At 46.3% G+C, this 71,570-nt stretch overlaps 1 protein-coding gene across 2 annotated transcripts; it reads right to left on the bottom strand.

Annotated features, from left to right (window-relative positions):
* Window positions 1-37,613: 37,613 nt before the first annotated feature.
* Window positions 37,614-69,820, bottom strand: RASGEF1C (RasGEF domain family member 1C). 2 transcript variants are annotated; one of them, XM_024765005.1, is made up of 13 exons: window positions 69,482-69,820; window positions 69,188-69,310; window positions 67,855-67,992; window positions 60,834-61,034; window positions 59,679-59,753; window positions 54,555-54,644; window positions 52,777-52,879; window positions 52,183-52,262; window positions 52,001-52,096; window positions 46,809-46,904; window positions 44,669-44,792; window positions 38,135-38,207; window positions 37,614-37,638 (listed from the first exon to the last, which is right to left on the bottom strand). In XM_024765005.1, exons 1-13 carry the CDS (start codon window positions 69,818-69,820, stop codon window positions 37,614-37,616), a joined length of 1,563 nt encoding a protein of 520 aa, XP_024620773.1. The 2 variants fall into 2 exon arrangements, with proteins under 2 accessions (XP_024620773.1, XP_024620784.1); XM_024765016.1 differs by lacking the exon at window positions 69,188-69,310 and having other exon boundaries at window positions 69,482-69,529.
* Between the last annotated feature and the right edge of the window lie 1,750 nt (window positions 69,821-71,570).

Here is a 71,570-nt window from a genome sequence, read left to right as displayed (position 1 = left end):
TTTTAATTTCATTTATTGTGTTGTTCATCGTTGCTTTTTTCATATTTAGTTCTTCTAGGTTCTTGTTAAATGTTTCTTGCATTTTCTCTATTCTATTTCCACGATTTTGGATCATCTTTACTATCATCATTCTGAATTCTTCTTCAGGTAGACTGCCTATTTCCTCTTCATCTGTTGGGTCTGGTGGGTTTTTACCTTGATCCTTCATCTGCTGTGTGTTTTTCTGTCTTCTCAGTTTGCTTATCTTACTGTGTTTGGGGTCTCCTTTTGGCAGGCTTCAGGTTCATAGTTCCCGTTGTTTTTTGTGTCTGTCCCCAGTTGGTTCAGTGGGTTGTGTAGGCTTCCTGGTGGAGGGGACTATTGCCTGTGTTTTTGGTGGATGAGGCTGGATTTTGTTTTCTGGTGGGCAGGTCCACGTCTGGTGGTGTGTTTTGGGCTGTCTGTGGCCTTATTATTATTTTAGGCAGCCTCTTTGCTAATGGACGTGGCTGTGTTCTTGTCTTACTAGTTGTTTGGCATAGGGTGTCCAGCACTGTAGCTTGTTGGTCGTTGAGTGAAGCTGGGTGTTGGCGTTGAGATGGAGGTCTCTGGGAGATTTTCGCCATTTGATATTACGTGGAGCTGGGAGGTCTCTTGTGGACCAGTGACCTGAAGTTGGCTCTCCCACCTCAGAGACACAGCACTGACTCCTGGCTGGAGCACCAAGAGTCTTTCATCTACATGGCTCAGAATAAAAGGGAGAAAAAGTAGAAAGAAAGAAATAAAGAGGGTAAAATGAAAAAAAAAATGAAGTTATTAAAATAATTATTAAGAAAAAAATTTTTTTAAAGTTAAAAAAAAAACAGACTGGCAGAACCCTAGGACAAATGGTGAAAGCAAAGCTATACAGACAAAATCTCACATAGAAGTATACACATACACACTCACAAAAAGAGGAAATGGGGAAAAAATAATATATCTTGTTCTCAAAGTCCACCTCCTCGATTTGGGATGATTCGTTGTCTATTCAGGTATTCCACAGATTCAGGGTACATCAAGTTGATTGTGGAGATTTAATCCGTTGTTCCTGAGGTTGCTGGGAGAAATTTCCCTTTCTCTTCTTTGTTCTCACAGCTCCCAGGGTTCAGCTTTGGATTTGGCCCCGCCTCTATTTCTAGGTCGCCTGAGGGCGTCTGTTCTTCTCTCAGACAGGACAGCGTTAAAGGAGCAGCTGATTCGGTGGCTCTGGCTCACTCAGGCCAGGGGGAGGGAGGGGTATGGAGTGCGGAGCGAGTCTGCAGCGGCAGAGGCTGGCTTGACGTTGCACCAGCCTGAGGCTCGCCATGTATTTTCCCAGGGAAGTTGTCCCTGGATCACAGCACCCTGGCAGTAGCAGCCTGCACAGGCTCCTGGGAGGGGAGGTGTGGAGAGTGACCTGTGCTCTCACACAGGCTTCTTGGTGACTGCAGCAGCAGCCTTAGCATCTCATGCCCGTCTCTGGGGTCCACGCTGTTAGCCACGGCTCGCGCCCATCGCTGGAGCTCCTTTAAGCGGCACTCTTAATCCCCTCTCCTCGCGCACCCGCAAACAAAGAGGGAAGAAAAAGTCTCTTGCCTCTTCAGCTGTTCCAGACTTTTTCCTGGACTCCCTCCCAGCTAGCCGTGGTGCACTAACCCCTTCAGGCTGTGATCGCACCGCCAACCCCAGTCCTCTCCCTGTGATCCGACCGAAACCCGACCCTCAGCTCCCAGGCCCTGCCCGCCCTGGTGGGTGAGCAGACAAGCGTCTCGGGCTGGTGAGTGCTGATTGGCACCGATCCTCTGTGCGGGAATCTCACCGCTTTACCCTCCGCACCCCTGTTGCTGCGCTCTGCTCCGTGGCTCCAAAGCTTCCCCTCTCCACCACCTGCAGTCTCCGCCCGCGAAGGGGCTTCCTAGTGTGTGGAATCCTTTCCTCCTTCACAGCTCCCTTCCACTGATGCAGGTCCTGTCCCTATTCTTTTGTCTCTGTTTATTCTTTTTTCTTTTGCCCTACCCAGGTACATGGGGAATTTCTTGCCTTTTTGGAGGTCTGAGGTCTTCTGCCAGCATTCAGTGCGTGTTCTATAGGAGCAGTTCCACGTGTAGATGTATTTCTGATGTATCTGTGGGGAGGAAGGTGATCTCCACATCTTGCTCTTCCGCCATCTTCCCGTCCAGCTCTGTAATTTGTTTTTTTATAAACTTAACATCATGTCTTTTTTAATACAGAGTTTCTGCCAGTTTTTACACAGCTACCTAGCATTCTATCACTTAGGTGGCCCGCAGTTATTTTAATCAGCACCACCTATTAACTGTGGGCACCCTCTAGATGAACACTTGGAGTGTTACCAATCTATCCTGTCATAAACAATGAGTAAAGTAAGGAATTTTGCATGTGTGCTACTGTATTAGTTTGCTAGGGCTGTCATAACAAATACCACAGATATGGTGGCTTAAACAACAGGAATTTATCTTCTCACAATTCTGGAGGCTAGAAATCCAAGATCAAGTTGCCAGCAGGGTTGACTTAATTCTGAGGCCTCTCTCTTTGGCTTGTACATGGCCTTCATATATTTTCATGTGGTCTTCCCTCCATGTGTGTCTGTGTCCTAATCTAATCTTCTTATATGGACACCAGTCATATTGAATTGCAGTCTACCAATATGACCTCATTTTACCTTAATTGTTTCTATAAATGTCCTATCTCCAAATATAGTCACATTCTGAGTTACTTGGGGTTAGGACTTCAACATGTGAATTTGGGGACAGGGACATACAATTCAGTCCATAACAACTGCTATATTGGTTGCAGCAGGATAGCTGGGTCAAAGGATAAATGTAATGTAATTTTGATAGCCATTACCAAATTGCCCTTCATGGGATGCTATAATGGACCGAATGTTTGTGTCCCCTTGAATGTCATGGTATTTTGAGATGGGGCTTTGGAGTAGTAGTTAGGGTTAGATAAGGTCTTGAGGGTGGGGCCCTGGTCTGATGTGATTAGCACCCTTTTATTTATTTATTTATTTTTTTAAAATAAATGTATTTATTTATTTTTGGCTGCATTGGGTCTTCACTGCTGCGTGCGGGCTTTCTCTAGTTGTGTCGAGCAGGGGCTACTCTTCATTGTGGTGCATGGGCTTCTCATTGCGGTGGCTTCTCTTGTTGCGGAACACGGGCTCTAGGAGCATGGGCTTCAGTAGTTGTGGCACGCAGGCTCAGTAGTTGTGGCTTGTGGGCTCTAGAGTGCAAGATCAGTTGTTGTGGCACACAGGCTTAGTTGCTCTGCAGCATGTGGGATCTTCCTGGACCAGGGCTCAAACCCGTGTCCCCTGCTTTGACAGGGGGATTCCTAACCACTGTGCCACAAGGAAAGTCCCACAGCACCTTTTTAAGAAGGGACACCAGAGAGCTTGCTTTCTCTCTCTCTTTCCACACGTGCACAAAGAAGAGGTCATGTGAGCACATAGCGAGATGACAGGTATGTGCTGACAAGCCAAGAACAGAGCTCCCACCAGGAACTAAATCAAGTGGCACCTTGATCTTGGACTTCCCATCTTCCAGAACTGTGAGAAAATGAATTCTATTACTTAACCCACCCAGTCTATGGTATTTTGTTATGGAAGCCTGAGCAGACCCATTTTCCCACAAATTTGACAAGTTGTCAAGAGTGTGTTCTCAATATTATGTGTGAAAAAAAAAAGCTGGTGTGATTTTAATTTGCAGTTCTTCTGTTATTGGTGAGAACATGCACTGTTTCATATATTTAAGGACCTCTCATTTCTTTGTGTGTGTGTGTGTGTGTGTGTGTGTGTGTGTGTGTATGAATTGTTTGTTCATTCTTTACCTATCTTTCTATTAGGTTGTTTGGTTTTATTCTTTTCTATTTCTAGGAACTCTTTATTTGGCCAAGTAATAAGGGGATGGTATACCTTAGCAGCAAAATGTAAGAAGGCAGTCATCTAAGGGTTGGGTAAGAGTGACTCCTCTTACTTTCTTGCAAGTTTATATATGTATTTGTCAACTGTTGGGAGAGGTATGTTAAAGTCTCCCTCTACAACTTTGGATTTCTCTTTTCAGTTCTTTTAAGTTTTGTTTTATGTATTTGAAACTATGTTGTTGGGTCCATACAGATTTAGAATTGTGTTGTCTTACTGCTGAATTGAGTTATTTATCATTATATACTATGGTTTGAATGTTTGTATTCCCTCAAAATTCATATGTTGAAATCCTAATACCCAAAGATGATGGTATTAAGAGGTGGGGCCTTTGAGAGGTATGTAGGTCAGGAGGGTGGAGCCCTCTGCCCCTTCCATTATGTGGAGACATAGTGAGAAGGTACCAATTATGAACCAGGAAGAGGGGTATCACCAGAAGGAGACCACACTGGTACCTTGATCTAGGACTTCCCAGCCTCCAGAACTGTAAGCAATAAATTTCTGCTGTTTACAAGCTACCTAGTCAATGATATTTTGTTATAGCTACCTGAATGGACCAAGACATTATATGATGTCTCTTTTTACCTTTACTAATTCTTCTTGCCTCTAATTCTCCTATATCTGACATTCGTATAGCTAGACCAAATTTCTTTTGGTTAATATTTGCCTAGTATATCTTTTCCCATCATTTAAATTCCAACCTTTTGGTGTCCTTATATTTAAGGTTTATTTCTTTTAAGTACTGTGTGGTTGATTTTTAAAAATCTAGTCTGACAATTGTGATCTTTTACTTGCAATATTTAGCTTGTTCCTATTTAATGTATAATTGTGTTGATATCTACTATCTTATTAATCTTTTCTCTTTGACCAATTTTACTTTTTCTCTTCTCTGTTGAATACTTTGGACTAATCAAATCTTCTGGATTATTTCATTTTATAGTTAACTACACTTCTTTCGTTAGTCTTTTCATAGTTAACCTAAAGAGTGCAACAAACATTCTTGTTATGCTAACACATATATATGGACTCTCAAAAAAAAAAAAAACCCAAAATGGTTCTGAAGAACCTAAGGGGCAGGACAGGAATAAAGATGCAGACATAGAGAATGGGTTTGAGGACACAGGGAGGGGAAAGGGTAAGCTGGGACGAAGTGAGAGAGTGGCGTGGACATATATACACTACCAAATGTAAAATAGATAGCTAGTGGGAAGCAGCCACATAGCACAGGAAGATCAGCTCAGTGCTTTGTGACTACCTAGAGGGGTGGGATAGAGAGGGTGGGAGGGAGACGCAAGAGGGAGGAGATATGGGGATATATGGATATGTATAGCTGATTCACTTTGTTATAATGCAGAAACTAACACACCATTGTAAAGCAATTATACTCCAATAAAGATGTTAAAAAAAAGAATGTAAGAAATTATTACTTTTTACCATTTCTTAATGCAAATTATTCCCTTTACCTTTTCCCTATTAATGTTAGGTGCTCAAAACAGTTCAATTCCATAGACTCTTCCTGAGTTTTGCATTACTTTGGTATGTGTTTATTTCTACATGTATTTTAACTCCCACATGATATTACTTTTATTGTTTTGTATTCATTTATTTTAACCCATATATTTACCCTTTCTGTGCTTTTCATTCCTTTTTTCAATTCTGTAATTCTCTCTGGGATTACTTTTCTTCTGTCTTAAGAACTTTATTGAGATTTTAGGTTTTATAATAAGTTTGCTAAGAATGAATTTCTCTTGGTTTTTTAATGCTTGAAAAGCCCTTATATCCCTCCATTTTTGATGGACATTTTCTTTGGCTATAAAATTTTAGTAATTATTTTGTTTCAGTATTTTAAAGATGTTTCATTGTATTCTGGTTTGCGTCATTTCTGATGAGAAGTCTGCCATCGATCTTATTTTTGCTTCTTTGAACGTAATGTACAGGCATACCATGGAGATATTGTAGGTTTGGTTCCAGACCACCACAGTAAGGTGAATATTGCAATAAAGTGAATATTGCAATAAGGTGAGTCACACAAATTTTTTTTGTTTCCTAGTGCATATGAAAGTTATGTTAGGGCTTCCCTGATGGCACAGTGGTTAAGAATCCGCCTGCCAATGCAGGGGACACGGGTTCGAGCCCTGGCCTGGGAAGATCCCACATGCTGCGGAGCAACAAAGCCCGTGTGCCACAACTACTGAGCCTGTGCTCTAGAGCCTGTGAGCCACAACTACTGAAACTCACATGCCTAGAACCCGTGCTCCTCAACAAGAGAAGCCACCACAGTGAGAAGCCTGCGCACCACAACGAAGAGTAGCCCCCGCTCGCTGCACCTAGAGAAAGCCTGCGCACAGCAACGAAGACCCAACACAGCCAAAGATAAATAAATAAAGTAAATAAATTTAAAAAAAGGTTATGTTACTGTTGTCTGTTGTGTGACATAGCATTATGTCTAAAAAAACAATTGCCTTGTGACTGGTGTCTGAAGTCCAAGGAGCGGGTCATGAGAACCTCCAATCTATAGCTGGTGGTCAGAAGCACCTTGGCTTGTGACTGGCATCTGAAAAGTTGGTTGCGGGCAGTCTTGAAGGATTGAACTCTTAACCTGTGGAATCTGATGCTATCTCCTGGTATATAGTGTCAGAACTGAGTTGAATTGAATTCTTGGATACTCCTCTGGTGTACAATAATTACTTGGTTGTATGTGTGGGAAACTGCCCCCCTGCGCTGCATTGGAAGTGGCTTCAGAATATCTGTTTAGGTGCTTTTAAGATTTCCTCTTTTTTTCCTTTGGTTTTCAGCATTCTTACTATAATGTGCTTAAGTGTGGTTTTCTTTGTACTTATCTTTCTGGGGTTTGCAGTGCAACTTGAATCTGTGCTTTGATGTCTTTAATTAATTTTGGAAAATTCTCAGCCATTCTCTCCTCAAATATTGCTTCTTCTCCATTTCTCTCTCCTCACTATATGGGGCCCCAATTTCCATGTTTTCTCTCTCACTCATGTGATCCACATGTCTCTAACACTGTTTTCTGTATTTTCTTTTATTTTTAAAAAATCTCTGTGCTTCAATTTGGATATGTTCTATTTGTAATAACTTGTCTCCATGATATTTGTCATCAACTACTTCCCACCCTGAATGCTAAGGTAATTTCCCCATCAAGAGGTAAAATCTATTCCGTTATTTTCCTTGTATCTAGGCTGGGCTTAGAATCCACTTAAACAACAGAATGCAGTGGAAGTAATATTCTTGGACTTTTCAGGCTAAATCATAAGAAATCATTCACTTTGCATTTATCCTATTAGAATGCCAATTCTGGAGCAATCTGGTGACCATGTAGGAAACCTGATTACCCTGAGGCTGCTGTGCTGTGAGGCATCCTAAGCTAATCATACATACAGAACAACCACAGGTGCTCCAGTTGATAGTCTCCACTGAGCTCAACCTTATGGTTATCCTCCAGTGTGCTAGTCATACCAGTGAGTGTGAGATTACAGAAAATATATATTGGTCTCTGCCCCCAGTTCTTGGTACAGAGCTCCCGGTACCCTTATAATTTCCTAAGTGATTAAAACATTAGGAAACATCTCTTATTCTAATATTTGTTTTTGATCCCATCCCTGACACAGGACTCCTAAAACCCTTGTGAGTTTCTCTCTCTTTTTTAAAAAATAAATTTATTTATTTATTTTTGGCTGCGTTGGATCTTCGTTGCTGCACGTGGGCTTTCTCTAGTTGCAGCGAGCAGGGACTACTCTTTGTGACAGTGCACGGGCTTCAGTAGTTGTGGCTTGCAGGCTCTAGGGTGCAGGATCAGTAGTTGTAGCACACAGGCTTAGTTGCTCCGTGGCATGTGGGATCTTCTTAGATCAGGGCTCGAACCCATGTCCCTGCATTGGCAGGCAGATTCTTAACCCCCGCGCTACCAGGGAAGTCCCAACCCTTGTGAATTGCTAAGTGATAAAAGCACTATGATCATCTTTTGTTCTATTGAGGTAACTGTGAGTGAGCTCCTGGATGGCTCCTGGATGGGGCTTGTCACTAGCAAGACCAAGTTATGATGAGAAGTTTGAAACGTTCAGCCCCAATTCCCCACCCCATTCTCCAGAGAAGGGAGAAGGGCTAGAAACAGCTTTAATAATTGATCATGCCTATGTGAGGAAGCCTTCATAAAATCCCAGTAGTAGGAGGTTTGGAGAGCTTCTAGGTTGGTGAATACATACACACTGGGAAGGTGATGCACCCCAACTCCATGGGGACAGAAACTCCTGCATTTGGGACCCTCTCAGACCTTGCCCTATGTATCTCTTCATCTGGCTGTTTATCTGTACAAAAGTCATACCCTTTAATAAACTGGTAAATGTAAGTAAGTGTTTCCCTGAGTTCTGTGAGCTCTAGCAAATTAATGGAACCCAAGGAGGGGGTTGTTGGAACCTCTGATCTGTAACTGGTTAGTCAGAAGCAAAGGTGACAACCTGGTTTTATGACTGGCATCTGAAGTTGGGGGGACTGTCTTATGGGACTGGGCCCTTACCCTGTGGGACCTGACAGTAGCTATCTCCAGGTAGATAGTGTTAGAATTGAGTTAAATTTTAGAACACACAGCTGATGTCACAGAGAATTGCTTGTTGTGACCAGATGTGTCAGAAGTAAAATGCTCTGTGTGAGTTAATAAAGGAGACTCATAGGGAAGAAAGTCATAGTAAGGAAGAAAGGGGTTTTTCTCTACATAGGATGGGAAAATCTGGGTTTTTCCTTTATGGTGAGATTCTCTTGGACCAACGTATCTGTTAGTTAAATATCACCAAACAACCTCAGTTGATGTTACATGGAGCAGAAGAATCTGCAGCTAAACCCTCCTTGAATACATGACCAACAAAACTGTGAGATAAAATAAAATGATTGTGGAAGCCACTAAGTTTTGGGGTAATGTTTTATGCAGCAATAGCTAACTGGGACATATTTCAGTACTTGGCAGTGGGGTGCTGTCTTAATGGAAACCTGAAACATGGGGCATTGGCATAGGGACTGGTTGGTGGGTGGGCACTTAAGGAGCCTTGAGGAGACTGTTGATGAACACCTGAAGGACAGTGAAGAAAATGCTATTTGGAGGCGGGAGAAAAGGAGACTGGGACCCTTGTTATGTAGTTTGGCAACACTGTCACCTGTAGTATTGTGGAAAATAGAAACTGTACTTACTGAACCTGTGAACCTGGTTGGGGAGAATTCTGGGGAGATTTTAGAAAAGGCCAACTGCCCTTTTCTGACTGCCTGTAAGAAAATATGAGAAGAAATGAAGTAAAAAATTTGTAGTTCAACTTTGAAGCAGATCTTAGATAAAATAGTTAAAAGCCAGGACTACATAGGTTTGAAAAATAAAAATTTTCATCCCTAGTCTTTACCAGCAAAAGATTCTCAAAGTTAGGGCAAAGATCTGAAACACTAAGAAAGATTTAACAGTGTGCTCAGTAGGGTTCCTACGAATCCCTGCAAAACAAGTGGGTCTCTAAGAATTTTAAGAATGTATCTCCCAGACTCTTTCAACTAGATAAGCAGGCTTCCAAGAATCCTGAGGGCCTTGTCCCATAGCACCCTGATTCTCAGCCCAAGCTGTGAAAAAGGCTTATTCCGGAAAGAAATGAAGATGTGGCTTTTATCCAGTGGAGTGGCTTACAATTGGATACACAGTAAGTGTACAACATTTTAAAAGGAATTACAAGACAATAAAGATTCATTGAAGCCTTTTGGACCCCCAACTTTCTGTGAGTAGGAAGCAAATGAAAACACAGGGTATTTTTTTTTTTTTTTTTAAAGAATGACTCAGAAGGCAAACCCAATGATTCTCATGGAGACTCATTCCCAGGGAGAAGAACCCAAGTCAGGGAATTGGCAACAAATTCCCAAGTGGAATTCAGAATTGTTATGAAGCAGGAACTGCTGTGTACCTTCCTTTTAAGTGAGTCTGTCTGGTCCAGTTTCGTTCACAATTTCTCTCCTTGGCCTGAGAAGAAAGACTCTCATTTAAAGTTCACTGAAAGTGGATACAATGGGGCAGATTTCATATCCCAAAAGGAAGTGGGGTGCTGTTACCAAAAGAAGGATCAGGGATGCTAAGAGGTACAAAAATTTCCATAATGATATAGAAATCTGTCCATGACATAAAGTTAAATGGAAAATAGCTAGTTTCAAAACAGCTTCTATGTTATGGTGCCATTTAATGTATGTGTGTGTCCCAAACGAAATGTCTGAAAATTGAAAAGAGCTAAATCTTCCATTGTTGGTAAAAATATGGGGAAGAATTTATTCTCATACATGGCTGGTTGAGAGAAATCTGGCAACATCAATTAAAATTTGAAAGATACAGTATTCAGCCCAGCAATCTCACTCCTGGAAATTTATCTCACAGGAATAAAATCAGTGGTATGTAATTACTGTGTATAAGTATGGCTATTACAGCATTGATTTTTTGGGTGCAAAAAAATCCAAAAGCAAAATGAATACTCATCAATAAGAGAATGGCTGGAGAGGTGGAGTCAAGACGGCAGCCTGGGAAGATGCAGAGTTCGCATTTCCCACAACTAGGGTGCTTGTCAGATGCTGGTGTGTGACCTCAATCCCCAAGGAGATGGAAGGAACCCCCAAGTGAACTGCTGGGGGTTGGGCTGAAGTTCCTGCAGTGGGAGCTCTGAGTCCAAACCACTGGACTAACAGAGAACCTCAGACCCCAGTGAATATTCACAGGAGTGAGGTCTCCTGGAGGTCCTCATCTTGGCACCAAGACCCAGCTTTACCCAACAGCCTACAGGCTCCAGTGTTGGAAGCCTCAGGCCAAACAACCATTAAGACAGAAACACAATCCCAACCATCAAAAAAAAGAAAAAGAAAATGAGACGGCCAAAAAATATGTCACAGATGAAGAAGCAAGGTAAAAATCTACAAAACCAAATAAATGAAGAGGAAATAGGCAATCTACCTGAAAAAAATTTCAGAGTAATGATAATAAAGATGATCCAGAATCTTGGAAATAGAATGGAGGCATGGATTGAGAAAATACAAGAAATTTTTAACAAAGATCTAGAAGAACTAAAGAACAAACAAACAGAGATGAACAACACAATAACTGAAATGAAAAATACATTAGAAGGTATCAAGCAGGATAATTGAGGCAGAAGGATGAATAAGTGAGCTGGAAGACAGAATGGTGGAAATAACTGCTGAGGAGCAGAATAAAGAAAAAAGAATGAAAAGAACTGAAGACAATCTCAGAGACCTCTGGGACAACACTAAATGCACCAGGATTTGAATTATAGGGGTCCCAGAAGAAGAAGAGAAAAAGAAAGGGTCTGAGAAAATATTTGAAGGATTATAGTAGATAACTTCCCTAACAGGGGAAAGGAAATAGTCACTAAGTCCAGGAAGTACAGAGAGTCCCATACAGGATAAACCCTAGGAGAAACACACCAAGTCACATATTAATCAAATTAACAAAAATTAAATTCAAAGAAAAAAGGTCAAAATCAGCAAGGGAAAAACAAAAAATAACATATAAAGGAATCCCCATAAGGTTATCAGCTGATTTTTCAGCAGAAACTCTGCAGGCCAGAAGGGAGTGGCAGGATATACTTAAAGTGATGAAAGAGAAAAACCTACAACCAAGATTATTCTACCCAGAAAGGATCTCATTCAGATTCAATGGAGAAATCAAAAGCTTTTCAGACAAGCAAAAGCTAAGAGAATTCAGTACAACCAAACCAACTCTACAAAAAATGCTAAAGGTACTTCTCTAGGCAGGAAAAACAAGAAAAGAAAAAGACCCACAAAACAAACCTGCAACAATTAAGAAAATGGTAATAGGAACATACATACTGATAATCACTTTGAATGTGAATAGATTAAATGCTCCAACAAAAAGACACAGACTGGTTGAATAGATACAAAAACAAGACCTGTATATATGCTGTCTACAAGAGACCCACTTCAGACCTAATGACACATACAGACTGAAAGTGAGGGGATGGAAAAAGATATTCCATGTAAATGGAAATCAAAAGAAAATTGGAGTAGCAATACTCGTATCAGATAAAATAAACTTTAAAATAAAGAATGTTACAAGAGACAAGGAAGGACACTACATAATGATCAAAGGATCAATCCAAGAAGATAAAACAATTATAAATATCTATGCACCCAACATAGCAGCACCTCAATACATAAGACAAATGTTAACAGCCATAAAAGAGGAAATCAACAGTAACACAGTATTAGTAGGGGACTTTAACACCCCACTTACACCAATGGACAGATCAGTCAAACAGAAAATAAATAAGGAAACACAAGCTTTAAATTACACAATAGACCAGATAGATTTAATTGATATTTATAGAACATTCCACCCGAAAGTGGCACAATACACTTTCTTTTCAAGTGCACACAGAACAGTCTCCAGAATAGATCACATCTTGGGTCAAAAATCAAGCCTTGGAAAATTTAAGAAGATTGAAATTGTATCAGGTATCTTTTCTGACCACAATTCTATGAGATTGGAAATCAATTACAGGAAAAAAACTGTAAAAAAACACAAATACATGGAGGCTAAACAGTGCACTAGTAAATAACAAAGAGATCACTGAAAAAATAAAAAAATACACAGAAACAAACGCCAACAAAAACATGACAACCCAAAACCTTTGGGATGCAGCAAAAGCACTTCTAAGAGGGAAGTTTATAGCAATTCAATCTCACCTCAAGAAACAAGAAAAATCTCAAATAAACAATCTAACCCTACACCTAAAGCAACTAGAGAAAGAAGAACAATGAAAACCCAAAGTCAGTAGAAGGAAAGAAGTCATAAAGAACATGGCAGAAATAAATGAAACAGTAATGAAGAAAACAACAGCAAAGATCAATGAAACTAAAAGCTAGTTCTTTGAGAAAATAAACAAAATTTATAAACCCTTAGCCAGACTCATCAAGAAAAAAGGGAGAGGACACAAACCAATAAAATTAGAAATGAAAAAGGAGAAATCACAACTGACACCGCAGAAATACAAAGGATCATAAGAGACTACTACAAAAAACTATATGCCAATAAAATGCACAACCATGAAGAAATGGACAAATTCTCGGAAAAGTACAATTTAAGACTGAACCAGGAAGAATTAGAAAATATAAACAGACCTCTCACAAGTAATGAAATTGAAACTGTAATTTAAAATCTTCCAACAAACAAAAGTCCAGGACCAGATGGCTTCACAGGTGAATTCTATCAAATATTTAGAGAAGAGCTAAAACTGATCTTTCTCAAGCTCTTCCAAAATATTGCAGAGGGAGGAACACTCCCAAATTCATTCTACAAAGCCACCATCACCCTGATACCAAAACCAGAAAAAGATATCACACAAAAAGAAAATTATAGACCAATATCACTGATGAACACGGATGCAAAAATCCTCAACAAAATGCCAGCAAACAGAATCCAACAACATATTAAAAGGATCATACACCATGATCAAGTGGGATTTATCCCTGGGATGCAAGGAATCTTCAATATATGCAAATCACTCAATGTGATACACCATATTAACAAATTAAGAAATAAAAACCATATGAAAAAGCTTTTGACAAAATTCAACACCCATTTATGATAAAAGCTCTCCAGAAAATGGGCATAGAGGGAACCTACCTCAACGTAATAAAGGCCATATATGACAAACCCACAGCAAACATCATACTCAATGGTGAGAAACTGAAAACATTTCCACTAAGATCAGGAACAAGACAAGGATGTCCACTCTTGCCAATCTTATTCAACATAGTTTTGGAAGTCCTAGCCAAGGCAATCAGAGAAGAAAAAGAAATAAAAGGAATGCAAATTGGAAAAGAAGAAGTAAAACTGTCACTTTGCAGATGACATGATACTGTACATAGAAAATCCTAAAGATGCCACCAAAAAACTACTAGAACTAATCAATGAATTTGGTAAGGTTGCAGGATACAAAGTTAATGCACAGAAATCTCTGGCATTTCTATACACTAACAATGAAAAATCAGAAAGAGAAATTAAGGAAACGATCCCATTTACCATTGCAACAAAAAGAATAAATTACCTATGAATAAATCTACCTAAGGAGGCAAAAGACCTGTATGCAGAAAACTATAAGACACTGATGAAAGAAATCAAAGATGACATAAACAGTTGGAGAAATATATCATGTTCTTGGATTGGAAGAATCAATACTGTGAAAATGACTATACTACCCAAAGCAATCTACAGATTCAGTGCAATCCCTATCAAACTACCAATGCCATTCTTCACAGAATTAAATTTAAAAATTTTACAATTCTTATGGAAACACAAAAGACCTCGAATAGCCAAAGCAATCTAGAGAGGGAAAAACTGAGCTGGAGGAATCAGGCTCCCTGACTTCAAACTATACTACAAAGCTACAGTAACCAAGACAGTATGGTACTGGCACAAAAACAGAAATATAGATCAATTGAACAGCATAGAAAGCCCAGAGATAAACCGACGCATATATAGTCACCTAATTTATGACAAAGGAGGCAAGAACATACAATGGAGAAAAGACAACCTCTTCAATAAGTGGTGCTGGGAGAACTGGACAGCTACATGTTACAGAATGAAATTAGAACACTCCCTAAGACCATACACAAAAATAAACTCCAAATGGATTAAAGACATAAATGTAAGACCAGACACTATAAAACTCTTAGAAGAAAACATAGGAAAAACACTCTTTGACATAAACTACAGCAAGATCCACCTCCTAGAGTAACGAAAATAAAAAGAAAAATAAACAAATGGGACCAAATTAAGCTTCAAAGCTGTTGTACAGCAAAGGAAACCATAAACAAGACAAAAAGACAACTCTCAGAATGGGATAAAATATTTTCAAATGAAACAACGGACAAAGGATTAATCTCCAAAATATACAAAGAGCTCGTGGAGCTCAATATCATAAAAACAAACAACCCAATTAAAAAATGAGCAGAAGACCTAAATAGACATTTCACCAAAGAAGACATACAGATGGCCAAGAGGCACATGAAAAGATGCTCAACAACACAAATCATTAGAGAAATGCAAATCAAAACTACATTGAGGTATCACCTCACACCGGTCCGAATGGCCATTATCAAAAAATCTAGAAACAATAAATGCTGGAAAGGGTGTGGTGAAAAGGGTACCCTCCTGCACTGTTGGTGGGAATGTAAACTGATACAACCACTATGGAGAACAGTATGGAAGTTCCTTTAAAAACTAAAAATAGAACTACCATATGACCCAGCAATCCCACTACTGGGCATATACCCTGAGAAAACCATAATTCAAAAAGAGACATACCACAATGTTCATTGCTGCACTATTTACAATAACCAGGACATGGAAGCAACCTAAATGTCCATTGACAGATGAATGGTTAAAGAAGATGTGGCACATATATACAATGGAATATTACTCAGCCATAAAAAGAAATGAAATTGAGTTATTTGTAGTGAGATGGATGGACCTAGAGTCTGTCATACAGAGTGAAGTAAGTCAGAAAGAGAAAAACAAATACCGTATGCTAATGCATATATATGGAATCTAAAAAATAAAAATGGTACTGATGAACATAGTGGCAGGGAAGGAATAAAGACGTAGACATAGAGAATGGACTTGAGGTCACAGAGAGGGGAGGGGGAAGCTGGGGCAAAGTGAGAGTAACATTGACATATGTACACTACCAAATGTAAAATAGATAGCTAGTGGGAAGCAGCAGCATAGCACAGGGAGACCAGCTCAGTGCTTTGCAATGACCTAGAGGGGTGGGATAGGGAGGATGGGAGGAAGGCTGAAGAGAGAGGGGATATGGAGATATATGTATGTATATGGCTGATTCACTTTGTTGTACAACAGAAACTAACACAGCATTGTGAAGCAATTATACTCCAATAAAGAGGCATTAAAAAAAAAGAGAATGGCTGAATCAATAATGGTGCATCTATATAGAGGAATATTATAAAGCCATTAAAAATAATGAATTAAAGCTTTTCTGTGGACTGGGAGGGATTTCCAGGAGTATTGGTGGGTGAGAAAAGCAAGATGCAGGAAAGCATCTGTAATAGAACCCAATTTTAAAAATGACCCAAACCCCTTGTGATGAAAATTATATAAAATATGGAAGGGTGCATATTAGGCTACCTCTGGAGCATGGAGATTGGGTGGAGGGGGAAGGAGAAGGGGAAAGGCCAAGCAAAAAAGAAAGTTGAAAATCACACTGGAAATGTAATCCTAATTACGTGAATGCATACACATAAACCTATTTATGTGGAGGCAGATATGTAAAGACAAATTTTAACCATTTCTGGAAATATATTTATTAAAAGGTTAACAGTGGTTATCACTGGAAAATAGACTTCTGTTTATATTTACTTTTCCTTTATGTTTTTAAGTATTATTAAATTTAAAATAATAATAATAATATAGTAAGTTATTATTAATTTGATTAGGGAAAATTATTTGAATTTGGAGCATCTCAGGCCATGTGGGCTGCTGTAACAAAAATACCATAGACTAGGTAGCTTATAAATAACAAATTTATTTCTCACATTTCTTGGTCCTGGAAGTCCAAGATCAAGGTGCCAGCAGATTGAATGTCTTGTGAGAGCCTGCTTCCTAGATATCTTTCTGCTGTAACCTCATACGGTGAAAGGGGCAAGAGAGCTTTCTTGAGCTACTTTTATAAGGGCAGTAATCCTATTCATGTGGGCTTCAACATGTGCACTTGGAGAGGCACAAACATTCAATTTGTAGCATGGAGGAAAGAAAAGAAAAAAGGAAAGGAAGAAGGAAGGGAGGGAGGGAGGGAGGAAGGAAGGGAGGGAAGGAGGGATTCCCTCTGAGCCCAGGCTTCTCCTGGCAGAGAGCACATCAGTGAGGGAGCACACAGCCCTGAGCCCAGTAGGTCTCACAGTGCAGGACCAACTTCTCCTTTACCTGCAGTGGTTACACAGATGCCCCAGGCTCTGGTTCCTGGAATCAGAGGAAGCTGAGGGAGCAGATTTGCCTTCCTGTCCCCAGGAGCCAGGGTATGGGCATGCAGCCTCGTGGTGGCCCTCCTGGAGCCTGAGGTCAGCAGAGGTCCTTCATGGGACAGCAGTGCCGAGGAGTGCCCTGGGGCACGATGCCACTGTATGTCGCAGAGTTCAGAGGCATGGCTTTGAGGGCCCAGAGTGGATGGTTCCCCATCAATTCCTGTCTCAGCTCTCCTTGGCTCCTTGGTTCCTGCCCAAGCCTGGCTCTCCCACCTTCCTCTTGACCTTGTCAGCTGCCTGGTAGGCTTCCAATAAATCCCTTCTCTGCTGAGTCAAAAAGAGTTTGCTTCTGTTGTTTGCAGGCACCGCTGTTCATAATCAGCCCTGTGGAGAGATGGGGAGCTAGGCCTGTCCGTTCTGTGCATGGGGTCCCTGGGCCCACAGCCCCTCCCACCCTGCTTTCTCCCTTCTGAACTGTTACCCAGGCAAGGCTCACACAAATGTCACCTCCTTGGCAAAGCCTCCCCAACACCTGCCCTGGCCAAGAGGTTTACGACATTTTATTGCCAAAGGCCTCGAGTCAGCATCCCCAGGTAGGGCAGGCTGGGGTGTATTGGAGATGTGACCCCCAGCTGGGTCCTCAGGAGCTGACACTGAGGGAGTGAGCTCTGCTTTCCTGGTGATGGCAGGGGTACAGAGGTTGGGGGAGCCTGGGACTGTTAGTTTCAGGTCCCACACCAGCAAAGCTGTGGTAATTTTTTTCTCTGGGGCCCTAGAGTCAAATACACTCACCCAATGACCACAAGCAAGGTCTGCAGACCACTGAAGCTGTTCCACACATTCTTCTTGCTCATGGAATTGGACCCCACTACTTGGGAGAGAGTCACTGTATTCCCTTCCTGGTGCTGTGGTACAAATCACCACAAACTTGGTGGCTTAAAATCACACACTTCTATCCTCTCACAGTTCTAGAGGTCAGAAGTCCTAAATCAGCCTCACTGGGCTAAAGTGAAGGTGGCGAGAGGGCTGGTTCCTTCTGGAGGCTTCAGGGGAGAATCCATTTCCCAGACTTTTTCACTTTCTAGTGGTCACCTGTGTTCCTGGGCTTATGGCCCCTTCCTCCGTCCTCAAAGCTCATCACTCCAATCTCTGCTTCCACCATCACATCACCTTCTTCTGCAGTCGAGTCTCTTTCTGTAAGTACACTTATAAGTATACTTGTGATTTCATTTAGGGCCCACTTGGATAATTCAGGATAATCTCCCATCTCAAGATCCTTAACTTAATCACATCTGCAGTCCCTTTTGCCGTGCAAGGTAACAGTCACATGTTCCCGGGATTAGGATTGGACATCTTTGGGATCCATTATTCAGCCTCATGCAGTCACCCTGGCATGATTATGCTTACAGTGCCTGTGTCTCCTTCTGGCCTTTTTCTCTTCAGAGGGGCCATTGTAAATACTTCCTCTTGAGTGTCTGCATGAGCAATGCTATGCTCTCACCACTTCTGCAAGCCCCAGTGAGCTTCCCAGTGGCCAGGGCAAAAGTTTCAATTCATTTTGTCATGCATGCCTGTCTTTCCAGCTAGGGTTAGAGGCCACTGCTAAATGTCCTTGCCTGTCTCAGCACCTACACCATGCTCGGCATGGGATGGGCTTCCACAGCATCTGTTGGCCAGTCACAGAGGAAGAGGCTGTTCCCCTAGGCCCACACTGAGGCTACAGCCCACAACAAGTCCTCTGTTCTCTTGGAGGTCTGGATAGGAACCTCTGCCCTTCTCCCTGGTCCCTAACCAGAGTGCCCTCAATGCCTCCTTCACTGCTCAGCTGCTCCTCTGAGATTCGTAGGTGAGTTCCATTCTGGTGACAGAGGGGACATATGCCTTGCCTGGGAGACAACCTGACTTATTCCCCCAGCTTGACCAATCCTGACTCCATCACTCAGAACCCACCTATGAGGAAGGGCCACCAGGCATACCTGACAGGTTCTGGAACCTTCCCTTTTGGGTGTAAAAAAGGAAAAAAAGAATAGTGTAATTTTCAAGTGAATGGGAAATTAAGCCCAGACCAGATGACAGAGGGCTGTGGATAGATTTCATTTGAATGGATGCCAGCCTCACAGCCTCCTCAGGGTCCTGAACACAACTGACTACAGCCCAGGCAAGCCACAGGAAGAGATGAGAAGGTCATTGGGATTGTACAGAATTGCTGTGGCCCAGAGCTGGCAGAGGTGCAGCAGCTTCTCAAGAGAAGCCTGAGACCCAGATTGGTACATACAATCTCCAGTTCTAAATGTTTGCTTCCAAGTAACTAAACTGCAGCCACCACGCAGGCCTGGCCCAAGGGGTCTGGACCAGAATGTGGGTCTCCGACTGTACCTCTGCCTGGTTAGTGTCTTTGATACCATGCTCTGTGGTGCCCAGGCCACTGTTTTCTCAACATGGGGATTGTGGACCACCTGTGTCAGCATCACCTGGGGACACAGGTTACCAGTGGGACTCCTGGACCTGAGCCCTATGGGTGTGCTTAGGACCCTGCACCTGCCACAAGTGCCACAGCAATAGTTCCTTTAAAACTTCTGGATTTGAGAACCCTGGCTAAAGTTCATCATGGAGCCCTGAGGAATTCAGACATCCAGAGCTGTTTAGCTCCAGTCAGTGTCATATTTGGGACTTATGTGACACATGAGTTCCTTTAAAAAACAATCCCACCTGCTAAATAAAGTTTGCTATCAAGCTTTGCTGATGTGGGCAGTGGGAGCATGGAATCTAAGGCAGGCAGAGCAAGCTTGAGTGTTTGAAAACGAGTCCAGCCATGCCACTTGTCTGCTCATACCCTCCAGCGGCTCCCCATACATTCATAGTCCAGTCCTTGGCCAGCTCATGGCCTCAGGTCCTGGATGACTCCACCTCTCTGCTGTCATTCTCCACCATTGCGCTTGCCCCTTTGCTCAAATGTCACTTTCTCAGTAAGACTTCCTCTGATCTCCCTATATAATGTAGTCTTTCCCACCCCGAACTCTCTCCCTTCCAAACAATTTTTCTTCCTAGTCCACAGCTGCTTCCACATTCTGACATCACATTATAGGATGTTTTGTTCCCAGCTGTATCCTCAGAGAGCAGTGCCTAACACACAGTGGGTGCTAAATAACTACTTGTGGAACGAATGAATGAAGGACCACACTACAAGTTGTTTCCGCCTAAGGGCCTTGGCGTGGGCTGGTGCCTTTGTCGGGAAACTTCTTCCTCCTCAACACACAGTTGGCTCCTTCTTGTTACTCAGGTCCCATTAAGTGTCCTCACCTCAGAGAGGACTTCCCTGACTCTCTAATATCCTACCTCTCAGTCTTTATTTGTCATCCTGCTTTATTTAATTTTTCTTTAACTTGAGATATAATTAACATAATATAAAATTTCATGTAACATAAAACTCACCATTTAAAAGTATACAGTCAGTGCTTTTGAGTATATTCGCAAGATTGTGCAACCGCCATCACTGTCCAATTCCAATTCCATAACACCCATTACTCCAAAAGGAAACCCCATGCTCATCAGCATTCCCTCCTCATCCCCCTCCCCCAACCCTGCAACCACTAATCTACTTTCTCTATGGATTTGCCTATTTTGGGCATTTCGCATAAATGGAATCATACAATCTGTGGCCTTTTGTGTTTGACTTTTTTCACTTAGGACATTATTTTCAGGGTTCACCCATGTTGTAGCATATATCAATACCTTAATCTTTTTTATGACTGAATAATATTCCATTGCATAAAGTGACCACATTTTGTTCATCCATTCATCAGTTGATGGACCTTTGGGTTGTTTTCACTCTTTGGCTGTTATGAATAATACTGCTATGAACATTCACATACATGTTCTTGTGTGAATGTCTATTTTCATCTCTCTTGAAAATGAAAGTTCTTATCACTTTAGAGTTCTTATCACTTAGAGCTCTTATCACTTTCTGAAATTATTACTGGGCCTGCTATTTATTGACCGTATCTACCAGGGCCAGGGTTAGGGTACAGTGAGTGAAGAAGCACTTATCTCAGGTACAAAATATAAGAAGCATGACCCAAACCTCAGTCATCAGCATAAATACTATTTTTATGCAATATTTTAAAAAATCAAAGATAGGATCCGTCAAAGTGCTGGAGCCTGAGGCAAAAGGGAAAATCAAATCCTGTCTCTATTTAAAATGTTGATCTTTTGTTCCCCATGGATTTTTTGCCTTAGTTTTGATTTTTTAAAATATTGCATTAAAATATTATTAATCTTGATGGTTGAATTTTGAGGCACTACTTTACATTTTGCATGGAGGAAAATGCCTCCTTTGCCTTAGTCCCCTCAGGGTGTGAGTACCATGGGTGCTCCATCTCCAACACACACAGAAGGCTCTCAGGAAGCTCATGTCTGGCTGAAGGAAAGGATTGTCTGTGAGCAGGGGGTATACAGTCAACTTTGAATTTAGGGCAAGCTCTCAAGCTGTGAGGCCACGGCTCCCCTGATGCCCTTCAGAACCCAAGGTGAGAGGGACTGAGGCCAGTCCCCAGGGAGGGCTGCTTGATGGAGAGGAGGGAATAGATCCCAGGGCATTGTGAAGAAGAAATGGACACAGATCTGTGAGCAACTGATGCGGGGAGGTTGGCAGAGGAATTTTACCGTCCAGTTAGGCATCTGATATCTGGCATTGAAGGTGCAGGAGGCCCAGCATGGCTTTGGGGACAGGTTGGCTGGGACTGCCTGCTCTACAGATGCATGCCTGAGCCGGGTTGGGGGTGCCAGAAGAAGGGCGCCTCCCTGGTAACCCCATGCAGCACTGGCACCAGCTTTGGTCTTTGTGAGACTCCAAGCAGACAACTCAACAAGGCTGCAACCCAGGTGCAGAATTTAACCAAAGGGGAGACAAAAAACTCAGTAAACAAGATAAATATTTTAATGCAGTAGTAAAAAAAATTAAATTGGGAAACTATTGTCTATATACTGGCCACCTGTTTTTGTTTTTTTAAATAAAGTTTTATTGGAAACTTGGCAAAAATTAGAGAATAAAAGCCCCTGGTGCTGGCCATAGCATCACAGAAGGGCACTCTCATGCCCTTTCTGGGGTGCCCTGGGTGTCCTGGGATGGCAGTGGCTTTTAGCAGGGCTCTCTTTGACTGTTTCTTTCCCTCATGACTGAAAGGGCTGGGTATTGACACAACCCTTTTGGAAAGTAATTGGTCGATACTTACTAAAATTTAAAACCCACTTCTCCTTTGGAGCTATCATTGCATTAAAAAAAATCCATTTAGGGACTTCCCTAGTGGTGCGGTAGATAAGACTCCATGATCCCAGTGTGGGGGGCCTGGGTTCAATCCCTGATCAGGCAACTAGATCTCACATGCACGCTGCAACTAAGAGTTCACATGCCACAAATAAGGAGCCAGCGAGCCACAACTAAGGAGCCCTTCAGCCGCAACTGAGGAGCCCACCTGCCGCAACTAAGGAGCCCACGAGCCACAACTATGACCTGGCACAACCAAGTAAATAAATAAATATTTTTAAAAATCCATTTAAGTTTTTATATCAGATCCCTGTATTAAGTACTCCCATTTAGCATGATTTTAATTTCTCTTGTCTGGAATGTGATTGATTTATCTTCTACATCCCTGAGCAATCATTTTAGGGAGAGAGGAGAATTATACCAAGGAGTGGGATCACTGGTTTATAGGAAATATGCACACAATTATTCAAAATACTGCTAAAGCATTTGCCAGCATGGCCAGCACACATAAACTCCCTCATCAGCAAATGAGAGGCCTCATCCCCTCACATTCTCATCAATATTTGATATTATCTACCTTCCTAACTTTTTTTTTTTTTTGCTACGTTGTGTCTTCACTGTTGCGCGCTGGCTTTCTCTAGTTGCGGTGAGTGGGGGCTACTCTTCGTTGAGGTGCATGGGCTTCTCATTGTGGTGGCTTCTCTTGTTGTGGAGCACAGCCTCTAGGCACGCGGGCTTCAGTAGTTGTGGCATGCGGACTCAGTAGCTGTGGCTCGCGGGTTTAGTTGCTCTGCAGCATGTGGGAACTTCCTGGACCAGGGCTCAAACTCGTGTCCCATGCATTGACTGCTGGATTCTTAACCAATGTGCCACCGGAGAAGTCCCTACCTTCCTAAATTTTGAAGTTTGGGCATAAAAGTGCCCAAACTTCATCTTGGTTTTAACTTGTTTTTTTCCTGATTCTTAGAGAGTTTTGTTTTTCTTTCTTTTTTGTATTTATTTTTCTTAATTGAAGTATAGTTGATTTACAATATTATATTAGTTTCAAGTGTAAAACATAGTGATTCAATATTTTTATAGATTATACTCCATTTAAAGTTATTATAAAAGAGTGGCTATATTCTCTGTGCTGTACATTACATCCTTGTATCTTATTTATTATATACATAGTAGTTTGTATCTCTTAGTCCCCTTCTCCTATCTTGATCCTCCCCTCACTCCTCTTCCCATTGGTAACCACTAGCTTGTTCTCTGTATCTGTGAGTCTGTTTCTGTTTTGTTATATTCATTCATTTTATTTTTTGATTCCACATAATAAGTGAAAGCATACAGTACTTGTCTTCTCTGTCTGACTTATTTCACTAAGCATAATATCCTCCAGGTCCATCTATGTTGTTGCAAGTGGCAAATTTTCATTCCTTTTTATGGCTGAGTAGTATTCCTTGTATGTGTATACCACATCTTCCCTGTATGTATATACCACATCTTCTTTATCTATTCATCTGTTGATGAACACTTAGGTTGCTTCCCTACCTTGGCTACTGTGAATAATTCTGCAATATTGGGGTGCATTTATCTTTTTGAATTTGTGTTTTCATTTTCTTTGGATGTATACCCAGGAGTGGAATTGCTGGATCATATGGTAGCTCTATTTTTAGTTTTTTGAGGAATCTCCATACTGTCTTCCACAGTGGCTATACAAATTTACATTTACACCAGTTGTGTACTTGGGTTCCCTTTTCTCCACATCCTTGCCAACATTTATTATTTGTTGTCTTTTCGATGATAGTCATTCTGACAGGTATGAAGTAATATCTCATTGTGGTTTTGGTTTGCATTTCTCTGATGATTAGCGATGTTGAGCATCTTTTCATGTGCCTGTTGGTCATGTGTATGTCTACTTTGGAGAAATGTCTATTCAGATCTTCTGCCCATTTTGCAATCAGGTTGTTTGTTTTTTGATATGATGTTGAGTTGTATGAACTCTTTATATATTTTGGATATTAACCCCTTATCAGACATACCATTTACAAATATTTTCTCCCATTCAGTAGGTTGTCTTTTTGTTTTGTTGATGGTTACCTATGCTGTACAAAAACTTTTAAGTTTAATTAGGTCCCCTTGTTGATTTTCCCAGAACCACTTATTGAAGAGGTTCTTTTCCTTATTTTATATTTTTGCCTCCTTTGTCATAGATTAAATTTCTCTATTCTGTTCCATTGATCTATGTGTCTGTTTTTGTGCCAGTAACATACTATTTTGATTACTGTAGCTTTGGAATATAGTCTGAAGTTAAGGCACCTCATACCTCCAGCTTTATTCTTTTTTTCTCAAGATTGCTGTGGCTATTCTTGTTTTGTTTTTTCTTTTGTGGTTCCATACAAATTTTAGGCTTATTTGTTCTAGTTCTGTGAAAAAGGTCATGGATATTTTCATAGGGATTGCATTAAATCTGTAGATTGCTTTGGGTAGTATGGACATTTTAACAATATTACTTCTTCCAATCCATGAACATGGGGTATCTTTCTGTTTATTTGAAACATCTTCAATTTCCTTCATCAATATATTATAGTTCTCAGAGTATAGATCTTTCACTTCCTTGGTTAAGTTTATTCCTAGGTATTTTATTCTTTTTGGTGTGGTTATAAATGGGATTGTTTTCTTTTTTTTTTTTTTTTTTTTTGGCGGTACGCGGGCCTCTCACTGTTGTGGCCTCTCCCGTTGCGGAGCAACAGGCTCCGGACGCGCAGGCTCAGTGGCCATGGCTCACGGGCCCAGCCGCTCCGCGGCATGGGGGGGCCTCCCACACCGGGGCACGAACCCGTGTCCCCTGCATCGGCAGGCGGACTCTCAACCACTGCGCCACCAGGGAAGCCCGGGATTGTTTTCTTGCTTTCTCTTTCTGATAGTTTGTTTTTAGTGTGTAGAAAAGCAATCGATTTCTGTATATAAATCTTGTATCTTGCAACATTACTAAATTCATTTATTAGTTCTAATAGTTTTTTGGTGGAGACTTTAGAGTTTCCTGTATATAGTATCATGTCATCTGCAAATAGTGACAGTTTTACTACTTTCCTTCCAATTTGGATGCCTTTTATTTCTTTTACTTATTTGATTGCTGTGGCTAGGATTTCTAATATTATGTTAAATAGAAGTGGTGAAAGTGGGCATCATTTTTCTGTTCCTGAATTTAGAGGAAAAGCTTTCACTTTTCATTACTGAGTATGATGTTAGCTGCGGTTTTGTCGTAAATAGCCTTTAATATGTTGAGATATGTTCCCTTTATACAAACTTTTTGAGAGTTTTTCTCATAAATGGATATTGAATTTTGTCAAATGCTTTTTTCCTGCAACTATTGAGATGATCATGTGATTTTATCCTTTGTTTGTTAATGTGGTGTATCACATTGATTGACATGCAGATATTGAACCACCCTTGCATCACTGGAATAACTCCCATTGATCATGGTGTATGATCCTTTTTCTATATTGTTGAATTCAGTTTGTTGGTATTTTGTTGAGGATCTTTGTATCTATATTCATCAGAGATATTGGCCTGTAATTTTATTTTATTTTTTGTAGTGTCTGTCTGGTTTTGGTATCAGGGCAATGGTAGCCCTGTAGAATGAATTTGAGAGTGTTTCCTCCTCTTAAATTTTTTGGAATAGTTTGAGAAGGATTGGTATTAACTCCTCTTCAGATGTTTGGGAGAATTCCCCTGTGAAGACATCTGGTCCTGGACTTTGGTTTGCTGGGAGTTTTTTGATTACTGATTTGATTTCTATACTAGTAATTGGTCTGTTCAGGTTATCTATTTCTTCCTGACTCAGTTTTGGAAAATTTGTATGTTTCTAGAAATTTTTCCATTTCTTCTAAGTTGCCAATTTGTTGGCATATAACTGTTCATAGTATACTTTTATGATTGTATCTATGTATTATTGATTGTGATTTCTCCTCTTTTATTTCCTATTTTGTTTACTTGGTCTTCTCTCTTTTTTTCTTAATGAGCCAGGCTAAAGGCTTATCAATTTTATATTTTCCAAAAAATCAGCTTTTGGTTTCATTGATCTTTTCTACTGTTTTTTTCTTGTTTCTATTTTATTTATTTCTGCTCTGATCTTTGTTATTTCCTTCCAGCTCTGGTCATCAGCATCCTACTCCCACACTGCCACCTCACAATCAGTCAGTCCCCAAGTTCTGTCAATCCACTTCCTTAGCACTGTCTGTTCCCATCACTTCTGCTCCATCCAATCATTCATCCACCCAGCCATGTTTCTCTCCTTCACTTCTTACCCTCTTTCTCAGTTCCTTGCTGACCTCCTTGTCCTCAGCTATACCTTCTTTTTCACCTAGCACACTGATCATAGGACCATATTTCTGGAAAAGAATGTGACCTTGTTAGGGACTGTGACCCTTGGATCTCAAGGACTTAAAGGGCAAAAGCCAAACACCTCTTTGTGCATTAGCCACCAACTTTGCTTTCCGTCCCCTACTCTTGTATCTGCCATTTAGTCACAAGACTCTTCCCAGAGCTCAGCCTACTCTTTGAAAGATAGTCATGCTGGGTATAAGATTCTTGGTTGACACATTTTTTTCTTTCAGTACTTTGAATGCATCATCTCACTACCTACCTTTGATTCTGATGATGTTCTCTTGTACATGATAGGCTGGGGTTTTTTTGCTGCTTCAAAGATTTTCAAACTTTTTTCTCCTTCTCTTTCAGAATTTTTACTATGATATGTCTGTATGTGGATGTCTTTGAGTTTATCCTAGTTGGAGTTTGCTGAGCTTCTTAAATGTATAGATTAATAATTTTCATCAAATTTGACAAATTTTTAGCTATTATTTTTCGAACAATTTTTTCTGTTCCTTTCTCTCTTTCCTCTCCTTCTATTCTTCCCATTATGCATATGTTGGTGAGATTAATAGAATCTCACATTTCTTTGAAGCCCTGTTTACTTTTTTTATTCTTTTTTTCTCTTTGATCTTCAAGTTGTATAATCTGGATCAATATATCTTCTAGTTTGCTATTTCTTTCTTCTGCCAGTTCAAATATACTCTTGAGCCCTTTTAGTTATTTTTTCACTTCAGTTATTATGCTTTCGACCCCAGATTTCCATTTTCTTCCTCTTTATAATTTTATATCTCTTTATTTGTATTCTCTGTTTGATGAGACATTGTCATCATATCAACCTTTATTTCTTTAAGCACGGTTTCCTTTAGTTCTTTGAACATATTTACAATGGCTGCTTTGAAGTTTTTGTCCGTTACATCTGACATCTTGGTCCTCTCATAGGTAGTTTGTGTTGTCTGCTTTATTTTTTCCTTATGCATGGGCAGATGTTCCTGTTTCTTTTCACATCTTGTAAATTTTTGTTGGAAACCGGAAATTTTAGAAAATATATGTTAACAAATCTGGATACTGGTCTTCATCCCCGCCCCCCACCCCCAGCCTAGTTGTTGTTGTTTACTTGTTTATTTGTTTGGTGACTTAGGTGGACTGTTCTAGTGAAGTAAATCTATTTTGCTGGCAGTGTGAAGCCTTTGATGTTGCTCCTCAGAGGGTGCAGTCTTGGGCATGTGCACAGTCACCCTGAGATGACGGTGGCTTTGGCAGGGTTCTTTTTGACTGTCTCTTTCCCTCATCTCTCTGTTATCTGTCTTTCTTTGTTGGTATCACACCCATCTGTTAAGCTCCACTAATTCTTGGATGATTTTTCTATTGCTTTTGACAATGTCCTGGGACATATACTGTTCCACAGTCTGGTCCAATTAAATGCAAGCTCCCTTCTCAGGGGTAGTTTTAAAGGTCAATTTTTGAGTTTTGTTCTGACCCCAGTTGGGTTCTTCATCACTGCCTTTTTCCATGGTTCTTTCTGGTAACCTAGGTGTTTTATGGTTTAGCTTATAGTTCTTATGAAGCTACTAGTCTCCTACTAATTGCTTAATTGCAATTAAGCTAATTGCTTACAGAAATTTCTATTGTGCCCTTAGGCTTGAAATTTGCTACATTATGTTTCAATAAAGTAATTTCCTCTGGGTAAAGCTTGGGAGTTCTCTGTTCTTATGGCTTCCCTATCCCTGGGCAAAGTCTCTGAGCCACTGCTCCATCATGGGTAATGGGGACAGTGACCCACTTTCTCAGAGTGATATCTTTGCTTTATGGGCAGAGCACTGTGTGGGGGCTGTAGCATCTGGTCTCCTTGGCTTGCCTCTCCCAGCGTGGAAACTTCACCTTACAAGTGAGCTGGGGTGAGGGTAATCAGGGCTCCAACATTCTCTGACTAAAGCACCTGGGATAGAGTTTCCACTCTATGAATAGGAGCTGGTGGAGGAAGGGAGCCTCTGACTTCTCAGGTGTACTAACTCAGGGTTTAACCTTTGCAACATGTAACTGGGGTGTGGGGATGAGAAATACTGGCACTGTGTTCCTCTTGGGGAGATATGGTAGCCCTTGACTGGACTCTGGGGGGAGAAGGAGCCCTGTGTTCTTGGCTGCACCTGCCTAGAGTGGAGCATCTATCATGCTGAGCTGACAGTGAAGAGTGAGGAAGTGGGTTCAAACACCATAAACTTTCACTGTTCTTACTGAGTTTCAGTAGATTTTCTTAAATAAGTTTTTCTTCATTTACTCTATGCTCTTAAGACAATTTACAGAAACTTAAAAAAAATCATTTTCACCACCTATGCTTGTTTTACTGGGGAGTGGGTCCCTGGAGCTCCTTACACGACCATTCTAGAAGTGGAACTCCTCCCACCTGCTCTTTGAGATTTCTGCTTCTGATGCTTGAAAGAGACTCTTCATCATCACTGCTCTGAGAAACTTTTCTGGCCCTGCCCTCCCCGTCCTCTTTCCCCAGGTGTTTCCTCCTCTGGTAGCCCCAAGTGTTTGGAATCATATTACTTTGGAAGGAGATAACCTTTGAGAGATAAACCTATCTTTTGCTGTCCCTGCACTTCCCCATTTCCCTGCTCATTATTCTGGGTACACAAGCCCTCTCAGGTTTGGGAGCCTCATTCTACCTCCCACAGTGATTTACTGTAATTTTTTTTGGTATAAACCTTGAATGGAATTTTATAATTTGGCTTTAGAAATTATTATTATTTTTGCGGTACGCCGGCCTCTCACTGCTGTGGCCTCTCCCATTGTGGAGCACAGGCTCTGGAAGCGCAGGCTCAGTGGCCATGGCTCACGGGCCCAGCCGCTCCGCGGCATGTGGGATCTTCACGGACTGGGGCACGAACCTGTGTCCCCTGCATCGGCAGGCGGACTCTCAGCCACTGCGCCACCAGGGAAGCCCCTAGAAATTATTTTTGAAATTAATTAAAAAAAATCAAAGTACTGCTTGAAAATAATCTATAGTGTTAAAGGGCTTATAACAAAGGTCAGCTATCCCTTTTCTCCCCTTGCCTTCCTTTTTCCATTCCCCAAGAGCACTCTGGGGTAATGGTTAGGATGGTCACACCTGCCAGCGATCCCTCAGAGCAGGCTTTTCCAGGAGTTCCTGCCCTACTTGCTCCAGTCTGCCCTGTTGCCCCATGTCTTCCCTTGTTCTCTCCTTGCATTGTAGCCTATGATTGCTGGTGCTCATCACCTTTCTTATTTCCTTATTTGGCACACATATCTTGCAGCAGGAACATATCCTGATGTTATTAAGTGTTGGCAAGGATTTGGGGGCCCCCTGAATCTTGTTGGTGGGGATATAGACTGGCAAATATTCTGGAAAGCAATATTCTGTGAAATTAAGAATGTATAGATCCTGTCCAGTAATCCCACGTGCATAGAAATCTCCCACAGCTAGAAGCTGGAAGTCTTCACTCTTCAGATTCTCAAATACACACTCTCTCTGTGTGTGAAATTTTAATCAATTTAATTTTTGGATAGGTAATACATTGCATAGTTTAGAAGCAGAAAGTCTTTTTCTATCCACCCAGTCCACATCTCCCAAAGTTAACTATTACTAGATTTTTGTGTATTTTAAAACGTTTAAAAAATTTTAGAGACTTTGAATGTAATATAAGCAAATATAAACATATATTTCTTTCCATCCATTTTTACACAAATGCTAACATACTATACATGCTTTTTTATACCTGTATCATATAGTGGGTACCTTTTTATATCAGTAGGTAAAGAGCATCCTTATTACAGCTGCACAGTATTCTGTGGTAGGGCTGTGCAGTGATTGATTTAACAAGTTTCCTATTTATTGACACTTGGGCTGTTTCCAATCTTTTTCTGTCAAACAGTGCTGTGATGAATAGCTGTCTGCAGGCTTATTCATTTGGAGGTGTACAAGCATGATGGTAAGATAAATTGCAAGAGATGGAATAACTATGTCACAGCATACACATATTTGCAATTCTGGTGAAAATTGCCAAATTCACTTCCATAGGACTGTATCAATTACACTCCAAAGAGCAATGTGGGAGTGTCTGTTTCCCCATCTTTGCCCGCACAATTTTGCAATTATTAGTCTGTCAATCTAAGAGGTGAAAACAGCATACCAATGTGGTCCTCTTTTGAGTGAGGTTGAACATTTCTGTCATCCCTGAGCATCTCTTCATACATTTGAGTCATTTGCATTTCTTCTTCTACGAAACTGTTTTTTTATCTCCTGCCCATTTTTCTATTGGATAGTCAATCTTTCCATTTTCTTTTGAATCGTCTTTGGTCATACGTTTCCCCCACCCCAAATTTCCCCGGAACTCCTCCCTTTGAGGTTGCTGTTTACCTCTCTGCTGCCCAGTGTGAAGGTCAGCTCTTGGTTCTTGTCTTATTTGAATTTTCAGTAGCACGGGACACAGCTGATCATCCCTTCCTTCTTGAATCTCTCTTTATCAGCTTTTGTCTCTTCTTTGGTTTTCCTCTTAACTTCTAGAAACTCCTTCTCAATGTCCTTTGGTGGATCTGCTTTATTTCCCCAACCTCTAAACATTCGAATGCCCCAGGGCTCAGTTATCTTCTCTCTGTGCCCTGCTCTCTAGGTGTTTTATCTGTGCCCCTGGCTGTAAAACAGCCTGCACAGGGAAGCCCCCCAGATTTATATACCCAGGCCAGATCTGCCCTCAGAACCCCAGAGTCATGTCATTCCAATTCGTACCCGACACCTTCACTGGGTTGCCTAATGAACATCTCAAACTGAGCATGCTCCAAATCAAATTCCTGATTTTCCCCTTTAATCCTACTCCTCTCCCGGTTTCCCACAGCTCAGTAAATGGCAGTGCCATTCCTTTATTTGCTAAGGCCCCCAAACCTTGGAGTCAGTCTTGACCTTTCCCTTTCTCTCACATTCGACTCCATCAGCAAATACTCTGAAGGTTTTACCTTCAAAATATATCCCAAACCGGGTCATGTTTTGCTACCTCCACTGTTACACTCTGGCCCAGGTTACCTTATTCTCTCGCCTGCGTCCTGTTAGCGCCTCCTAGCAGGTCTCCTTGCTAAGTGCCTGCGTGTGTGAGATCCAGTGATTAACTATAAAGACAGACCTAGACAGAGAGGTTGTATATATTAGTGTTAAGAGATCTTAATTTAAACCACACTGTGCTCTACCCTGATGTATTTTATTTATGTTTTAATGCAAAAAGGCAAATAATTATTGAAGTAAATGAGATGTAACTGTCCACAAAAGCAGTAAGAGTAAGTAAATTGGCTGAAGAGCTTTCTGCATTGCTATGCTGCACTAATATTATTGCTGACTTAGCTCCTCACTGTCAGCCTGTCCAGTGTGCATGCAGAGGCCAGGAGAATGCACCAGTCTCCCACTTGGGCTCCAAGAAGGAGTTTAGGCATGCCTCTTCAGCAGGTGGGGGCTCTCTAGGTTCTGGGCTAGGCTGGGGAGCAAAATCCACCTGCTGTCACAGGAACAGGAATAATGTAACCATTAGTTACTTCCTTATTATGCAAATACTGTGCTAATCAAATTTTTTTCCTTAGGATAAATTACAAAAGTAGAATTATTGGGTTAAAAGGTATCAAAGAAATCTTTCTAAAACGGACCATGTTTTCTAAAACTCTTATATTAGTCTGGGTTCTCCAGAGAAGCCAATAGGAGAGATAGATAGATGGTAGGTAGATAGATAGATAGATAGATAGATAGATAGATATAGATGATGGGTAGATGATAGATAGATGATAAGGAATTGGCTCATGTAATTATGGAGGCTGAGAGTCCCAAGATCTGCCATGTGCAATCTGGAGAGTCAGGACAACCAATGGTGTAAATTCCAGTCCAAATGCAGAAGAACTGTGTCCCAGGTCAAAAATAGGCAGAGAGCGAGTGAATTCTCCGTTTTCACCTTTTGTTCTTTTCAGGCCTCCAACTGATTTGGGTGAGGCCCCCTCACATTGGGGAGGACAATCTGACTTACTGAGTCCACTGATTCAAATGTTAATTTCATCCAGAAACACCCTCACAGACACACCAGAATAATGTTTGACAAAATATCTGGGTACCCTGTGGCCCAGTCAGGTTGACACATAAAATTAACAATTACATCACCTCCTAAAACACTTTAGTGTCCCTCCTGCCCCAATCCAGAGCTCCAGGGTAAACTCCAAGCTCCTTGGTCTTCCCCAGGTGAGGGGGTTGTATTTCACCATATGGCCTCTGCAAGTCTTTCCTGCCATTGCTCTCTGCCCCCGACACACTGGATTCCTGTCTCCGCCGTCTCTCTGCTGATCTTTTCCCCAGCTTGCCCACTTGGTAGAGGTCTGTTGGTGGGGGTTCTAGCTTATGCCTCAGGTCTGTTCATTCCCAGTTAATTTTCCTACTCTTCTGGTCTTGCCTGGAGGCCCAGCATTGGATATCTAAGGCAGGGTCAGGCTCTCTGCTCAGCCTGAGGGCAAGGGCCTGGTTGTGCTGAGAAGCATCTTGTGTGTGTATTTTAAGATCTCTCTGGATCTGTTCCCTGGCCGAGGGATCTAGGGCTCCCATCTGAGTCCTGAGAGTGAAAAATGGAGCCATTTTCACTGAAGACGCTGTGTACTGGGACGTGACCCTTACAGCATGGATGCCGGTGGCAAAGGGTAGCATGATGGGGAGCGTGGGGTGAGGCCTGCTGTCTTCTGTTGCTGGGGAAGAGGCACAGCTGTGCCCAGCAGAGCCCACAGAGGGGTGTGTGCAATAGGGGAGCGGGGAGGTTGTCTTGAGCATAAATGAGACAGTAGATGCACCAGGGGGCATGAGGGGGCTCAGCAACCCTCCAAAGAGGAAGGGGCAAGAGTGGAGGAAAGATGTGTGTCATTGTGTCTGTGCTGGTAGGAAGACCCAGAGGCCATTTGGAGGCCCCCTTGGCTCCTCAGCACCCTGAGCAGCAGAGCCTTGCTGGACAATGGACCCTGGTAGGCCCAGGCTCTGTTCCTGCAAGCTGGGTGTCTTTGGGCAATGGCTTTGCCTTTCTGAGCCTCCGTTTTGTCACTTGGCAAGGGGGATGGTGATAGCACCTATCTCGTGGGATGTGTCAGGCTGTATATAAAGTGCCAGATCTGGGGCTTAGCACCCATGATGGAAGCATTTCAGTTTTGGGGTGAACTGGAGCTTCCAGCTGAGGCACACCCTGACTGTGGCTCTTGACTGAGTTATCTGGCTCCCTGCTCCCTTGACTCATCGATGGGGTGGTCAAGAGTTAGAGACTGTGGAGGGCACTGCTTGGGCGTGCTGTGGGTGGGGTGCCCCTTCCTTGGGAACCTCATATGAGCCCTGCAGCATGGGGGATGAAGTGCCCTGAGGTCTGATACCTGCCTGTGGTATCTGAAGGACGAGGGGCCACACTGGTGGCTGTCTGTCTCTGAGTTGTTAGGGTCTGTGGTGTTCTGGGACAACTTTGGATACACGTTTGAGAATCATCCTGGGGTTGTCTGGGATCCTGCCCTGGAGGGCTGTCAGGTGGATAGACAGGCCTCCACAGAAGCCTGGCTGAGTTCCCGGGATAAGTCACTGGTCACTGGCCACAATGGAGACACCCGCCCCAAGAAACTAGGGTGGGTAGGGAAGCAATGTAGGGGGCAGGGGCTTCAGCGGACCCACAGATCACCCATATGAGATGAATTGATTCTGAACCCCAGCCAGCACCAGGGGTCTCTGAGGCAAACCCAAGACAGGGACATCTTCCTGTCCTAACCCCCCTGTTCCTTCCCTGGAGGGCTCAGAGAAAAAGTGCTAGACAAAAAAAGAGAGACCACAGCCATGGCCCTTCCCTGGCCTCCTGTGCACAGTGGAGCTGTTGGTCGTCCCGGAGCCCTGAGGCCCAAGTGCCTGCTGTGTGGCTCAGCTGGGCGGCCTCAAACCTGCTGTGTGGCAGGGATCTGTGTCACCTGGCACCAAACTGGGCCTCACGGGCCTCACTCTTGGGCACCACCTGTGTGGCTGACACCTGCCCCCCAGGAATAGACTCCAACTGCTGCATCCCCTGTGGGCCATCTGACCTGGCCATAGGGACTGAGGCCAGGACGGCAGGAGGACAAAAGGGCCTCTACAGGGAAGGGCCTGGAGTCCTGGATGTGACTAAGGAACCATCCAAATAGCTGTGAGCAGGGCACCATCCCTCTCTGGGCTCCGAGGCTGCACCTGGAGAAAGGGCACCAAGATCCCCACCTGCGGAGTTACTGAGAGAAGCCCCTCCTCCTGGCCTGGGCACCCGGGGCTTGTTACCAAGTGGGTGCTCAGCGAGGCGGGGAGCAGGGCCCCTGGGATGAACCTAAGACACAAACACACTCAGCTTGAGTCCCCTTGGCCCTGTGATCTCTGTGGGGCTGGCCATGGGCTGCCTCCTTCCCTCCTTCCCTGGACCCTCTCCCAGCTGGGGATGAGCCCAGGCCTCACACCACCATCCTCACCTGACACCTATTCTGCACTGGGCCTCTGAGGGGCTTGCAGACTAGAGGGAGCAGATGTGGGTGAGGGGCCTGCATGTCAGGAACCTCTGCCCAGAAGGGGGAACTTACAGCTGAGGTTGCAGCTCCGACTAGATCAACAAGCTCAGGAACAGCATGCCAGGCAGTGGGAAGAGCAATTGCAAGGCCACAGAACTAGGAAATAGGAAATAGCCTCAAGCCTGGGGGTGGGCCTCTATCAGCAGTGACATGCTTGACTTGCCTCCCACCTAACCTCCAGAGTTTCAGCTGCGGGCCCTGTACTGCTTCTCCAACATCCTTTCTTCATGCTCCCCATAGCCTGGAGGAGGCTGCCGCAATCTCCCAGTATGAGATGGAGAGGACTGCGATGGGTATGGCTGAGCTGAGGAATTTGGAGTCTGGCCTTGGAGAGAGAGCTGGGATCCTGGGCCTGGGTGAGGGATTGCATGAGGCAGGGGGGACAGTGGCCAGCTGCCCCCAGCCCCTTGACCTCACGTGCTGCTTCCTGAAACTCAGCATTCTGGGGTTTCCTCATAGGTCCCTGAACTGAGTGTCTCAGGGGCAGGGAGCTGGAGCCAGGTGACCGGCAAGGTCGGGGCCCATGGGTAGACTGGGAGCCCCCTCCAGAGTGTCCTGTCTCCCTGTGGCTGGGGAAGGATATAACCTCCTCCTTCCCGGGCAGGCCTCCCAGAGCTCCATGGGCATCAGCCCTGGACCGGCCATCACATGTCTCCAAGGCCACTAACCCCCTCTGTGCCACTTGCCCCTGCTCCTGACAGGCAGTGCTCAGTGTGACCAGGATGCAGGGACAGTCCCTGCTGATGTTTGTAGGGGTTTTGTCTAATGTTGCCCCAGACACCAAGGGAGTGTGTTGGGTAGGGACGAGGGGATCAGGAGGTGCTTCTAGTCAGCTCCTGGAACCCCCCAGGACTCCTTGGGTTTGGCACCAGGGCCCCACCCACATCCCTGTGGGAGCTAGATATGGTGTGAGGCAGGGTGGGAGCCTGGGTTTGGCTGAAGCCCAGTTCCTGCTCTGCTACCCACTCCACTACTCACCCTCTCTAGGGTCTCAGATGGAAAGGGGTGGGCTGGTCTGGTGCAGAGCAGATCCCATTCAACCCTAACGTGCAGCATTCTCATGCCTCTGTCAGGCTGCAGGGCCCTTCTGGGGCCTTGCTGAGGTCCTGGGTTCATCAGGCAGAATTCCTCGAGTTGGGGGAGGCACCTGTGGTGCTGGTTGCTCTGGCTTTGCCTGTCCCTCAGGTGGGACCCAAGGCCACACTGCCAGGACAGAGGTGTCAGGTCCTAGCTGAAGGGGGCCTAGACTCTGAGAGTCCTGACATGGTCAGGAGCTGGCCAGGATGCATCAGTGCACCTTCAACACATCACTCTGCCCTCAGGCCCTGACCAGCAATGGGGGTGTACATCACGCTCCCTGACTTCTTGGCTGGGTGATGTGGTCACTTGCCAGGTCGGGGCTCAGCAGCTCCACAGCCCCTCCACTTCCTGGCCCAGAAACTTGGCTCAGTGTGTGAAGGGCTGGGTGAGAGCCCCAGGGGAGGAGATTCATGGTGGGCTGAGGGTCCTCCCTGGATTCATCACTCCTTGCGCAAACAAGAGAGGTGTCTGGCCTCACACAAGGCTGTCAGTATCCATTCACCGGAGCTTACCTAGCATCTACGGCACACCAGCTCCTTTTAGCAGGACATGGGGTTTATGGAGTAGAAATAGCCACCAAGTCCCCCTCCTGAGTTGTGGTCACAGCATTCCTGGGCCTGAGCTGGGAAACTGCTCTGCATCCTGGCAGAAGCCCACGGGTGAGAGACATGAAGTGGATGTGGATACGCAGGGTACACCAATGTGTTTATACCAACTCTAAAATGTACAATGTACTGTACACACTGTTAAGTCTGTGACTCAAATTTGTCCTGCTGACCAGCATTATAGTGGTCACCAGAAAGCTATCCCGATACCAGCAGGATACAGAAAGGGGGTGTATGGGGCTGCAGAAACCAGCCCATCTCAAGGGGCAGGGTCAGGTCCATCAGTAGAATGGCAGAGGCCACTGGTGGGCTCTGGTCCTTCTCACGTCATGGTGATGTTTGCTGGAGATACAGAGGCTCCCAGGCCATCTGGAGATGGACCGGGTGTCTGTCTCCATGGCACGAGTCACCCACTGAGAGCAACACTGCAGTCACCCAAACCCTTGGGTCATCGCTGAGGACAGACTGACCAACAATGTGAGCATCACTGTCCTGAAGGTAGGGCCCCTGAGGCACGTGCCACCCCTGTGTTTGGAGGCTCTGGGCCCTTCCAGGGCTGAGGTTCCACAAAAGGTGGAGAAAGATCTCCTGTGCTGTGTGGTCACTGTGATGGGCACCAGGCCACAGGGTCACAGTTTGCAAAGCAGCGAGGCACCAATGCCTCCTCCTCCCACTGGGCTGGCTCGGGCAGGGCGGCAGAAGGCTTCTGCTGGCTTCCTCTCCTCCTCCCCCCTCTCCTCCTCCTCCAGCTCAGTGCTTTTCACGTCTTCCCCAGAATAGAAGACCTGCAGATTTAAACATGCCGAGCGAGGGTGGTGAGAGCCTGCTGGCCCGGCCCGTGGTTATACTCCCGTCCAGCCCCCCACCCCACAGGGGCACGTGCAATCCTCTTGGCTCAGTCCTTAGAGCCCGCCGCTGCACATCATTTCCAACCTCCGCTCGGCTGTGTTAACAGGCCGAACAAGCAGGAGGTGGTGTGTGTCTCACTTTCTGGCATAAGAGCATGGACTGGGGTTCCAGGCCCTGGGGCACACATCTCAACTGCCCACGGGGCAGCCTCCAGTCGTGGGGGATCGTGGTTCCAGCCTCTTCTCCCTACCCCAGGCTTAAGTTCCTCCTCCACCTCTAAGACCCTGGTCTGACCTGCCCCCTCCCCACGGAGGGGCTCCCAGGAGGCTGACAACCGAGTGTAGATGAAGCCCCTCCACTCTGTCTCGGCCCCAAGCGCCCCACCTGCTCCCTCCACCTGCCTCCCACACTTGTCTTGGCACAGAGACTCACCTTAGAGATTTCCACCTCTCTTTTTCTGTTTGGTTCTCTGGACTCTCACTTTCATAAGAAGCCAAATAAAGACCTAGTCAGAAAATGAAGTGATATTATGCATTTATGAGCCATGACAATAACCTCTTCTACACCCAGAGTCTCACCTGCTTTTTGTTTTTAAATTAAATTGTTGTTGGGAGGTAACTGTAGATTCACAAGCAGTTGTAAGAAATAATACAGGGAGATCCGTGTATCTTTTACCCAGTTTCCCCCAATGGTAACCACTTGCTAGACTATAGGACAGGATCATCACCAGGATTTTGGCGCCGACACAGTCAAGATATAGAACATTCCATCACCACAAGGATCCCTCATGCTACCCTTTTATAGCCACACACACTTCCCTCCCATCCCCACACCTCTCTTAACCCCTGGCCACTACTAATCTGTTCCCTGTGTCTATATTTTGTCATTTCAAGAATGTGATATAAATGGAATCACACAGTATGTAACCTTTTGGGATTGACTCTTTTCACACTGTAATTCTCTAGAGATTCATCCATGCTGTAGTGTGTATCAGTGTGGTTCATTCCATTTTGTTGCTGAATAGTATTCCATACCATACTTTGTTTAACCATTCACCCACTGAAGGACATCTGTATGGTTTCCAGTGTTTGGCTGTGACAAATTAAGCTTCTGTAAACATTGGTGTATGAGTTTTTGTGCAAACTTGTAAATTCATTTCTCTGGAATAAATATATGCCCAAGAGTGTAATTGCTGAGTCACATAGTAGTTGCATACTTAGTTTTATAAGAAACTCTTTGTCTGGTTCTACATCCTGAAGATTTTCTCTTGCTTTTTTTTTTTCTAAAAGTTTTATAGTTTTACATTTTACATTCAAGCCTGTGATCCATTTTGATTTAATTTTTGCATAAAGTGTGAGACTTAGGTTGAAGTTCATTTTTTGCCCTATGGATGTCCAAATGCACCTGCACCATTTGTTGCAAAGACTATCTTTCCTCCACTGAATTGCTTTTGCATCTTTGTCAAGAATCACTGTGGGTCTCTTTATGGGTCCTCTATTCTGTTACATTGATCTATGTGTCTGTCCTGCAAGCACTGTAGGTATTCAAGCTATATTGGCCTTAATATTGGGTAGAGTGATTCCTCCTGTTTCATTCTTCTTTTTCAAAATTGTTTCAGCTATTTTAGTTCCTTTGCATTTTCATATAAACTTTAGAATAATCTTGTCTGTATCTATAAAAAATCTTCCTGGAATTGCATTAAATCTGTCCTGAAATTTGGAAAGGAGAACTGATATCTTTGCTATGTTGGAGTCTTCCAATTTATGAATTCATGTCTCTCCATTTATTTAGATCTTCTTTGATTTCTTTCATCAGCATTGTGTAGTTTTTAGCATACAAATTCTATACATGTTGTGTTAGATTTATACCTAAGCATTTCTTTTTTGATTGATTGTAAATGATATTGTATATTTAATTTCAGTGAACTCATTCATTGTGAGTACATGGAAATAAAATGATTTTTGCTTGTTTATTTTGTATTCTGTGATGCTTGCTGAACTCATTTTGTTCTAGGAGTTTTTATGGATCGCTTGGGATTTTTTACATCTTCTGCAAATAGGGGCAGTGTTAATTCCTTTCTGATATGTATGTCTTTTATTCCTTTTCTTGCCTTATTGCACTGACTAGGTCTTCCACCAATGTTGAATAAGAGTTGTGAGAGTAGACATCCTTGAGTTGTTACCAATCTTAGTGGGAAAGCATTCCATCTTTCACCATTAAATACGATGTTAGCTGAAGGGTTTTTGTAGATGCAATTTATCAAGTTGGTAAATTCCCTTCTATTCTTATTTTTCTGAGAGTTTTTACCATGCACGGGTGTTGAAATTTGTCAAATGCTTTTTCTCCACTGATTGACACAATCTAGTTTTTTTTTTTGTTCTTTGGCCTGTTAATATGGTGGATTATATTGGCTGATTTTCAAATATTGAATAGCCTTGCATTTCTGGAGTAAGGCCACTCGGTCATGATATATGATTATCTTTATATTTTGCTGAATTATACTTGCTAATATTATACTTGCTAATATTTTCTTAAGGATTTTTTGCATCTATATTCATGAGGGATTATCTGGGTAGAGTGTATTATCTGTACTGTCTTTGTCCAGTTTTGATATCATGATAATGATATCATAAAATAAACTGGGAAGTTCCCTCCTCTTCTTTTTTCTGAAGGAGATTGTGCAGAGTTGGTGTTACTTCATTAAATATTTGGTAGAATTCTCTAGTGTAACTATCTGGGCTCAGACATTTCATTTTGGCATGTTTTTAAATGAAAAATTCAATTTCCCTATTAGCTATAGGGCTATTCAAATTATCTATTTTATGTTGAGTTGTGGCAGTTTGTGTTTTTTGAAGAATTGGTCCATTTCATCTAAATTGTTAAATTTACATGCATAGAGTTGTTCATAGTATTTTCTTACAAGTCTTTTGATGTTGGCAGAGTCTGTAGTGATACCCTGTTTCATTTCTGATACTGGCAGTATCTGTCTTCTCTCTCTTTTTCTTTGTCAAGAAGTTCTTTGCTAGAGGATGGAAATTTTATTGTGCTTTTCAAAGAACCAGCTCTTCAATTAACTTTTAAAAATTGTTCTGTTTTCTGTTTCATTGATTTCTGCTCTCTTGTGCTCTTATTTCCTTCCTTCTGCTGACTTTTGGTTTATTTTGCTCCTCTTTTTCTAGGTTCTGGGGGTGGGAACTTAGATGATTGATTTGAGGTGTTTCCTTTTTTTTCTAATGTATGCATTACATGCTGTAAAATTCCGTCTCATCCCTGCTTTAGCTGCACCCTGCAAATTTTGATAGCACTTTCATTTAGTTCAATTTAAAAAAAAATTTCCTTGAGACTTCTTAACTCATGGATTATTTAGAATTGTGTTGTTTAGATTATAAGTGTTTGGACATTTTCCAGTTATCTTATGTTATTGATTTCTAGCTTGATTCCACTGTGATCACATGCTGTGAACACATGCTGTATGATTTCAATTACTTTAATTTGTTGCACTTAGGATATGGTCTATCTTGGTATATGTTCGTGGGCAAATGAAAAAAATGTGTATTCTGCTGTAGTTGTATGGAATGTTCTATAAATGTCTATTAGATCCTATTGTTTGATGGTATTGGTGAGTTCTGCTATGTCTTTGCTGATTTTCTGTCTAGTTGTTATATTAATTGTTAAGAGAGGGTGTTGAAATCTCCAAACTATAATTGTGGATCTATTTATTTCTCCTTTCAGTTCTATTGGGTTTTGCTTCATAAATATTGCAACTCTGTTGTTTGGTAGATACACATTTAGGATTGCTATATCTTCTTGGGAGACTGACAATTTTGTCATTACATAATGTCCCTCTCTGCCTCTGGAAATTTTCTTTCCTCTGAAGTATACTTTATCTGATATTATTATTGCCATTTCTGCTTTCTTTTGATTAATGTGTCCCCATCCTTTTACTTTTTAACCTGTCTACATCGTTATATTTGAAATGAGTTTCATGTAGGCAGCATATAGTTGGGTCACATTTTTAATTTATTCTGCCAGCCTCCGTCTTTTACTTGTTGTATTTGGACCACTTACATTCAATATAAGTATTGATATGTTAGAGCTTAAGTCTGCCTATTTATTTATTATTTTCTATTTGTTCTGTGTTTTGTTTTTCTTCTCTTTCTGTGGGTTACCTGAACAGTTTTTAGAATTCCATTTTGACTTATCTACAGTAAATTCCTAAAGGATATTTTCACTGGATATAGAATTATGGGTTGGCAGTTGTTTTCTTTCAGCACTTGAAAAATGTGCCACTGCCTCTGGCTATGGTTTCTGATGGGGAACCTGATGTCATTTGAATTGTTTTTCTCCTATAGGTAAAGTATCATTTCTCTCTCAGTGCTTTCAAGATTTGTTTCTTTTTCTTTAGTTGCCAGAAGTTTGACTATGATGAGTCTTGGTATGGTTTTCTTTGGGTTTATCCTGTTTGGGATTCACTCAGCTCCTTGAATCTGTAAGTTTATGTCTTTTCCACATTTGGGAAATTTCCAGGCATTACTTCTTTAAGTACTCTTCAACCATACCCAATTTGTCCTCTCCTTCCCAGACTCTGACGACATGAGTGTTAGATCTTTTGTTATAGTCCCACTGGTCCCTGGGGCTCTGGTATAGTCTATATTTTTCTCTGTTGTTCAGATTGTAAAATTTCTATTGTTTTATCTTCCAGCTTACTGATTCTTTCCTCTGTCTTCTCCATTATGCTGTTGAACATATCCGTTCAGTTATTATTTTAGTTATTGCACTTTTCAGTTCTAAAATTTCCATTTGGTTCTTCCTTATATCTCCTGTTTCTCTGCTGAGATTTTCTGTATTTTCACTTGTTTCAGGGAGCCTGAGACTGACTGGATTGCCAGCATGCCCTGTCAGGGGAGGTCTGATGGAGCTGAGGGCAGGGCCAGGCTTTTGTCAGAGGCTTTTACCATCCCATTTGGGGCCCAATACATCTTAGGTCCCTTCTCTTGAATTTCTCAGCTCTTTTGGGGAGGTAGAGGGAAGGATAGGAAGAAGAGAAGGTCAAAAGGGAAGGTGCTTCTCTCTAAGGGTATTCCAGAAGGGCCAGGATTTTATTTGCAAATTCATAGCTGTCTGTCTGACTGGCACACAGCAGACTCTCTAGAAGTATTGTTGACTGAAAGAGTGAATGAAATGCCCCCACCCCACCTCTGCCCTTCCTGCCTCTAGACTCTCCCCACCTCTCTCCTAATGTGCCTTTGACAAATTTTATTGCCCAAGTTCCACTGGGTAATGACAACAGTCATTATAATAACTAGTGTAGTACGTTGAATAATGGGTCCCAGAGATATTTAGGTCCTAATCCCCTGAATATGCCCTTTTGGGACTTCACAGATGTGATTTAGTTAAGGATCTGGAGATGAGGAGATTATCTGGGTGGGCCCTAAATGCAATCACAGGTGTCCTTATAAGAGAGAAAGGGGGAGACGACTCCAGAAGGCAACATGATGATGGAAGCAGAGGCTGGAGTAATGTACTTTGAAGATGGAAGAAGGGGCTACAAGCCAAGGAATTCAGGCAGCCATTAGAAGTCATAAAAGGCCAAGAAATGGATTCTCCCACCAGAGCCTCCAGAAATAACCAGCTCTGCCAACACCTCTATTTTAGCCCAGTGGAACTGATTTCAGACTTGCTAACTTCTGTAATCATAAGAGGCTAAATTTATGTTGTTCTGAGGCACTAAATTTGTGGTGATTTGCCACAGCACCAGTAAGAAACTAATACAACTAGTATTGATTGAGTGCAGTCCTGTGGGCTTTGCTTGTGTCATGTCAATTAATTCTCACCATGGCCCTGGGAAGTAGTTTCTCTCATTACCTCATTACCTACCCTTTATAGATGCAGTAGGTGAGGCTTAGAGAGGGTGAGAAAGCTGCCCAGGGTAACACAGCTTCTGGGGAGGGAGCAGCCAGGCTGGTTTATCCATCAGGCTGCTGAGCTTCTCATGTACGTGGGGTAGGGGAGACTCCAGATATGGATGAGACCCCCCCAAATTACTGGCTCCAAAATATAAAAAATAAAATGGCAAAAGTGAAAGTATTAACAATTCAGAAGCAAGTCATTAAAAAGTCCTTCCCCCTAATTTTTTATTTTTGGCAGAAAATGTTTTCCTGGGCATGGGTGTGGGTCCCTGTGTAAAACGCCTGCCATGACAAGGAGCCAGGCCTCCTGTGTGCTGAGCAGGGTTCTCCCAGGTTGGTACCAGGGCATCCTGCATCCAGAGAGCAGCTAACCATGGGGCCACTCTGCTCCCCACAGGGCCCATCAACTCAGCCAGATGACTGTTTGCTTCTCCAGCACTTTCTCTTCTGGAGGAGGGAGCTCCAAGAGTATGCTCATTTAGAAAATTCATAAGCAAATCTGTTGTGTCTGACAAATGATCGGATGGAAATACTGGCTATTTAAGGGGACAGACATCAACAGTGCTCTGGAGAAAGGATGCCTCGTTTCATGCTGGTGTGTATTACACATGAACACACACACATACACAGGTACGCACTCACACACACAAACATGCGCATGCACACACCAGTTGTGGAAAGACCCATGGTCAGCCTAGTACTTTGCCACCCCTACATGAGCCCTGGAAGGGCTGTTTTTATCATCATGCCCACTTTCCTGATGAGGAAATTAGGGTCAGACGTCGTTCAGATTTACAATGTCCAATGGCATCCAAACTGTGCCTGGGGGAAGCCTGGCCTTGGGGGCCCAACCTGCAGCTCCTCGGGCCCTGTCCTGTGCTCTGGGGGTAGCAACTATTCAGTTGGGGGATGCAGACTTCCCTGCTTCCTTGCAGACCTAGCACACATGGGCGTGGTGCATCCCTGCTCAGAGCAGGGGCCCTGAATGGTGATGTGACCAAGAGATCACCCGCGGGTTCTGTGGCTGGGGGTCAGGGAGGCCATGGGGCTACCTTACCATCCTCGCTGAAGATGGGAGCAGTGTGCAGGTAGTGGGTGATGCTGGGGTCTTGCTCGAAGGGACACTCCACTTGTTTCCATGTGATGAACTCTCCTACTTGCTTGGCCAGCTCCAGAAATTTCTGCCAGGGACACAGAGACACAAAATGATGCACCCTGAGTGCCTGGAGGTCACCTGTGACAGTGGGGCCGGCCCTGGCCCAGTGTCTCTCATCATCCCCAGTGAGGCCTGCCTCTAGGGTGGGCAAGGTGGGACACGGGGCAGAAAAATGATGGAATAACCCATCAGGAAATCTGGACGTTTGTCACATCTCTTCATTCTCTCTGAAGAATTTGCTATGCCCAGCACCTAGGGTTCACCTGTCCCCCTTGTCATGGCGAGAGAGCAGCCTTGGGCTATGCCATCAGCAGGCAGTGCATTTAGCTAGAGGTGACTATTACTTTAGTTTCATTCTGTTTATTTTTGTGGTTATCTCAACTAATGGCAAGAGATATATCCCTACTTACAGCAACTTTGTTTACATAGAGAATGAGGCAAATACATTTAAATAAATGTATTTAAGTAAAATTTAATTCATTTAAGTAGAATTTTAATTGAGTAAAATTTAAGTACATTTATTTAAGATTTTAAAAACTGCTAACTTAAAGCAGGATTTTAAATACAAAGCTGTGACTGGGTGAGAACCCCACTCTGTGGCATTCTTTGATCAGCCTTGGTGTCTGCCCCCAGTCCCCACTGCCCATGCCCCAGGATCTGGGGCCACATGAGTACCTGTCTTCTTGCCCCTCACTGCTCCCCCGCCCATCCTTCCACCCAGGCCTTGCTTCTGAGGACCAATTCAAGAAAGGCAAGAGACAGAGACAGAGTGTGCGTTGGGACCAACTGGAGAGTGAGCTCCCAGGCCCCCTTGGCCCCTGCAGTCTCTCCCAAGCCCAGCCTCTTCCATGTCGCCTCCAGCCTGGACTGCCCCCTGGGATGCAGAGCCCAGGCATCCTGCTGGACTGGGCTTCCTCCAGCTATGCCGGCCCCTAGGGGTAACCAGACCTGTGGGCAGCATGTGAAGGTCTGCTGGGGTGTCCATGTGAAGCCCCACAGCAGAGGCAGCTCCAGGCCAAAGGGCCCAGGCATTCATTGTGGGCCCTGTCAGCAGGAGACACGTGCAGAGCCTTTGGCGGGCCATGTGGCATGTCCACTCCTCCTAGCCACTCTGTGTGGTCATGGTGGCAGCCCTGTTTCACAGAAGGAGAGACTGAGACTTGGACAGAGTGAGGGGCTGGCCCAGGACTGGTGTCCCTTGGAGCTGGAGGCTGAGTGGGGCAAGCAGTAGGGTAGGGCTGGCCCTCTCGCAGGAGAAGAGCCCCTTCTTTCCTGTGGATTGGGGGGTACCACTGCTCATGGCATGCTCTGTCTGACTCAGTGACCATCTGCTGTCACCATCCTGTGCCCTTGGGGCTCCTGGGCCCCATTCCTCCCCATCCCCATGCCTAGCCCACCAGCCACTTCGAGATGTACATGCTGGGTAAGCTTGTATGTGGGGTTGAGACATGGAGTGGATCAGCCTGGCCTTGCTTCTAAAGAGCTTGGGGACTTGGGTGCTGTGACTGAGGGATAATAGCCCGCTATAGAAGGGGCCTCTCTCCTCCTGTGAGGTCAAGGGGAACTTCCTGGAAGAGGGAACATTTGAGCTGACAGTGATGAGTGTCTGCAGTGTCTCCTTCCCACTCTGCCTGACACTTCCTCCTGTTGCTAAGGGCTCCTCCTTTGGAAGGCCTCTCCTGACCGTGAACTGTGGCCCTGTGCAGCTCCTGTCACAGCACCATGTCAATTGTCACTGTGGGTCTGCAGGGCTGTCTTTCTTACTAGCCTGGGGCTCCTTAAGGACTGAAAATGATGCTACTTCACCTGTGCTAGACACGAGGCCTGCACAGAGTGGGGGTCAATGCCTTCATGAGCCTCAGTCTCTTCCTATGGGAGATGTGGGGAGACCCCAATAATCCCACTCTGATGTTGGCTGCAAACTGCTGCACTCTGCCTTGGAGTCCTACTTTAATCCAACCATTCAGGGCCAGAACTCCTGCTCTGGGAGCTTTTATCAGCCTGCTTAGGTGGCAGGCCCTCCAAGGCCCCTGGACCCTACCTCAAAGTTGACGTGTCCATTGGGGAGGCGGTTGGCACAGCCTTCGTTTAGGAAGTAGATGTCTTTGATGAGCAGGCTGAAGAAGGGGATGACGATCTGGAAGGGAGAAGGTGCAGATCAGCCCTCACTTGGCCTCCCCACAGTGGCTGCCTAGGAGAGAGGCAGCCTTGCCAGCAGCCACCTGCCCCAGGGACCTCAGATACAACACCAGGATGCAGAAGGTGGGAGAGACTTCCCACCTGGGCAAGGCTGGCCAGCCTCAGGGCTTCATGGGCCACAGGCTATGTAGTACGTACCATGGGGAGCAATGTGGAAACCACAAAGAAAGGAGGCACAAACTAGGGCCAGACCATTTCTTTCCAGGTCCCACCAGACCCCAGTGCAGTGCTGATTGAGCTCCTACTGTATACAATGCCATTCCCCTTCCTGTTGGGGCTGGGTGAAAGATGCATAGTTTCAGTGGCCTTTGAACATTTCTCCCATCGTCTGTTGGGAAAGGCCAATGGGAGCTTCTCCCCACAGTCCAGGGGTCCACAGACTTAGGTCTCCTGACTCATGTGCCCCAGGAGGAATGGAGTGTGCCGAGCACACTTAAATATAAAATAAAAATTTTAGAAAAGAATAAATATACTGAAATAGAAAAATATTTTTTTTAAGTTTTGGTTTTATGAATCAAAAAATATGCTAATGGAATGTGAATTATCTGCTGTGAAATTCTGTGGCCTCTTTTAAAAATATACATTTAACAATTTGCCATTCTATGTCTTTCTTGATGCTAAAGATCTGATGCTGCTGCACTATGGCAAGGCTGAAAGCATCCCTACTCTGGTTCCTGAAGGGACAGGCTTATGTGCTCAGCATGAGAAGGATGGGGTCTCTGTGTTTCACTGTCAGATGTCTTGTTTCTCCCTCCTTGTTCCATACCTGCTAACTCCTAGAGAAAGGAGTCCAACTGGTGACAGCTCAGACTACTCTTGGGGAACCAGCTGGGTCTACCTTGTGTGTGGGTTAAACTGTGTCCCTCAAAAAGTTATGTTCAAGGACTTCCCTGGTGGTGCAGTGGTTAAGAATCCGCCTGCCAATGCAGGGGACACAGGTTTGATCCCTGGTCCGGGAAGATCCCACATGACACGGAGCAACTAAGCCCGTGTGCCAAAACTACTGAGCCTATGCTCTAGAGCCTGCAAGCCACAACTGCTGAAGCCTACTGAAGCCAACTGCTACAACTACTGAAGCCCACAGGCCTAGAGCCCGTGCTCCACCACAAGAGAAGCCCGCGCACCACAACGACGAGTAGCCCCCACTCGCCACAACTAGAGGAAGCCCGTGTGCAGCAACGAAGACCCAATGCAGCCAAAAATAGAAAGAAAAAAAAAGTTATGTTCATATCCTAAACCCCCCAGTGCCTATGAATGGGAACTTATTTGGAGATAGGGTCTTTGCTATGGATGGAATCAAATGGAGATGAGGTCACATGGATTAGGTGGGCTGGTATTTTTATAAAAAGAGGGAAATTTGGACACACACTGGGAAGGTAGTCATGTGACAACAGAGACAGAGATGGGAATGATGCGGCCACTAGCCAAGGAGTGCCTATGGCCATCAGAAGCTGGAAGAGGCAAAGAAGAATCCTCCCCTAGAGTCTTTGGAGGGAGCATGGCCCTTCCAACCTTGATTTTGGCCTCTGGCCTCCAGAACTGTAAGAGAATACATTTCTGCTGTTCTAAGCTACCTAGTTTATGTGCTTTGTTATGTCAGCCCAGGAAACTAACACATCTGCTCTGCCCTTAGGCTCCAGAGCTGGGCACATGTGGCCAGGCCAGCTAGTGCCGGCTTCCAGCCCATCACCCTTAGGCCCGGGCACCAGGCCCTGACACTTCTGGCTCAGGGACTGCCTAGGTCATTCCCCAACCAAGCTGACAAGGGCTTTGATGTGAGGACCTAGGCACTGACCACTCGGCACAGCATAGAAGCATGGATGGCTCAGCTGGGTCGGGCAGATGGGGAAACCAAGGTCCATAGAGTGGCAGGGCCTGGCACCAGGTCATCCAGCTAGTGATCACCAGGGCCAGGACCAGAGCCAGGTTTAGCAGGGTTTTTCCACAACTGAGGGGTTTCCTGGGATGCAGGACTTGTGATACTAAACCTGGGGCAATCCTAGGCAAACTGGGATGAACTGGTCACCCTAGATTTATGTCACTTCCACAAACATTTGCTCATGTCTTCTCTATGCTAGGTGCCAGGACTTGGGGGACAGTGAGAGTGTGTCACACACATTCATTCCTGATCCCAGTATAGTGGGAGACAGTCAAGGGAACAACCTACAAAACAAGGAAGCCTCATCTTGGCTTCCCCCACGCTGGCTTTAGTCCCTTGCTGTGCTCTCAAAGAGTGTCTCCACTTACGCCCTTGTCACCGGGGCATCGGTGGTGGGCCTGAGTCCTTCAGTGTGCTGAGGTATGTACACATGAGATCATGTTTCATCCTCATCACTGTCCTGTGAAATAGGGCTTTTATGACCCCACCTCACAGATGAGGAAGCTGAGACTCAGACAGGTTAAGTAACTCATAGAAGCTCACACAACAGTAAGTAGTGGATGCAGGGCTAGGACTCTGCTCCAGAGCCCCTGTCCTATCTTCTTCCTCACTGTGCCAAGAGGGAGGGTGGTCTCAATCCATCTCCCACCACCCACACTGGTGCTGAGTCCCTGGTCCAGTTCTTGTGCATGATGGCTGAATTGAGTTGGAATGGGGAGACCCACTGAGATGGGCAGGGGTGGGGATTAAGGGCTGTGGGACTCTGGGGACAGAGATGGCTCCTCATGGGCCTGGTGCAGGTTTCCTGGTGGCAGGGCCATTGAAGTGGTCCTCTGGGTGGCAGCATTTCCCATGTGTGAGAATTTTTCACCACTTCTGTCTGTCCACATGACTGTAAACCTGGGCCATTGTTTTCTGGACCTGAGCATTTCCCTCAGAACCCAGCTCAACCTGGAGGGCACCCAGAGAAGCCTGTGTGGAGGGTGCTTTGTCACAGAGACTAGGGGAGAGTGAGGGGCAGACAGGAGCCAGCCATAGGCAGGAAGAAAACACAAAGTGACCTCCTGGCCTCAAAGTTTCAGCTGGGGGCACTGGGAGACTGCGAGAGCATCTGCAAGCTTCTTTCCCTCCTTCCCTACTTCATTTCCTCCCTCTTTCCTTCCCTCCCACCCTCCCTCCCTCTTTTCTTCCTTCCAACCTCCAGCCTTCCATTTTTCTATCTTTCCTTCCTCCCTTCCTTGCACACTTCCATCCATCTATCTATCCTTCCTCCCATCCATTCTTCCATCCATCCATCTATCCGTCCATCTGTCCTCCAACCTTCCATCCATTCATGAAGGAGCTTCTGTGGGTCTAGCCCATGGTCCAGAACTCCCTGGAAAGTAGAGGAGAATGCAGTGAAACTAAGTGCACAGCTCTGTCAGTCTCCCACCTATAGCCCCAGACCTAAATGCACAGCGTCCCAGCACCCCAGAGCTAGAAGGGGTGCAGAGAGCAGGAGCACATAGTCCCAGTTTGTTCACTCTGCTCTCAGGGTAGAAGGGAAACAGTGCAGAGCACCAGTGCTGTGACTGACACCTCAGTCCAAAGGCTGCAGCCTCCTCTAGGCATCCCACCCACAGTCCAACTCCTGGGCCAGAAACCAGTACCCCTGTGACTGCCACATGGTACCTGTGCCCCGAGGACGGAAGGTAGGAAAGACTGGGAGACTTAGAGTCTGATTCCTGGCTCTGCCGCCTACTTGCTGAGTGACTTGGCTAGTGAGGGCTCCTCTCTGAGAATCAGTCTTCTAATGCAGAAAGTGGCAATGCTGAAGTCTACCCCATGGAATAGTTGTCAGAATTAAATTGGGAGATGGTGGTCAAGTGGCCCTCATGCGGTGGGTGCTCAGTGAAGCGAGAGTGCCCCTGCTGCCCTGGTTTTCCAGCTTCCTGGCTCCTGGGGGACAGGCTCACCTGCCCCGGGACTTGAGGACATGCCTTGCTGAGTGCTGCACCCCTGCACCAGGCTCCCCGGGACCCAGCATTGCTGAAGTGCTGACAGCCTGAACAGGAAGGGCCAGCTGGACAGGACATGGCCAACAGTGTGGCCTGGGTCTGCGTATAATCTGTGCTCTGCGGGAAGGAGGCTGGGAAGACCTGGTGGGTTACACAAGCATGCATATCTCAGCCTGCTCCCCAAACCCGACCACATATGCATCCAATACAATCACAGAGTCACTTCGAATTTCAAGAACAGCAACTGGTTCTATTATCCCGTAAGCTGGAAGCAACTTCCACAAACTATGGTGGGGCCCTGATTCCACCAATGTTCCTGCAAGAGACCAGGCTGAAAAGGCACAGCAAGTCTTGCTGTTTTCTCCCCATGGAGATCAACGGCTCTAATCATCAAGCTGGTGACAGGTTTTAAGCTGGCGGATCATGGCAATCCCAGGGCCTGGGATGGTTTCTTGTATCAGAGGCCACTAGGAGAATTTGGAGGAGAAACAAAATTGATCAGGATGACCAAATGCCCTCCAAATGCAAATGTATAAGAACAAGATCTGTGAAAATGCAATTCTGTGGCAAGAAGCCACAGGATTTTGGTTTAGTCATTTCCAAAAACATAAATGTGATCTGAGGCCACATCAATGAAGGTATTGCCTTTAGGATAAGGAGGTGTAAGACCCTATGTACTTGGAACCACAATTTGATCTGAAACAGAGGGACCCTGACAAATGGAGCTGTTCAGAGAACAAAGGGACCCAAGAGGGGAGGGAACTGGAGACCACAGCATGGCAGGGCAGGCGTGGGGCTGCTGACTCAGGAGGAGAGAGGGAGGCGGGGCCTGGGGCTCAGAAGGACTGGTGGCTGGAAGAGGGAACGGCCTTACTCTGTGTGGCCCTCTGGAGAGGACAGCCCCAGGTGGCTGACACAACCCCACAAGGCAGCACTTGCTACCAGTTAGAGCTGCTGGGGGGTGGGTTGATCTATTTGGGGAGGTGGTGAGTTCCCTATACTGGAGGGCATGCGAGCAAGGTGACACAACTCTCTTATTATAGATGCTGCAGAAGGGCAGGGGATTGGACCAGATGACCTTCAAGTCACCACCCCACCTGGGCCTAGGTGGTCTGGAGCAGGGAGGGGCTCTGAGGGCTGGGCAAGCCTCTGACCTACCTTCTCTCGGCTGCTGTGGGCGGTCAGGGAGCGGTGGGCTGCCCCACGCAGGGCTGTTCTATAGTTGCAGAAATTCCCTGTTGGGTCCATCTGGTGCTGGAAGGAGATAGGGAGGCATTTGGGCAACTGTGTCCTGGGGATGGCTGGTGGCACCCAGCAGCCCAGCCAGCAGCCTTGCTTACCTCGAGGATGAAAAACTTGGCTGTCTTCACTTTGGCCCAGGTCTTCTTCAGTCTTGAGACAGGGCTCATGTTCATGCCAGCTGAAAGAGGGAAGGCTGAGCTGGGGGCAGGGCCAGGCTGGGAGGACTGTTCTGAGCTGCACAGTCCCTCTGTGAGGCCCCCAGCTGGCCTAGGCCCTCAGGCTGAACCCTGACCAGGGCTGATGTTTGTGGAGCCTCAGCCTGCCAGATGGAGGGTGGGTGGGTGCTAATGGACACTGTGTACAGGTAGGCCTGGCTTCTGTATGTGCAGGGCCCCTGTCCCAGTCCCTGTCCCACACTGGCCCTATACTGTGACCAGGGGCCTGCTTTGGGCCCCTGCTTTCCCTGGTTCTGGGACACACTGCCAAGCTCTCATCAAGCACCCTGAAAGCCCTGGGCTTGCCTCAAAAGGGGCACCTCCCCAGGACCTTTGGGGTGGGGTGGGGGGAACATGGGCCCAGCCTGCACCCACCCCCTGCTCAGGTGGCTTGCACCCCACCTGCCTGGGTGTGCCCACTCCACCCCCTCTGGGAGCACTTGCACCGGGGGCTCCAGGCCTGGCCGGCCCACTCACAGATGATGGCCATTAGGGAGTTGAAGTTGCCGATGTTGAAGCACTCACGGGCTACGTCGGTGAAGAACTCAATCACCTGGGCCCTCTGTTTCTTCTTGGACGGCTGGGGACAGGGCATATGAGCCTCAGTGATGAGGTGTCCCCACCCTGCCCTGACCACACACCCTGCTTACCTGTCCTATCCCTCATTAATCTTCTTTAAGCCCATTTCACAGCTGAGATGCTTGATGCCAAAGCAATTAGTAGCCCAGGGACTGAGGCTCTCAGTGCACCCCGGGTGGAGCTAGCACAGAGCTCATTGCCATGGAGGGCCGGATGGGGGCTGGCGGGACTCCTGTTGCCACACAGGAGCCACCTGCAGCATGGGAGGTGCTGGGGGCCCCCACATGTCCTCCTGCCCTCTCAGGCCTAGCTCCAGCACCCCTACACCTAGAAGCAGAAAACATGACTCCCTCACCTCTCTTCCCAGCACCAAACTTCTCCACTTCACACGGGGTGCGGGGGCCCCACGGTGACCCCGAGGCCCTGTCGCCTAGCAGCCCCACCAATGCTTTCTGTCGACTGACTGTGATTTCAACCCCAGCTCGAGTCGAGTGCGTGAAACTTTGATCTCTCTGATGGGTCAGAACCAAACTGTGTCCTCTCCCAGGCTGAAGCGCTGCCTGACTCTGGGGTGGGCTCTGTCCAGGCTTCACTCAGGCAAACCCCCGTCTTAGCTGCCAGGCCAGTGATGCGGTGTCAGAAGCAGGCAAGGCCCAAGGAACCCTACAGTGTTCTTTCCACGTAGATTGCCCTCCTCCCATAATTGCAGAAGTGGTCCTTACTTCTGCCAAGAAGCTTGCTGTAGTGTCTGAGGAGCTGTGCATCCAAAACCCCTTCCGAGAGCTGCCCGCCTGAGGTCCTGCCCTTTCATGGGACAGCCCACACAGGGATGGTGATGGTGACGAGCAAGGTGGGGGATCAGGGCCAACTACTAGGGTGGATGTGGGCACTCTGACAGGAAGCACTGTCTCAGGCTGAGGTATCACAGATGAGCTTCTCCTTTCTCGGTCGCAGACCCCTCATAAACACCTTATGCCCCAAGCTCTGTCTCAGTGTCTGCTTCCAGAGAGCCCACCCTGGCAGATATGCTGCCTCCAATCTTCCCCTGGGACATTGGGCTTCACCTGACAGTGGGAGAATGGGCTTGGGAGAGGGTTCCACTGCCATAAGGAAGGCAAGAAGGTGGGCAGGGTCTGGCTTGGCGGGGCTGAGACCCGGTGGCGAGCATGTCCAGCCCAGTGTTTCCTGGTCTTCCTGCTTTCCAGGAGAAGCCAGAGACCTGGACTTTAAAGTGCAATCTCCCACTTCTTAAAGGTTAGATTATTTCTACCTCTAAGTCCTGAGTGAGCCAAATGGAATTTTTCTGCAGGCCAGACCAGTCCGCCCCAGGAACAGGTGGAAGAAGCAGAGCCCGCCCTCCTCTCCCTCAGCAAGCATCTCTCTGACACCCTCTGTGACTGGCAGGTGGATCCACACCAGAAGCAGGATCCACCGGCACGCCAGGATCCACCGCATCACTGACCTGGCAGCTAAGACGGGGGTTTGCCAGGCTCTACCCAGAGGGGAGATATCACTACAGGCAAGCCGGGTGACACCCGGTGTCCCAGAGTGTGCCAAGCCTGGCCCTGGGCTTGGAGACAGGCTCAAGATGCTCTTCTGGTTCCCTCCCAAGAAGGCTCCTCTCAAGCCCTGGCCACCTTTGGCCATGCCAGGTCAGGCCCTGGCTTCCTACGCACCATGCAGATCTCAGTAGCCACGAGGTAGCACAATCTGTTGAACCATTTCACGTAAGCTTCCAGGTTGTTAGTCTTGTCACTGAAACAAGGCTAGGAAAGACACAAGGACCATGCTCAGGCTTTTTGTCAATAACTTTTTGAACACGAATAACTTTTTGAAGTCAGCCATGATCATTATAGACAATCTGGGAAATGTCACAACCTCAAAACCATCCAAAAATACATGATTTGACATGTATCCTTCTAGTCTTTTTTTCTATACACTTAAAGACGTAACTTAATATGATATATATATATATCATATACCCACACACGCAATTAATCCTCATTATTCACAGATTTTGTGTTTGCGAATCTACTTCCTAAAATTTCATTTGTAACCCCCCAAATAACACTCATGTCACTTCTTGGTCATTTGTGGACATGTGCAGAGTGGCAAAACATTTGAGTCACCCAATGCACCTGTGTGTTGTTCCCAGCTGAGGTTGAGCTGATGCCCTGACTTCTGGTTTCAGCTCCCATACTGTAAACAAGTGCCCTTTTTGTAGTCTATTTAGTGTCTTTTTTTTTTTTTGGCACTTTTTCTTGGTGATTTCACTGTTTAAAGTGGTCCCAAGCACAGCACTGCCATGCTGTCTTGTGTTCCTAAGCACATGAAGGTTGTGACGTGCCCTAAGGAAAAAAATATGTGTTAGATAAGCTTCATTCAGACGTGAGTCACAGTGCTGTTGGCCATGAGTTCAATGTTATTGAATCAACAACATATATTAAATAAGGTCTCATTAAACAGAAACACACATAAATCAAGGTTATATATTGACGGGTTGATGAAAATGTTGTGATGAAAGGCTTGCAAGGAACCTGACCCTATGTTTTCCCCAGGAGTAATGGCTCAGTATTTGCTAATTCAGTGTTCACAACGACTATAGGATATAAAGATGGTGAATAATGAAGACCAACCATATGTATTTATGTATGTATGTGTGTATGTATGTTTCTATCTCTATTTTCTATATATATTCCCACATTTTTCTACATGAACCCTTTCATGTGCTATAAAATATTCTTTGGAAACATAATTTTAAAAATTGATGTAGGCTATTCCACTGTATGAATGTACTACAATTCCAGAGAATCCAAAGGAAGTAAAGAAAGAAGGAAAAAAGCACAAGAGGTAAAGAAGACATGGTACAACAGAAGACAGTAAAAACAAATCCATCTAGAGCAGTAATTACCCTGATATAGACCAGTCACTGTAACTTTAAAAATCCAGCCTTCTGCTATTTTCAAGAGGTACACCCCAAACCCAAGGATACAAGTAAAAAAATTGAAAAATACACGTGATAAATATTTATGTGATATTTATCATCACATAGCTATATTAGTATTAGACAAAATAGACTTTAAGGCAAAAAAGGACTCCAAGGCAAGAAGCATTAAGAGAGTTTAAAGGGTAACTGCATAAAGATAAAAGTTTTGATTTATTGAGAATATGTCATGGTCTAAATTTGTCTGCACCTAATAGCATAGCTTCAAAATATGGAGGCAAAAATAATCCAGAAAGGTAAATTGCTTATAAGGAGGAAATTAAGAATACTTGTTCGTTAAAAGACACAAGAATGAGAACGAAAAGCAAAGCAACCAACTAGGAGAAGAAAATTTGCAGTACATCTAACTGACAAGGGATAATCAACTAGTACACATGTTAAAAACTCACACAAAACTCTTAAAAATCCTTAAGAAAAAGACAAATCACCAATAGAAAACCGAACAAAAATCAGGGACAGGCATTTCATAGACGAGAAAACAAGAATGTCCAAAACACATGAAAAGATGCTCCATTTAACAGTTTGACAAAAATTAAAAAGCCTGACAATTCCAAGCGTCAGTGAGGCTGTGGAGCAAGAATAACTCCCTGCTGGCAGTGTAAATGGATACAGCCTCACCTGGCATCACCTGGTAAGGTTAATCATATGCCCACCCTGTGACGGACACAGTGATTCCCTTCATAGGTATATATTACAGCAACATCTCAAAGTGTTGTCCATGGACTCCTGGGGGTCCTTGAGACCGTTTCAGGGGGTCCACAAGGGCAAACCTAATTTCATATTCATAGATTATTGCCCTTCACCATGTTGACATTTGTACCAATGCATAATAGAATGATGGGTAAAATTGCTGCCACCTTAGCCTGAATCGAGACAGAGTCACCAAATGACACCAGTGGCCATTGTGTTCTTCACTACCACACACTCACAGTAAAAGAAAAAAAGTGAGTGTGACTAAGAATGTCCTTGAGGACACAAAACTTTTCAGTTTTATTAAATCTCAACACTTGAGTACATGTCTTTTTCATGTTCTATGTGACAAAATGGGAGTGCAGTTGTCCCTCGGTATCTTTGGGGTGGGAATGGTTCCACCTTCCCCCTCAGATACCAAAATCAGAGGATGCTCAAGTTCCATATGTAAAATGGCGTAGTATTTGCATAAACCTGTGCACATCCTCCCGTGTACTTTAAATCATCTCTAGATTACTTATAATACCTAATACAATGTAAATACTATGTAAGTAGTTGCTTGGGTGAGCAGTAAATTCAAGTTTTGCTATTTAGAACTTTCTGGAGTCTTAATTTTTTCTAATATTTTTGATCTGAGGCTGGTGGAATCTGCAGTTGCAGAACCTACAGATACGAAGGGAGGACTGTAGACATAGGCACTTCTGCTGCACACAGAGTTTTGATGGTGGTCTTGTGGAAAAGCACTGGTGTGACTGACTTGTGAGCTGAACTTTACTCATGGAGCACTGTTTTTACCTGAAAGAAGGACTGACCCATTATGGTTACTCAGACTTCAGTATTTGGTTGATATTTCCTTGAAAATCAACAAAATGAGCCTGTAACTTCAAGGAAAACAACTGATAGTATTCGTTTCCAAGGATAAAATTCAAGTTTTCAAGAGAAAATTGGGAACTTATAAAACATGTATCTGCCTGTGGAGCTTGACAGCTTCCCAATACTTAAGAACTTTTTGGGTGATATCAGTAGTGAATATATATAATGAATATCATTTAAAAATATCATATAATGAAACATGCCAACATTCAGAAGGTCTGCTTGATTCAGTGAACCCATATTTTCCAAATGGACAATATATGTCACAAAATCCTGCATGGGCAAAAAGATCCATTCAAGATGCAAGATGGACCAATGAATTTTAAAGTGATAGAGTTTATTTTCAGATTCCAAATTGCAGTTGATCTTAAAAAATTACCCCTTGTTGAGTTTTAGGGTACTATCAAAGAAGAATATTCACAATTATCTGAAAAGGCTGTAATATATGCCTCTCTTTTCCAACTACATATTTGTGTGAGGATGGATTTTAAACCCAAATAATGTTAGGTCAAGAGATTGAATGCAGAAGTAGATTGAGAGAATTCAACTGCCTTCTATTGTCAGTCATTAAAGAGATTTGTAAAAATACTGTAAAACAATATCACTCTTATCATTAATTTTTTTTATTCTGGAAAATAGAGTTATTTTTCATAAAACTTACATTAACATATAATGAGTTATGATTTTTGAATAAATAAATATTTTAAAAAGTTATTGGCTTTAATGGCTAATAGAATAAATACCGGTAGATAGTATTAGTACATAATCAAAAGTTCTTTGGGGTCCTCCATAATTTTTAAGAGTGAAAAAGGCATCTTGAGACCAAAACATTTGAGAACTGGTGCCCTAGAAAAAATGTACCCACATACATTAGAAATGTGTAAGAATGTTCATAGCAGCAATATCTACAATAGCCAAGAGTCTGGAAACAACACAAAAATGTTCATCTACAGTAGAGTGGGTAAAGAAATGTCACGTGCAATCTTGATGTATTTCACAATAAAAAATAATACTTGGAAAGGGCCAACCCCTCAAACAAAACAAAACAGAACAACAAACAACTCAATAAGAGTAGCAAAGTCTCCTTTCCACTCTTCTCCCAGCTCCATGCTGGGCTCCCCAGAGTAACCAGTATTCCTAGAAATTGTCCACACGCATGTGCAAGGGGATATGTATCATGCACCCTCCTATCTGTTGTTGTTACACAGATGGTCACATACTCTTTGCCACTGCTCTTCACTTTACTCTCTTTTCTCAACAATGGACCTTTGGTGATTATTCCATTCTTACAGTCGCTCTTATTCTAATAGTTGCATAGCATTCTATGTATGGATGTATTATAATGTTTAATCAAGTCCCTGTGGATGGTAAGGTAGTTTGCTTCCAGCCTTTGGTCATAAAGCACAGAAAGATATCCCAAATATCTTTGTGCATACATCTTTGTGTACATGTGTGTGTATATCTGCAGGGTAAATTGTTAGGTGTGGAAAGTTGGGGTCCAGAGTGTATATTTCAAGTGTTGATGCTATTGCCATGCTGCTCTCCAAAGTGGCTGTGCCAATTTTACCCCTTACCAGCCGTGTATGAGACGGTCCCTTTCCCTGCACATACACACCCATAATGTTTAATCTTTGCTTATCCGAGAGGTGAAATGCAATTGCATATTCAGTTTTCTCTTCTTTTATTAGGTGCCAGGGCAGAAGACAGGACATTTCCAGTTCTGGTTCGGATTTAACTCCTTGATAAGCACCAGGCTAACTGTTGGTTGGGCTCTGAGAGAGAGGGGCAGGCTCTGAAATTCCACCTTCAGAGGGAAGAGCATGCCCTTAACTTCCCTGGGCAGCTGGCACCAGCCCGCGTCACCCCGGGTGGCCGCTAGAGGGCATCAGCGCCCACCGCAAAGCACCGGGAGGGCACATGGGGTCTTGGAGCGGGCCCGTGGGAACCTCTACCCTCTAACCCACCCAGGGCTTCTGCTCCTCGACCGCCACTCCGCCCTCGCTGGGTGGGTGACCCGGCCAGGCTCATCCCGCCCTCCCAGGCTTCCCCAGGACTCAGGGCTGCTGGGGTGTGATGGCCTTGGGCTAGGGGCATGGGTGGAGTGGGCACAACCCCTCCAAGCCCATCTGCCCTTGGTCCCTCCGAAGATTGCTCAGCTGATGCTCCGGGGATCCCCCAGAGGGACCGGTGAGTAGGGGTCACTGCTGGGACAGTCCGTCCAAGGGCCTTCTACCTTTGTGCTGGCCAGAGGGTCCTTGTTCACAAAAGCCTGGACAAATTCCTCAGGTCCAATGTGTTGTAGCTGTTCCTGCACCAGAGACAGAAAAGGAGTTGGGAAAATGGGAAATGTATGGGGAAGGGATGCTCCCTGGGGGCCTGGCATGGGCCCAGCTGCCCTTCTCACCGGGCCTCTACAGCCCAGTTCTGGGTTGTCACAGAGCTTAGCACCATCTTGAAGGGGGCAGCCCCTCCTTTCCCATGCTCAGGGGCTGCTGTATTTCATGGGGGCAGGGGTCAATGTCTCCATAGGGAGTGCTTGTAGGGTGTGATACCTAGGAAACCAGGTTCGAAATCGGGTAATTGAAATGACCTGCTCCCTCCAGGGTAGGCCTGGTGGCTAAGAGCATGGGGTCTGGGTCAGAATTGAATCCTGGCTCTGTACCTTCTGCTGTGTGACTTCTGGCAAGTCACTTAAACACTCTGGCTTTAGCTTCATCAACTGTGAAAAGACAATAATAATAGCACCTATCTGGTAAGGTGGTGGGAAAATGAGATAGTGCACGTAACTCTTGAATATAATGCCTGGAAACCAGTAAGGGTGCCATAAATGATGGAGGTTTAAAAGAAAAGAACCCTACTCCCCAGCTTCCCTTCTCTCTGGGGCAGGCCCCTTTGGCCTCTGCATCTACAAGGAGCCCAATATACTGGAGGTTAGACCAGGGCATCCCTTTCACACACAGGAAGGCCTGTCTGCACTTCTCTGGAAAGCTGGGGTGGGTACAGTGTGACTGTGTGAGTCCTGGATGGGGAAAACCGAGGCCCGGGTGGGGAAGGCCTTGGATGTGGGAGGATCATGCATCAGGTGGTGTCAGAGCCAGGATCTGAGCCTAGTTCCTCTGTCCCAGGCCTGGACTCTCAGGCAGGCCAGAGGTCAAAGTTGGGCAGGGCTGGTACCTCCAGCCTTCCTGTTCCTCGCCCCAGGTGTGGTGAGAGACTGCTCCAGAATCAGGGTCCTCTGGAGATGCCTGGGTGGCCCTGATGTGATGGGCTCAGGCCCTGGGTTAGGCTGAGACCAGGTGGGGTACAAGACGGGGAGTTGGGGGGTGGCCGGCTATTTTCAGTGTTCCAGGCTCTGGGTCTGAGTGGAGGGCGGTGTGGGTCTGCTCACCAGCTCTATGTGGGTCAGCTGCTGAGCCAGTGTGTAGGGGTCACTGCAGATGCTGAGGAGCTCCCTGTGGATAGAGGCTGGAGGCTTGTTCCTGTAGGAGATGGGCTTGTCAGTGCCCAGCAGGCTTTCCGGCCCCTGGCCCAGAGCTGCCAACTTCTGGTGCAGAGCCTGCAGGAGCTGATGCATCCTCTTTCGGTATGCCTGGAGGAGGGTAGAGAGAGGGTGCTCAGGCCTGGAAACCTGTCGCCGCATATCTAATAGCTGAGGCAGGCAGGCTCCCCAGCTGTCAGGGATGGGCTGCTCCTAGGTGTGCCTGCACCTCCCCCACCCTGAAATAGGACCCAATCCAGGGCAGGCTGGGTTTGGGGCCTACAGTCAAGGCTGGCTGGGGAGAAGGCTGCAGGATCACCAGTGGGAGCCAAGAAGAGCACACATTAGGGAGAGTGGCTGGGTGCAAGCCCCCTCAGCTGTCTGGGGAGAGGGGCAGCGTGGGGTGGGGACTGCCAGGGGGTGGAGGGTTAGAGGAGGGAGATGTGGAATGGGCCCTGCCCTGGGTGCTAGTCTTTTGCTTGGCTTCAGTGGGGGTCCCCTCCTGTCTCCCAGGCCTAGCTTAGAGAGGCTTTCCCTGACCAGCCTTGCTGTTCATCCTCTGCCCCTGGCACTCTGTCTCCAGCTCACCTTGTGTGACTTCCTTATGGGACCCCTGCAGGAGATGATTGGGGTTGTTTACTCCCCTGCAGAATGACAGCTCGGCAGGGGCAGGGAAGTCTGCGTTAACCTCTCTGTGTCATAGCTCTAGGCATGCAGTGGACACTTGATAAGCATTTACTGTACCGACAGAGCCCCTCACCATGCAGCTCAGATGCTGGGCTTGGTGCAGGGACCACTCTCCCACCCCATGGGGAAACTGATTATTGCCCCTCAGAGACCCCTATTTCCAAGGAAGGTGCATCAGATTAGCTGGGTTTACTGAGCAAGTGGTCCACACATTCCCAAAGGTTTGGTCAGTAGCCCACAGAACAGGCCCCCGACTGGTCAGCAAATGGCTCCCCCAGAGGTGGATTCAACCCCCTTGAGCCAGGAGCTGGCCTGGAAGTGGCAGTGGGCATCTGGGGCCTGGACTCCTGCCAACAACAAGGTGTCAGGAAGATAGGTACCTAGCGGGGCCTGGTCCCAGAGGCCTCAGAAGAAGGTTGTGGATAGTCAGTACTGCCAGGTAATTTCAGATAGAAAAAGTGCACATACTTCATGCACACAAACCCAGAGGCATTTTGCAGGTGGGGCGTAGGGTGTAGGGCTTGCCTGGGGGACCTCAGTGTTTCCTCAAGTCTCTGATGGGGCTCAAAGGAGCACTGAGGTCCAGCATTGTTGGTGCCCAGAGCTCTGGTGATGGAGGTGGCATCCCAGCCCCTTATGAAAGCGCTTCTCTGTGGAGTGTCAGGGCAGCTGTGGTAGAGCCCTCAGGACACAGGAAACCCGAACCCAAGCCCAAACCCTAACACTAACCCTAACTCCCAGAGCCGTGGGGGGCCCACCCAGAAGGCACCCATGGGTTAGCTGGGCAGTGTGTGGGTAAACTGAGGTCCAAGTCTTCCCTTTGTCGCCAGTGGAAGGAACAACCCGTCTCAGCTTTGCTGTATCCAAAAGTGTGGTCAGCACACATGCTGCCTCCCAGGTCTTCATTTGAGTGCCAGGAAGATGGTGAGTTAGGTCCAGTCAGAGCCAGCCCCGGTGACACAGTCACTGGTGATTCCCGACACCTCCACCAGCCCCCCACCTCTCTCTGCTACCCAGCCCAGAGGTGGCTACACTGGCTGTTGAGATCCCGCATTTCCCACTCAACCCTCCACCATCCCATCTGCCTCCTCTCCTGTCACCAGACTAACTCTCACTGGCACCAAGGACCTCCTGTCATGAAAGCCAGGGGCTGTTTCTCAGGCAGCATCTGCCTCAGCTCCCCAGTTTCTCCTGCCTTGGGCTGTTTGTAGGCTTGTCTGTCTGCACTGTGATTGCATGCTGGGTTCCGCCTGCCTCTGTCTATTCCTCTTTTCACCATCCTCTGTACTTCATTCCTGGGTTTTCTGGTTCATGTGCAAAGTGTCGTTTAGTATTCGTGTGCAGACAACCTTCTCTTCTGATCTCCAGAGCCATGTGGGCAAGGGGCCACCTGGACCTGGTGCATGCAAGAAGTCATGCTCTCCTCTCCAGGGCTGCCTCTTCCACCTGCATCCCTGTCCGCTGAACGGAGCACTGGCATCAGGCACCGGGACGTGGAGCCATCCTCAAACCACCTTCTCCCTCAGGCCCTCCAGGCCATCACCAACCCTCTTGATTTTGCTTTCTTCCATTTCCATGCTTGTCGTCCACCACAGTGTATGTGGTCCAGGCCATAGTCATTTCCCTGGTGGCTGCAGTGGCCTGCTCAGTGGACCCCATGCATTCACGCCAACCTCTCTCCATTCCACCCTGTAGCAAGAGTGTTCTGTTCAAAATGCACATTTGACCACTGCACGCTTCTTCCCTAAATTGCCTCCCTGCTTTTGCAAAGACAAAAAACCTGACATGGCTGGGAGGCCCTGAGGTCAGCTCTGGGCATGCTCAATGGCCTCCATGTAGCCCTTGCTCCTCTTTTTTGTGCTCCAGACACAGACCACTCCCCGATCCCTTTGACCCCTTGTCCCTCCTGCCCCATGACCCAGGCAGGACCTGTACAGCCTTCTCCCTCCAGCTCCATGCCCTTCCTTCACAGCCCTTGTCCAAGCCTCTCACTGGAGGTCACTCTTTGCTGGTCCCCAGCATGAAAAGGAGGGGCCCACACATATTTGCTGATTAGATAAAACTGGCCTTCACCTGCTTCTAGACAGTCAGCCTCTCCAAGGCAGACTTCAGAGCTCTACTGAAGTCAAGGATGCAGTGCATCTGTGGCTACAGTTTGATAGAACCAGGCACTGGCCCTATTTTTAAAAATATGCAGACAATTTAGCAGGACTTGTTTCTATTGAACCAATATTCACTCCAAACAATTGCCATTGCTTGCGTGCTAATTCATTTAAAAATTTTCCTTTAGTGTTAACCTCAAGCTTATCTGTTGATTTTTTCCTGAATCTTCTGTTCCCCCTCTGAATGTGGGGAAGGTATTTGACCTTCTCTTTGACCTCCTCTCATTCTCTCACTGATTTCTACACCTTGTGGACACCGTCTGGGAGATCTCAGTGAATCCAGGCAGGCCCAGGGACCTACCACTGAGAACGCCAGTGTGTTCCTTGTCACTGTCAGGAGCCCACATTCGAGCGCCAGGGTGCACCCAGCATGGCTCAGCTCTCCCCCAGTGGCTCGTCCGTGAGCTGGGAGGATGGGGACTGGACTGTTTTTTCTGTCATTCTCACAGAGCTGCCTGCTGCATGCACGGAGCCGAGTGTGAGTGTAGAGGTCGCCATCCAAGCGTGGCCTGGGTGGTGGCCATGGCTCTCCAGGTGCCTCCAAGTTCTCTTGGACCGAGCGTTTCGTGATTAGGATCCATTTCCATCCAGACGAGTACGGGCCCTTGTTTTCTGAAGTTCCTGAAAGCTCCCACCTGAGCCAGCCTGCGGCTGATGTCCAATGGGCTTAGCCCACCTGCACAGGCAGGAGTTCTGCACCCACTGCCAGCTCGTTCTCTGAGTCAGCTGTCCACCACCTTTGCCCTTGGCGGGAGCTAGTAGACAGCCATGTGAGTGGGAGAGCAAGGCCAGAGTGAGGAAGGCTGCCTGTACAGTCAGCCTCCTCTGGCCAGCCCAGTGGGTGTGGCCAAGGCACTGCTGTCCTCCTGTCCTGTCTCCCTCACCAGGGCTGTGACCCTCTAGGCCTTCCTGTGATCCCCCAGTCTCCCTCAGTCTCGGCATTGGTCTTCCTGAGCTGTAACTGCTGAGCCCAACCTACCAGGATGGGAGCCGAGGGTGGACTGGAGCAGCACAGAACCCACAGTCATAGAGAATGGCCTTCCCAGAGCCGCTCCAGCCCCTTGTTCCCGGTTACTGAGAGGTGGTGGGGAGCACAGTGAGGACATGAGGCTTCCAGGAAATGGCAGGGGGGCAGGAAGAAAGAGAAAGGTGTCACCTTTCACAGCCACTTTGATGGGGAAGCCCCACTCCTTCCTGGCCCTGTACCACCTCCTCCACGTTCCTGAGCAGCATTGTTCTCCTCACAGCCCTTTGAGGGAGGGCTTATCATCTTCCCTCTTACAGAAATTAATTTAAGTTCCAGAGAGGTTAAGTAACTTGCCCAAAGACACGCAGTTCTGAAAACACTTGTGTTCATCTCTGTATTATGCACAACACTTTATATCATCCTATCTTGATCCTATCTCTGTGTAAGAAATCTTTTACAAGATGATTCTGAAATGTTTTTGGAGCAAAAGGTATAATGCCTATGATTTAAAAACATAATTTGGAGGGAGGGGAAGTGTGTGAGGGGATAGAAGAAACAAGTTTGGCAAAATGTTGATAATTGTTGAAGCTAGGCTATGAGCACACAGGAGTTCATGGTTACTATTATCTATGTTTGTATATGTTTGAAATGTTCCATAACAAAAGTTTCAAAAAAGTTAAAAATAATCCCCATGTGCCTGAACTTTGGAAAGAATTTGTTCCTCATCATAGCTCACATTTACCAAGTGCTGAAGTACGAGCACATGTGACTTCAGGGCCTTTGCCGCAGACCTGTGTGGTGGGAGCAGTTATCGTCTCTGTTTGACTGATGAAGAAACTGAAGTTCAGAGAGGGGAAGCACCTTGCCCAAAGTCACAGAGCTGTGGTTTCTGAGCTGGGATCTGAGCGCAGAAGGTCTGACACTGACTCATGTTCTGAGTGCTGTGGGCCCTGCCTCATCAGTTTGGTTCAGGGCTCACCAGCTCCTTTCCCAGCTGAGACTGTGCCTGTGCTGGGAGGGGAGCAGCCTGCAGTCCACCCGCAGCATCCAGGGGAGGGAAACCAGCACCTACAGGACATCCCCTTGGAGCAGGTGCTTTCTGGGGAAGGGCAAGTTGGGGATTACAAAGACACATGGGGCACCCCTGGCCTGAGCCTGGGTGTGTGGCATGGAGACTAGGGAATCCCAGGTCCAGTTCTCACCACTCAGCACACCTAATTGGATTCCAAGGGAAGGAATGAGAAATGCCCCGAATGAGTTATTTCTGCTTTGAAAATCCACACCTGGTGGATGACTGCTTTCTATAGCCCATTCATAGGTCTTGGCTGTATATTATTTTCATCTACTGGGTAGTTAGAAAAGATTTCCCGGCACAGTCTTGACAGATTTTTTGAGGACTCAGTGAGGAGGCACTGCTTCTCAAGGAAACAAGCCCAGGACTTATACCCATCCCACGCCACCGTGGCCAGAATGGCAGGCTCTGCCTCTGAAATTGCTCTGCCAATGGCAGAGGCAGGCCTGATAAGGGCAGATAATCCATCTTGTCAATGGCTTAGACCTCACCTGCTTGAAGGCCTACTGTGGCAGGGGAAAGAGATAAAGCAGAGGACTGGGCTCTCATCTCACTACATACCCTCTGCTCCATCCATCCATCCATCCATCCATCCATCCATCCATCCATCCATCTACCGTCCCTGCAACCATCTATTTCCCACCCATCTGTTACTGCCCACCTCCCCTTTTATACAGTCACCCACCCACAGATCCATCAATTCACTTATCTATCCTTCCTCCCTCCAGTCTAACATTTGCCCTCATCCATCCATTCATACATCCATCCACCATTCATCCATCCATCCATCACCATCAATCCACCATCCATCCATTCATACATAATCCACCGTCCATCCGCTCACCCACCCATCCATCCATCCACCATCCGTCCATCCATCCATCCATCCATCCATCCACCCACCCACCTTCCCATCCGTGTTCTCACCGACCCACCCATACCCCCACACACCCATCCACCTACCCATTCACTCACCCTCCCATCCATCTAGTCATCCATCTACCCACTCATCTAGCTATCATTTCTACCTTTCTCCTCCACTTCTTTCCATCAATCTCTCCACATCCACTTAGCCCATAAATCTCCCTGCCTACCCAACTTCCCAAACATCTTTCTTTCCCCCTCGACTCATCCATCAAAGTAGCCAACTATGTACCAAGCCGGTCAGTCAGCATCTCCCCTTCCTGCTTCATCCTCCTGATCCATCCAATCATTGAGCCTTCCCTGAGTCTCCTTTCTGCTGCAACCTAAGCCAAGTGTTATAATCCCCAGATGGATCAGGGGATGCAAAGGAGGAGGAGGAGATGACCCTCATCTCACCGAGCTCTCAGAACAACTAACTTGCTGGCTATGTGAAATGACCTCAGGGCAGGGCATCCCTTTCTGAGCCTCAGTTAGGCCTTGGACTTTACAGCTTCCTGGTGCCCAGCCTGCCTTGGCAGTTCTCCTTTGGCTCTGGCTGGCTCTGTGTTCAGACCCACTGTGGGGCATGTCACTAGCTGTCAGCTTGCCGCATTCAGTCTCCTCCCAAGGCAAGCAACGTGCACTCCCCCTCAGTGTTCTCACCCTAATCCTGGGAGGTAGGGAGTAGGGAGTTTTGTTCCTCTTTCACCTTTAAGTGCCTTCCCCAGAGTAATGCAGCTGGGAGAGCAGGGCAGGGTGTGGGGCGCAGAGGCACCAGATGCCCAATACACTGGCTGCCTCCCAAGCTACTGGGGAAGAGGGTTCTGCCAGGCCAGCCTAATGGGTCATTGACCTATGGCCCGACCACGCAGCCACAAGAGCCCTTCACTTGCCATCTGATGCCACTGATGAGAGCAGGACAGGAGAAAGGTCAAGAGACCAGGCCTGGAACCAGAGGCCTGCTCTCCCTGCCAGCTCTGCAGTGCCTGATTCTCTGATGGGGCAGAAAGGGGCTGATTTTAGAGGGGCTGCAGTGTGCTGGTGGGGAGATGAGGACCCTGAGGCCATCCCAGGAACAGGCTCAGATCTGGGGTGTGAGGGTGTAGACAAGGTGAAGAGAATCCCGCTTGGCTCGCCCACCTCGTCACAGGGGGCGATGCGGCCCACCACATCCTTCAGGTGACTGATGGTCGACTCCTCCTGGAAGTCCCGAGGGAACGTCTCTGTCCACTCGGCCAACAACTGCAGCAGTTTGGGGCCAAACTTCCGGACCTGGGCCTGCAAGGCAATCCGAGGGTCGTCTGCATTTGGTGAGGGTTGCTTGGGAGGTGGGGGTCACAGCAGCCACTGTCTCAGCCACTCACTGCGCATCTGGGCTGTCCGAGGGGCAGCAGCAATGGCCGAGGTGGGGTGGGCCTCGTGCCTACTTTGTGCCAGGAGACAGAGACGGGACATGGGGATGGGGGCTGACCACAGCAGAGCAGAGGGGGACAGACACACGTTTGGAATGGGGGTCATCTCTTGTTTGTAACTGCCAGTCGTCCCATCTCCCTTTCTGTGGTGACAGCATCTGTTTTCCTGTGGGGTCTCCCTCTCCATCCTTCCCAGCTGATACCTGACCCAGGGCTCCAGGAGTGTGCCCAGATCAGTGCTGGCCAATCAGGGCATGGCACACCCCCATCATGCACCGTGACTGGCTCACAGAGGGGCATGTGGCCTAAGCTAAGCCAATGAGATTGGGGCTTTTATTTATCAGGATCCTCTTTCCACAGGATTGGGAAGGGTAGACCATGACCCTGGAGCCGTGGAGGCCATCAGTCACCGTGCAGAGAACCTGCCTGAGCAAGAGTGAGACTGGCCAGAGGAAAACAAAGCAAGGGGTCTTAGGGAGAAAGACCAAGTTTTAATGGTGTTTTAGTCCCTGGAGCCAGTGGTAGCTTGAGACTTTGCAGTTATATGAGCCACTAAAGTCCCTTTGCCTTAGGCCAGTTGAAACTGGGTTTCTATCACTGGACAGCGGAACCCTACTGACACATGTATAAATAGACAGTTGTAGCCCATGGGATATGGCAAGGGACAGAGGAAAGGATATGGGGAACCGAGGGAAGGCTGAGCCAACAGTGGACCCGCAGAAGAAGAAAGGGTGGAACAGAGGGTGCTGGGGGCAGGGAGACCAGCAGGCACAGCAGGGCCATCCCAGGCCACAGATGGGGATCTATTCATGGGGCTCTGGGGGCCCAGGTTTGGGCTGTGTGAGCTCAAGGCTCCCCTAGGGCATTGGAAAACAGCACTGGGGTTAAAGGTTCTGACTCTGTCCCTTCTGGCTCTGGGCTTCAGACAAGTCAGAAACCCCTGTGGGCTCCTTGTCAGGAGAACGGGAGCAATTGCTGCCTCTCCAAGATGTTGATTCACAAGTGCATGTCAGGGGAGACCCAGTACACTCGGAGGCCCCCGGCCCTGCCCTGCCTCTCACCTTGTCCAGCACTGGCTTGTCCAGCTGCTGCTGCTCGATGCACAAGTGGCAGACCCGGGCCAGGAGCTCCTGGGGCTCGATGAAGAGGCGGGAGCTCAGCAGGAAGGTAAAGATGTAGGCTTTCTGGGGGGATACGGGAGAAAGGCAGCATGTGCTCACAAGGGCATGGAAGGACGTGCCTCCCAGCCTACTCCACCCCCAGGCCCAGCCAGCCCCAGCTCTGCTGTCTCCCCCATGCCTGGTGGAAGAGAGCCCAGTCTGCTACCCCTCCTCCCCACTGGGTGGATCACCCACCTCAGGGTAGTAGTCAGCTTTGGGCACCAGCTGCTCGATCAGGGTGTCCAGGGAGGCTGAGGATGGAGCTCCATCCAGGAGGGGCTGCCCGGCCTGCTCACCATCTGTGGGCTCAGGGTGGGGTGGGCCGAGGCTGCCTGGAGGGACCATGTCGGAGGTGCTCAGTGTCCGGGGCATGCCTACCTGCAATGGCAAGGGGCATTTGGATCTGCTGGTCCCCCGGGATCCTGGCTGGGCAGGCCCTGCCTCCCATAGGCTCTTCTGTGCCCACCTGAGCCCAGTGATCACCTCCTGGGAGGGCTGCCAGGGAGGGATCCCCCCACCCCATAGCCACTGCATCCCCAGGAATCATCTCTTTTCCATTATCATTCCTAGACATTTAGGGACTGACTGTTTCCAGTATCCACTCCTACTCGCAGTGAAGGTTGTTTTTGACCAGGCTTAGACAATCAACGTATTTGCCCTGCTGCTGGCCACAAGAATGAGTCTGGGGGGGACCTGACCCAAACTAGAGGGCTCAGATGCAATCCTAGAACTTCTGTGGCACTTGAAAGCTCTTTCCCCTGGGTTCCTGAGCAGTGGAATGGCACGGTTGGGACCATCCTGTCCCTCAAGGAGCCAGGAAAGTGACACATTCCTGAGTTCAGTGGGTGAGGCCCTGGATCCTGCTGTGCCCGAAGCTGCTCTGTGGACTGCTCCATTACATGAGTCTGTTTGAGTTTCTCTCAGCTGCAGCCAAATGACTGTCCAGGCTCTTTGTGATTAGGACCCACTGACCTGTCCAGCTATTCCCCCCTTGCAGGAAGGCTCTCCCACCATCTTCAATCCTCCATCCCTCTGCACGTGGCTGAAGTGACTCCCGTAGGTGGGACCTTCCCTGTTTCCCTGCAGCAACCCCTCAAGGCTGGGCCTGACTTCCGGTGGGCATCAGCAGATTCTCCCTGTCAGCATTGTGGAGTGCTTGGGGTGCTGCTGGTGCCTGGTATAGAGAAAGGTCTCCAGCCAGACCTCCTCCAGGTGGGGCCACAGCACACATGTCTTCTGACCCAGCACTGAGTCAAGGTCCTGGCCTGCAGCAGGCACCCGTCCACAAGTGTGCACTGGACAGTGCTTCCTCCCTCGGGCTCTGCACATATACCTGTTGGCCAGTCTTCTTGAACGAAGCCTTTGGGGCACTTGTGGCAGCGAGTCCTGGCCAAGCCTGTGACTGTTTAACCATCTCCCATACATCTAACCAGCTCCTATACGTACCCATCTCTCCATACATTCAAGTAGCCCCCGCAGCTTTAACTGTGGAGTCCTGCAGTCTCACCACAGGGACCTTACAGGGAGCAGCCTCCCCACTGCCCCTCTCACCTCACCCCTGCTGCCCCCATGGCAGAACCTGGCCCCAGCCTGTTTCTGACTTCTCCTGCCCCCTGGTGACCTGGCCCTGAAAGTAAAGACAGAGGGACTTGGAGAGTCCAAGCTGATGTTGGGGATCAGAAGCAGCCCCGCAGAGGGCCGTCCCTAGGGCGTGCAGGGACTGGGTTACGGTGCAGGGAGGGTGCGGGAACCAGTCTGAACAGCGGACTGGACAGTCCCAGCCCTAGGGACAGCCACAGCTTTATTTCACATTTCCAGCTAAGTTGTAAGTGTTCAATTTTCAGTTGATGAAACTAAAATTTCACAAAATTGTCTCCTGTCCATCCCAGTGGGAAAGCTGCTGCACATGAGGGCACATGGGGGCTGCCCTGCAGGGAATGGTGGTTAACTCTGGGGTGAGCGCTGCCTCTGCCGCACACCCAGAGCCCAGAACCAGAGCCCAGTTCCACTAGACAGAAAGCTCTTGAGGCCAGGAAGGTCTGCTCTCTCCTGCCAGACACCTGGCACCTCCTCCCTGTAGCCTGTCCCAGATCCCAGTTTTCTCAAAGATGAGCCAGTAGTGGAGGTGGAGGCGATTCTGGAAACCTCTCTGTAGCTCAGGGTGGTCCATCAGACAATGTGAGAGGGGCTGCAGAGGGGCCTTTCTGGGGAAGCCAGGATGCCACAACTTCAAGAGGTGAGCTGGGAAGCATCCAGAGCACCTCAGGTCTGGCCTGGTACTGGG

Source organism: Neophocaena asiaeorientalis, unplaced genomic scaffold (genome assembly GCF_003031525.2).
Source record: "Neophocaena asiaeorientalis asiaeorientalis breed wild unplaced genomic scaffold, Neophocaena_asiaeorientalis_V1.1 scaffold241, whole genome shotgun sequence".
In the NCBI taxonomy this organism is placed as follows: domain Eukaryota; kingdom Metazoa; phylum Chordata; class Mammalia; order Artiodactyla; family Phocoenidae; genus Neophocaena; species Neophocaena asiaeorientalis.
The sequence above is the reverse complement of the archived record's forward strand: the minus strand, read 5'-3'. Positions and strand labels throughout refer to the sequence as shown.

What these genes read in the sequence shown, in the direction of transcription:
- RASGEF1C (XM_024765005.1), bottom strand. Translation starts at nt 69,820, where the DNA reads ATGCAGTGGCTATGGGGTGGGGGGATCCCTCCCTGGCAGCCCTCCCAG. An exon ending in AAGCTGACTACTACCCTGAG is followed by an intron (nt 69,311 to 69,481) that starts GTGGGTGATCCA and finishes GTATCCCCCCAG; the next exon opens with AAAGCCTACATCTTTACCTT. An exon ending in CCCACAGCAGCCGAGAGAAG is followed by an intron (nt 46,905 to 52,000) that starts GTAGGTCAGAGG and finishes TCTCCCTTCCAG; the next exon opens with ATCGTCATCCCCTTCTTCAG.